Genomic DNA, 72089 nt, shown 5'->3' on the forward strand with positions numbered 1-72089 from the left:
TGAAATGCTTTCCATGTGACCACAGTGCCATGTATGTATGATACTTCCAGTCACATCCAATAGCCAGCTCTTCCTCTTCTAGAGATATGGGTTCTCCGATCTTTCGAGCTGCTCTCACTGTCTTGTCCAACCATGCCATTGTAGGGAATTCAGGTAGAGGAGCGAGATAGTCTGGCAAGGGTAAGCCTCTAGTCGTTCGACTTCGCCTGAAATCCTGTCGCTCTAGATTGCGTCTCTCTTTCTCTTCTTCGTACCTTTCAAGCCATTTTTGCATCGGCGCTGAATTTAGTATATAGAACTTCATGATCTTTTCTCGCATGGCCACGTTCATTTTCTTCGGCACCCCTTGCCCTTGTGGCTCCTCTCCCACCAGTCTTGCATCCTCCTCATCTCTCCACAGTCGAGGCATTTCTGGGTCAGAAATGGATAGAAATTCGGTCACAAGAGACTCTTGCACCAGCCATCCTTCTGCCATGCTCCCCTTTGGACGCGCTTTTTGGCGAACAAAACCCTTAAGTGTTTTCATGAACCGCTCTAGAAAGAACATCCAACGGCTGTGGAATGTACCTGCCACTGCAACCTCATCTACTACATGGACGAGCAAGTGCATTTGGATAGTTAGACAGCTCGTGGGTAGATACTTCTCAATCATGCAAACTGCCTCAATGGAGTTAGCCCTTGCGACTGCAATAGATTCCTCCCGTATCTCCTTGGAAGAGATCCACCGCACTAGCTCTGAAATCTTGTATATGCAGGTCCGCACTTCCTCCGTTAAACACCCCTTGATCGCAATTGGAAGAATGAATTGCAAGAACTTATGCGAGTCGTGCGATTTCAACCCTGACAGTTGATCGTCACGGGTGAATGCTGTCTTGAGACATCGCATATATCCTATTGGCGTCCTGAACTCTGAAATCACCCTTCTCACTTGTCGCTTTTCGTTTTTTAGCAATACCCATGGCGCTCTTGGAAGTTTTGTTTGACCAGCTGCATTGGTGAAAGGCCACAGCTCTGGCATCTTTCCAACCGACTGCAAATCATCTCGTGAAGCTCGATTGTCTTTCATTCCCATGACTGTCTTCCAGAGGAGCTCTCCCACATTCTTGAATATATGCATTGGATCCAGCAAATGGTTAATTAGTAGATCACCCCAGTACGACAACGTATGGAGAATGGACAAACGTTTCATTCTTGGAACAGGTTGCCCCTCATGTTGCTCCCATCGGCGACACCACTCTTGTACATGCATAGGATGACATTCGACGCGACCATGCTGGCCTTCGCGCAAGCGATGGCCATCTGGAAGATAACGGTGGTGGCCTTGATAAATTGTCTTTCGAAGAGAGGTAGAATAGCGCACATCCAAAGACTGCCCGCAAATTGGACATGCATTGTATCCCGAATTTGTTAGTCCTGCATATATCAAAGCATGAATCAGGCCACGGCAAAGGGCTTGCGAATAGCGAGAATTTTGTAAATCAATAACCATTACCAGAAGCTTCTCCGTATCCTGGCCAATCATGCATAGTCCACATAAGAAGTCCATGGATCCTTGCATGCTGTTGTCCTACTGGTTCAACCGCATTGCTATGTCGATCCCATGCCATAACTCCTGGAGCTCGTCAACTATTGGAGCTAGATAAACATCCATGTTTTTTGCCTTGAACTTACCAGGTACAATCAAGCTTAAAATCAAATGACCCTTCTTGATAGCAAGCCACGGTGGGAGGTTGTAATTGATAAGGCACACAGGCCAAGTGCTCCATGAGGAGCTTCTCAAGCCAAATGGATTGACTCCATCCATTGCCATGCCCAAATGCAAATTGCGTGGTTCACTCTTAAAATGTGGCCAGGTATCTTCAATGTGCCTCCAAGCCTTCGAATCAGCAGGCACCCTAAATGTTGCGTCAGTGGATCTATTCGTAGAATGCCACCGCATCAACTTTGCAATGGAACCATAACGAAACATGCTTTTTATCCTAGGAATAATAGGAAAATGCCGCAACACTTTAGCTGGCACTGTCTCGCCAACTGCATCTTGTTTGTAGCGCATTGCTCCGCACTTAGGACACGACAGACAATCTGCGAATTCATTGTGAAAAAGAATGCAATCATTTGGACATGCATGAATCTTGTTGTAGTCCAAGCCAACCGAGGTCAGAAGTTGCTTTGCATCTGGCGTAGAGGGGGGCATTTCATTGCCAGCCAGGAGAAGTTTCTCCTGCAATAACCTGTTTAAGCCACATTAAATAAAAAGCTCTCCGAGCACATCACCGTTGCAATTGGAAAATCTCTTTTGTAAATTACGTACCTAAACAAAGCAGTGACGCTTGCATCTGACCACCCGTACACTGACTGAAGATTCAAAAACGCCAGACAAGTACGAAGCACATATATTTTGGTGCCTTCATAGATTGGTTGACGTGCCAACTTCCTCAACATGTCTTCAGGAGATAGGCACACGGTTTTTGGTGCTGCTTCGCTCGCGTTCTCCTCGCTTGTCTGGAAAAAGGCATCCAGCATCTCCTCCATGCCGTCGTCTTCTGTCTGTAAGCCCTTTTTTGCTTCCATCCGTGGCTCTATATTGGTCGGACCTTCACGCATAATCTTTTTTCTCTCTCTCTCACATGTAGGTGCTATGTCGCGGAAATCAATGCCCGTTCCGTAGGAGTCGTATCGCAGATTCTGTACGGTTTCTCTAGCAAACTCTCCATACTTGTGCACATGCTCATTACATATCCTATGCTTGCGTAGGATTTGATACTTGCAGAGCGTGCACGAGCATGCAATCTTTTCCTCCATGTTAGTTGATGACGTTGCCATCTACAATGATTATGACTGTTGTTTTAATATATATATGTATATATACTCCTCACAATGTAAACTACCTCGCATTCTCTAGTCTTGCCCAATCTCCGTACACCTCGGTACAGAGGTGTACGGAGATCAGGACCACTGGGTCAAAATCTCATCTTTATTGGTCAAATCCTATATGGGTAGACACATACGTGCACTCCTAGGTGTACATGGCAATGCATGTAGCAGACAAAACCCCTTTGCCTCTTTTAGTTCCATAGTTTCTTCTCTGTCTACGAACCCACCTGCCTCCATTCCGAGGTAGCCTGTCAGAGAAGCTTTCCAATGCCGCACTTGATGAAAGCACAAGCCATGGAAGTTCTCAGCCCAATGAAAGTTTTCTACCTGATTGTAAACCGGACAGGGCCTCCATGTCCAAGCCAGAAGATAATGTGGAGATGGATGAGCAACTTGAGAAAGATTCAGAAGCCTTGCATGGTTCTTGCTCAAAAAAGCGATCTCGATCTCTCTTTCTCTCTCGATCTCACTCTCGCTATCTCTCTTTCTCTCTCTCTCTCTCTCTCTCTCTCTCTCGATCTCACTCTCGCTATCTCTCTTTCTCTCTCTATTTCCTTATTTTCCTATCTCTCTCTCTGTCTTGCTCTTCACTTCCCTACCTCTCTCCCTCTCTCTCTCTCTCTCTCTCTCTCTCTCTCTCTCTCTCTATATATATATATATATATATATATATATATATATATAACTCTCTTTCTCTATCTCTCTCTCTCTCTCTCTCTCTCTCTCTCTTGCTCTCTACTTCAATATCTCTCTACTGATCGAACGAGAGACTGAGCTAGGGAGATCTAGATGTCCACGACTGCGGAGGTCGACTAGTACTACACAACATTGACAGAGGCTGCATCAGAGGATCTAGCTAGGTCACTTTGGCTCGACATGCATAACGCCCGGTCAGACTACTGACCATGGAGGAGATTGATGAGATCCGCCACCGACAGCTGCTGGATCTCTTATGATCTACCTATCCCAGCTAGCTGGTTTAACCGTTTAGTCCATACCCAGCAGTTTAGGATTCCATAATATTTTATTTTGTCATCTTCTTACTTTGACTTTGTATCAGATCCATCACATTGTAACTTTCTTGTCTCATGTCTCATAGGTCACTTTGGCCTTTCGAAGACGTTAATACAACATTTCATTTCATTTCTCTCTTTAATTATTTTTCTTTAATTTTAATTTCCTAAGCATACATTAATTCTCTATCTCTCTCTCTCTCTCTCTCTCTCTCTTTGATTACCTACACACACACACATTTCTCTCTCTCTCTCTCTCTCTCTCTCTCTCTTTCCTACACACACACACACACTTCTCTCTCTCTCTCTCTCTCTCTCTCTCTCTCTCTCTCTCTCTCTCTTTCCTACACACACACACACCTCTCTCTCTCTCTCTCTCTCTTTCCTACACACACACACACCGCTCTCTCTCTCTCTCTCTCTCTCTATTTCCTACACACACACACACCTCTCTCTCTCTCTCTCTCTCTCTCTCTCTCTCTCTCTCACACACACACACACACACACACACACACACACACAGCCGTTTTTTGACCTAGTAGGCAGCAGTTCACTCTTTTGACCATAACTTGCTCATCCGAACTCCGATTTAGGTGATCTATAGCCTCAATCGAAGAGTACGAAGCCCTCTACGCATTGATGTAAAGACAGAATTTTTCTGTGTAATGGAAGGCTTTGCTGTAACAGCATCTCAGAACTGAAAAAACTGTCAAAACTTTGCGTTTTTGTTGCCGACTTGAAGGCAATGTCAGACAAAACTCGCAAGGGTGGAAAAGCCACACTCGCCATGGAGAATGATGCAAAATCTCCAAGGAATTTGGATGCTAATCCAACCACATCGTCTACAACAACGGAAGCAATGATCATGGCTTACTTGATCTCGTTACAAGAAACCGTCAACAAGCAAGGTGAAGAGTTCCGCGCACTTGCAATGGAGAATGGTACTTTAAGAGTTCTCGTTGTGAAGAATGAGCACCTCAAGAAGGTTCTTGAAATGCAAACAACACGCTTGATGCATCTTGAGAATGAAGTTCAAAAATGTAAACGCTCTCTTGTGGACATGAATGTAGTGAAAGAGCGCTTGAGCAAAGTTGAGAGTGATCATGTATTGAAAGAGGAAACGATAGATACAATACGACATGATGTATGTGAGATTAGAAATGCATCCAAATCATGGGTTGATATATGTAAGAATAATGTGGTTTCTACATCTCCTATCACGCAAGCCATTGTCCAAGCAAAGAATGTAGAGAATGTGGACACTCAAGAATTGCAAGAACGACAAAAACGCTCAAAGAACATCGTCATTCGTGGAATCAAGGAGGAAAGCATGGAAACACCCCAATCTCTTGCGGTTGCTATTGAAGAGTTTTTTGCTACACACTTTGGCATGCCAGGAATCATGGCTTATGGTGCACATCGAGTTGGAAAACAAGGAGTCCCTCGCTCGGGAGAAAGACCTATTGTATGTACCATGGCTGATGAGGTAAAGAGAAAGATCATCCTTGACAATGGTTGGATCTACCTCAAAGGAACGGGTTGTAATGTATATGAGGATCGCACTCTTATGCAACAAAATGTACGTCGCAAAGCATACGAGGAAAGAAGCAAGAAGGTTAAGGTATCATCTCAAGAAGAAAAGTCACTTGAGGAGGATGCAAGTCCACCCAACAAATAGGGACACATGATCTATGATACCAACTCACGCTTGCGAATAAGCTTTTGGAATTGTAACGGGTATCCATGGAATGCGGGAATTGGCATTGATGAGCTTACCAATGACTCCGATGTGATACTTCTTGTCGAAACATGGGAGCATGATGCGCAACGAATTCTTGGATTTGACAAATACGATGTACATTCTTTGATGTGGGCCAAAAATGCAAAGCAACGAAGAGGCCAAGGAGGCGTAGCATGTATGACCAAAAAGGGTTTGAAAGATGTTTCCATTGTCAAAGAAGATAAGTATAAACGCTACTTATGGCTGAAAATCAACCCACCAAATGGTCAAGTCATGTTTGTGGCCGGCTGCTACATTCCTCACTATGACTCCAACTTTTATGCTCGCTTGAATATGGATAGAGATCAGCCCTTTGTTGAACTAGAGGAAGACATTGCTCATTACAAGGATCAAGGTGAAGTCATTGTTTTTGGAGACATGAATGCTCGCACAAATATGTTACAACACTACACACAACAAGTCGACATGCCGCATGTATCAAGAAGAGTGGATGACTCATACATGTATAATCGAAGTTCTAATGATGCAAAAGAAGTGGATCACTATGGAAAGTCACTTCTACATATGTGCAATAGTACCGGAATGCTCATTGCAAATGGTGTATCTCTATGGCAAGGCACCAATGACTTTACATGTAGAAAGCACAATGGTGCTAGCGTGATTGACTATATGTTGTTCTCAGAAGCCACTCTAGAATGCATACAAAGCTTTACACTTGGTGAATGGAATCCGGAATCGGATCATAGGATGTTATGTATTGACCTCAAGTGTGGTAAACGGCCCGAGCATGTAGCCTCCAATCATGATGTGAATCATTTGTACCTACGTCTAGACTTCAAACGAGCACTTATATATGCTGATATGGTGGACCAAATGTTAAGCATGATAGAGCATCAAGGGAGCCCAACATTAGAATGCAAGTGGAAAGTTTTCAAAGAAGTAATTTTCTCTTGTGCGAAGGAATGCTTTTCGGTGAAACACATGTCTTGCAAAAGGTCTAAGAAGGGTAGCACCAAGAAGAAATGGTTTGACATGGAATGTAGTCAAGCCCGAAAACACTTGCTAAGATTGGATGCAATCAAAGACAAGGAAGTTTACTTGGAATGTTCACACACATACAAAGCACTTGTTCAAAAGAAGAGGAGAAGGTGGGAAGTCGAAAAACAACTTCTTTTAGCACAAGAGAAAGCACATGCATGTGGCAAGTTTTGGCAAAATCTAAAAGGCAAGCGCGTTGAGAGCTTTGGTGACTTGACTCTTGAGGATATGTATATGCATTGTAAGAACCTCTATGAGCAACCCAATGTTGATAAGATGGAGGGTTGTAGCTCCCTTCCATTTATGTCTCCCTTCTTTACCATTGAAGATGTATGCCGCGCGCTTGAGAAACTTGCTACTCGCAAGGCAGGTGACCTTCAAGGTGTCAAGGCTGAAATGATTAAATGGACAAGCAAGAAAACACGATATTGGATATGCGATATGTTTAACCTTGCACTTCAGTATGGCATGCCTCATGATTGGAGTGCAAATTGGATCAAACCTTTGCACAAAGGAGGAGATGTAAACAATGTGAACAACTATCGCACTATAATGGTTGGTTCTTTGATGGCAAAGTTATTTGGATGTATCATGGAGATGAAGATAAGTGAATGGGCTGAAAAGAATGGCAAACGTGCGCTTGGCCAAGCAGGTTTTCGAAAGCAACATAGCACTATTGATCACCTTGTCACTCTTCGAGTTCTTATGGAAGCGTCTCGATTGAAAGGAAAAAATTTGTATTGTTGCTTTGTGGATTTCAAGAAAGCTTTTGACATGGTACCGCGAGGAAATCTTTGGAGACGTATGCAAAGCCTTCAAGTGCCGAGAGAATTTATGCATGCAGTCTTTCGCATCTACCAAAAAGTGATATGTCGATTACGTATGGGAGATGGAATTTCAGAATTTTTTGCAAGCACTATTGGTGTCAAACAAGGATGCCCACTTTCCCCAACCCTCTTTGGGCTACTCATTGATGAATTGGAATACATGGTTCTTGATTTTATGCAGCAAGAAGGCATAGAAGAGGTTAAGATTGGAAATGCGGTGATCATGCTTTTGCTTTATGCCGATGATGTAGTGCTCTTGGCACATACCTTAGAAGATGCACAAAAGCTTATGAGTGTCTTGGAACGCTTTTGCCTACATAGCGGGCTGATCGTGAATGGATCCAAAACCAAGGTTATGCTTGTAAAGACCCTCAATGACGAAAATCCATGCATTGTATACAACAATGAGAAACTTGAAGTGGTAGATCACTTCAAGTACCTTGGCCTTGAGGTTCCATCCAATCATAAATGGAAGGATTGTGCAATGCGTCGCTTGGAAGCCGGAAAGAGGGCTTATTATGCATTTGAGAACATGTGCAATGCAGGAGAGATCAAGTGTTGGGCTCTCAAAAAGTACCTCTTTGACACATTGGTGACACCGGTGCTTCTTTATGGAGTGGAGGTGTGGGGTGGAAGCATCGGGAAGTCTACTTGGAAAGAGTTTGAGAATGTCCAAAAGCGTTTTCTCACCAACTTTCTCCAAGTCAAGACACAAACACCCTACATGCTCTTACTTCTTGAGTCCGGATCGCTTCCCATTGAGGTCTTGGGCATGGAAAGGGTTGTGGAGTACATGCGTAAGACACAACGTAGCCCTTTGCATCGACTTCCTAGAATCGCATATGAAGCAAGTCAAAAGGTTCAAAAGACATGCAAGAGCAAAATACTAAGTTCGGGGTGGATGCTTGATATCAAGAAATGGTTTGGAAGATGGGATGCATGTCACTTGGTCAAGGATGCATCGATCGACTCCCAAGTTAATGAGGCCTTCTTACAATGCCAATGTATCATGGCTTGGGAGAAATCCGGAGGTTCTCGCTTCAGCCATTACACCACACACGTTGCCCCAAACTACAAATCTCTCTTCTTCTCGGAACGAGGTAACCGAACCCATTCCTACATCCTTGAGCCCATCCCGTTGAGTGCGATCCGCACCATTGCCTCCATTCGTCTTAGCTCCCATTCTCTACGCTGCGAGACAGGACGTTGGGGCACTGGCGAGGAGTGTCATCGACTTTGCACCTTATGCCCTCGTCAAGTGCGAGAGAGTGAGTACCACACACTACTTGAGTGCTCAGCTTTTGACCACATTAGGTCCTCTTTTCCCCATATATTCAGCCATGAGCTCTCCCTACATACCTTCCTCTCCCAACCACGATGTGGACTCTCTATTGCGACGCTCATTTCAGCCATTTTTGAGCATCGAGAGTCACTTATGAACTCCACTCACACCACGTGACATGTTCATTTGGTCCCATAGGTCATATTTGACCTCCCAGGACGATAATAGAACTATCTATCTATCTATCTCTCTCTCTCTCTCTCTTTCCTACACACACACGCACCGCTCTCTCTCTCTCTCTCTCTCTCTCTCTCTCTCTCTCTCTCTCTCTCTCTCTCTCTCTCTCTTTCTACACACACACACACACACACACGATGTAGAGAGAGAGAGAGAGAGAGAGAGAGAGAGAGAGAGAGAGAGAGAGAGAGAGAGAGAGAGAGAGAGAGGGGTTGGGGGGGGGCATAATACCTGCGCAGCAGGTGGAGGCCAAGATTTGAGCAGAGCGCAGGCGAAAATGGCCCCTGCTGCTCATGGGTTTCGCTTTTTCCCCCCAATTTTTTTTGCGTTGCTATACGCGTCGATATACGCGTCGCTATAGGCATCGATATACGCATGGGAAGTAAAGCCTTTCCACGCGTATATCGATGTATATTGAGACGCGTATATCGACGCGTATAGTGATGCCCGCTAATTTCGTCGATATACGCGCGTCGATATCTCCATGTTGTGTTGTAGTTAAGGTAGCTAGAATCTTGACCCAATAATTAAAGGCAGCATGTGTAAGATAGACAACTTTTTGTGAAAATATAGAGCCGAGTCATATATTAATTGAGAAGCATCCAAATTTCCAATATATCTGAGGACAAGAGAGGTAGCCACAGAAATGGGCTCAGAAGATAGTTTAGGCCTTGTGAGAGAGCAAGGATCTGCAATAGACAATATCAGTTAGTAAGGTAAGGATTATTTGGGATAATAAGTAACCCAATGTTTGGCCTGTCTAGCCAAAAAAGGTTTAGTACTAACAGCTAGGGCATTTTTAGGAGATTGGTCCTTTAGGTAGAATCTAATTTGTTATAAAATCTTTGTATGTTTCTCGGGTCGTGGTTTACCCTCATGCGTCAACTTTAAATGTTTGTGATCCTAAAGAAAGTATATATAAGATTAGTCTAGTAGTAATTTGGGCCTGCAAATCCTTAAACCAGCAAGGTCAGAGACCATGAATCTTAGCCTATGTCGGACCACACCTAACACCAACCAACCAATCAAGGATTTAAAGAAAGTGGGTCCAAACATAAAACCAAGATCCAAAAATGTTTCTAAAGCCAGTGTCCCGGTTTTTTCAAAAATGTAATGAAAAAACCTTATGTATAGGACGTGTGTGTAGCTGTTTTAAATTATATAATAAGACATAAATGAACTTTTACATTCAAAAGACAGTTGTCTTTATAGAAAAGGCAAAAATTAGTACAAAAACAACTCAGTATTAGAATTATCTTTGTACATGGCATATGAGAATGAAGCCACATTCTAATATACAATGATAGTGATCCAATAGAATTACTTCCCAAGTGGTAGGAGCAAGTGTACTATCTAACAGACAATAGCTTCAAGCCAAAAAAAAATCCAAGAAAAGATAGAGTCCTCACTTGCATCCATCCAAACAAGACAACAAATACGTTAGTCTTGGATGTGTTTTACAGGTGTCAATGGACTATATCACTTGTTATCCATGTCCAGCTTACAACTTTTTTATAAAACAAACTTAAAACCACTGTTCAAAGTGTTCATGTATTTCAGTCCTTTGTTTTTTGCAACCCCAAAGATTTTAAAGGAAGTATGGTATTTATAAATCCCCATTTTTTATTAAATTTAGACCTTAAATAGATATTAGCATATATATTATTTTGATAAAAAAGGCCATTGATCCTCCTGAACCAAGTGTCTTAATCTCCATATCATCTCTTAGATCAGTCTTTCAATACCAGAATAACTTTGTCAATTTTGTCAGGCTCCAGTTTCACTGGCTTTTTTAAGTACCATGAAGGCATAAAATATCCAAAACATCAGCTACAGATACCTCCCAAAAATATTCCAAAAAAGAAAAACTCGGCTTATGTTAACAAGCTAACTCAAATTTCTCATGCCCATTTACAGAATTCATCTTACCCAAGTTTGTAAGCTAAATGAGGAAAAACACACAAAATGAGCCAAAGCCAAGAAGTTTAGTATAAAGAATCTATGGATAGCCTGTCTCTCAAAAAAGAAAAAAACCCATATATGTAACGACTCTATCAGCATCATGCTATATAAGATAATAAGCAAGATCCTTAGCAATTATAATAATCCCAAAAATGGCATAAGGGAAGAAAAAAATCCCATTACAATACGTAGTAGTATGCAGATTTTTCCATGCAGCAGATAAAGAGTAAAACAGCCCCGACTTTAGGATACATATTATCAAGAAGGACGAGACAAACAACGGTACCAAATACCAAAACATCCCCCATTCATTAGGAAAAGTATGGACTCAAATTTGGGGCTTGTAATAAATGCCATGTCAGCGTAGAGAGATTTAATAGAAAATTCATTTTAACCCTTTTTCATACATGTTTTGTTAAATCTTGATATATTATTCATGCAAGGTACGTTTATTAATAAACTCAAAAAGTTTCCAGTCATGATAACACTTCACTGTGCACGGCGACTACTGAATTCAATGCCAAATATCTCAATCTTCTGCATTTTTTGATAATTAAGCTCTGTTTCCTGGCCTCCTTCTTCCCCCCCATTCCCTCCTGTGTTCTCTCATGCACGCACAATATTCAAATTTCCATTCTTCTATCACCCCCACCTCCTTCTGCACACAATTTTGATCTGTCATGTCTCAATCGACACTTGTAGATTCTCCATGAGAAACTTCTATGAGGAATAGGAGAGATGTGTATCCCATGCACATAGAGTTCCACGAGAGTATGAACCCCTCTGCAAGAAAAACAAACAGCAGACGCTTTCTGAAGCTTCGAAGGAGAACTTAAGATCACAGGACATGAAAAATGTGGACCTTTGGCTGGACGTCAGAATGTATCCAAAACATCACGTCATAAACTCCACTCCACCTTTTAAAAATTTACATCCTTAGTGAACTATGTCAAAGATACCCACCATGGCTTGTATGGCTACACTAAGCAGTTGAATGCAAGAAATGATGTTCTCCAACAAGAGAGAGATATTTTATACAACGAGAATGCCTGCTTACACCAGAAAGTCGTGCAATGTGCTAAACAGGTTGAAGGCAGCAAGCAGACCATCAAGGAGCTTACACAACAACTCAGAGAAAAAAACACAGCGCTAGGTCTTCGCCAAAGAGAAAGAAAACTAAGGGACATCGAAGACTTGAAGGTTGGCTCAGGAGGAATCAAGAAAAGAGCGCAAGCCATCAAGTAGTGCATCTATCCTTCTTAAGTTTATATTGATAAACTCTCACATCTCTTACTGCTAACATGATTGCGCAGATCTTTCCTTCACCCTGACAAGGAAGTGGAGCGCAACACAATCACCTCCTCGGTCCATTACGGGCTCATATTGAATCGCAAAAACATAGCTGGCCTCTTGGATGATAAACGCTCTGGTAAGATCATTGCTAAACAGCTTGACAACCTTTTGCAGGAGAACCGACTCTCTGCATGGGACGTTCAATCAATTTTGGATGAAGTTGGTATATCAAATAAGGGATATGCTGCCATTTTCAAGTATGTAGCATCATTTGCAATGTTTTTCCACTAGAAAAGGGTTTTGATTCCTAACTCCTCTCACTCAAGTCTGTGCAAAGACAAGTCAAAAAGTTCCACATCAAGCACACACTACATCCAAACCCTTTCTCTATTCAAAAAACAAGGCGTGAAGTCAACGAGGAGGTGCGTCAAAAGCTAGGAAGTCCTTTCCACATTGAATCGACATACAGATTGACAAAAGGAGAAGAAATGGTCTATGACAATTATAACAATGTTTTTCATAATATGATCGCGTTGCAATCATACATTGTGCAGTTGTTCGATGTTACTTTTGAAGAGTGCAACAGCTTCCTGAAGTTTGTCATCAAGCTAGATGAGTGCGAGCTTGTAAAGGAGACAAAGGTTGAGCGAGTCACAATCACACTTATGAATAGAGCTCTGGATGCAAGCATTGGACTAGATGATCCTCGAAACTTTAGTGTGCAATATGAGCACAACATTTTCCTTCTTGTGACGTTTAAGGTGCATAGAAGTTATGTTTAAGATAATTTATCATTATGTTTCAGTTGAATGCTTTTGAATGTGCATTATAATAAGTTCAAAATTATCCTTTCATGTGCCCACTGAGAACTTCAGAATATTGAATTGTGTTTTTCATCAAACAAACATACCAGAAACAATAAGTGAATAGAGAAATGGAAGGAAATTGGATGTGGAGGGCATGGGATCCTACAATGTAGAGTGGCACATGGCTGGAGACCTAAAAACCTTGAAATGTATGTACAACATTTCCAAAGGAGCAACAAGCAAAAGCCCTTGCTTGTATTACATGGGAGGGGTTCACATCCTTGACAAACCATTTTGGAGAAGAGCTCCGGATAGGCATCTGCGTGACTCTAACTTTCGATCCATTTTGGATATCCCACTATCTAGAGTACACATATGCACAATGCATGCACTTTGTAGAATAATAAAAAAACTAATGTTTCTCTACATTTGTTTTGCCTGGACCACTCGACCTCTCTCTACAAAGCAAAGGGCAATCTCAGCCTTAGAGACGGCCTTCTCAGAAATGGGTTTGCACGGAGGACATGTTAAGATAGAGCAGGATGAGAAGAGATTGAAAAATGGCCGGGATGTTCCAAAGAAGCTTTTTATTGGTGGTGTGAAATCCCGACTCTTCCTTTCATTGCCCACAACTGGATGACAACACAAAAGCCAAAGTGCACAAGAAAGACAAGCATTGCATACAACAGGTGGAAGAACCTACACAATGTTGTAGTTGACCATACAGACAATGATGCAACAAGGTCTTGCAAAGCGAAGGTATAGAAAACTTTGGACTCAATATTCAAGTTCTATGAATTGAACTCATGGACTAATGGAGACTATACAAAATTCCAAGAAGCTGTGGAGACCTTCCACAATACATTCATAAGTGCGTGGACAAATCAATATATTACTCACTACATGTTATCGTAATTGGTTTGATGACATGATAATATTTTGAATTGCAAATACTCATCCTTATAATGTCTGCATGCTTTGTTGCAGCACATTATCTGTAATCACATACCTTGATTTGCAAGGAAATATGGCATCTTGGGTGTTTGGTCTACACAGGGCATGGAAAAAACCCACTACCAAGCTCGTACTGGTTATTTCATTCACACTAGACATGGAGGTGGTGCAAACAAAGCAAATAGATTAGAGGAGATACACCAATGGACATATGGAAAACTAATGCACATGTCACATCGCAAGGAACAAGTCAAACAAAGTCAAATTGGCCATGCGGTGAGATTAGCCAAAAAACGACAAATAAAGGAGATATGGGAGTTTTTGTTTGTGGCTAGACAACATGAAAATTGGCAGCTACAAAAACAACGCGTGGGAAGGGTTTGGACAACACCGTTGCAAGTTATACCATAACTCTCAACCATAGCAAGATCCAAACACCAAACTTAATGTATCTAGAAGAATCAATGTAATTTCAGCTTTTCATGTTGTGAATGATGGTTGCAATAAAATTAAGAATGCGGCAAGACATTGATACTCTTATCATTTCAACTTTTCTTAATGTGAATCATGGTTGAAACAAAAAAAGTACATTGCAAGTCACTCTTACATAATCAATCTAACTTCGATGCATAAAAAAAATACATTCTATTTATTTTTAGTCATCTGGAAATAATACAAAATATTCTGGCCTCTTGTCCTTATCTGAAAGACCCTCTTCCTTGTGCCTTGGTCTCTTTGAATGACGCGTTTCATCATCAACATCCGTTACAAGCACGTTGAGGTTGCTCAATTGGATCTCCTCAGACACGTCAACCTACGGGGCCTCTTCTATAAGTTGAATGATTGGCTGCTTTTGTTTCAGCAGATCATGTTTTCCATGTTGTGACAACTGGCATGGGTCTGTGATTCCACAAGCTAGACCATACGCAGCATGTGACAGAAAGTAGACTGTGCAGGCCATACATGCCAGGCTCTACACCAAAAATTGAGACTGCTTCTTGCTTGTCTAGCAGCATCACCTTGTCTACGTTCCATTTGTTGGCCTGCCTCCTAGATATCTTGAGAGTGTCTTCAATAAAAAAGAGGGAATTCAGCCTTGTCCTCAAAGAAGCTGGAATGGAAGCAGAGGAATTTTGGTGCGTTCAAATTCTCTAAGTACTGACCAAGGGAGGAATTCTTTCCCAAGTCTCCTTTAACTCGTCCACGGAGATGAGGAATACTTATCATCATAGACTATGAGCTACAAGAAATAAACGCCAAGCGTTGGTATATACACATGAAACTCTCATACGGGGAAACAAAAAAAATATTTAGACAGTAGTATACCTTTTGACTTTCATCTTCTTTGAGTAATGCAGCATTCCATAAGTCAAGCGTACTCTCATTTGCAGAGGATGAGGAAGGCGTCAATGTCATTGATGGAGCAATTCTCCCCATTTTTGTGATTCCAAGCCTTTCATGTACTGCCCTACTTCGACTCCATTGGAAGCGTCGCGGCACATGCGGTTGCATCCTTGTATATCATTGCTAGTGCCTCTATTGGTTCGATAAAATCACCCGATGTTACATGAGCATCCATGATAGAATACTTGTCATCGGCAGGGTCGATTATACTGTCATCCTCTTGTAGATTTTGAGATCTATAGCAAGGCAATAGTCCTCTCTCAAGTCAAACAGTTCCATGATGTAATTAAGCATTATATAATGATGATCAACGATGGGGACGGTAGGGAGCACATTTTTTGGCAAAACTCCCTCTGGCAACAACTGAACACCTTCTGAAACACACAAAGCACGACTTGGTGGTTGCACCAACTCGTCTCACCAGTGACTGAAAGGTGACTGCTCTTGGCCTCCTCTACTGTGTCCCGATGATCGTCCAGATTACATTCAAAAAGAGTATGAACCCAACATAGTATTTTGCAGCTCGAAACTTTCAATTATGTATAGGACATTTGATGTCATTCTTGCAAGATTGCAGTGGCAACTTGAGGCTGCTCCTGTAGAAAATATCTTTCTTTGAACGATCAGAACTGATATCCTTCACATATCGACAACCTTCAAACTCAAATGTGCCGCTGATCGTTTGTTGCTCGTATGTCTGATGAAACTCTACAAGGAAATGTGACGCAAAAGCCAAAAAATCTTGCAATGAGAAGGCAAGGTTGAAAACAAGCTGTCTTGCTCTCATTGTTGAAGCCCAATTCTATAGAGAAAATGGTACATCTTGTCTTTGGATGCCTCATTAGAGCAAGGCAGCTCCTCCTCTATCTCGATCTGAAAGGGATCCATTTGTGGAGAGAGGTAAGAAAACTTGGGCTGTTGGTTAGGATAAAGGTAGGAAGGAACCGACTAACACTAGGGAGTATGAAGGGGGGGATTAACGAGCCTTCTATATATAGACTCCTCAGAAACTCGACCAGGTCATTACAGCCATCCTTATGATTTCATTAGTAACGGTGCAATGAATGCAACACAAAGACTGAGAGGCAATCTCAACCATACCTATGATATGTGTCCTAATTGGGTGAGTATCGTAGCTATATAAAGCACCTTGACTGCACACTCCATAACTTGCTCACATCTACACAACGCAGTATGGAGGAGAAGAAGAGAGGAAAGGTGAAGCTTTCCCAAAAGATGATGGTGCAAATGAAGAAGGTCGAGAAAACGATAGCTGAAGCAAAAGCTCTTCGAAAGGAGTTGAAGAAGAAAAACAAAGGAAACCAGAAGGCAAAGGTTGGGGAAACCAGCACTGCAAAGATCAAGGACAAGAAACCACCAATGATAAAGGAGGAAGAATAATAATTGTAATGGAAAAACAAGATAGTGCATCTATCACCTCTTACTCTTGTGTAATGGAGTCCTTGATGATAATGCAAATGTCTTCATATCTTGTTCCTTTGTCATTGCCTCTTTGTTTCTTTTTTTGGTTACTGATTATGGAGGAAGATTTTTTATCAAAATGTGTTGCACCACAATCCGAGTGGGAGGTTTATGTCACACAACCATTGACATGCTCGCACTCTGCACGACAAAAAAATATCATGCCACAAGGCGATAGGGAGCTCTCTTCACGATATGGGTGGTCTCTATCGTGTTGTGAAGCGACAACCAAATGTCGCACAACAATGAGAAATGGAGGTGCATCCACAATATGGGTGGTCCCTATTGCATTTGATGCGACATCCAAATGTTGCACCACAACGTGCTAGGGAGGCGCATCCACGATACGGGTGGTCCCTATTGCATTGAGGAGGACATCCAAATATTGCGCCACAACAGGATAGGGAGTATCTCCACAATATGGGTGGTTCCTATCACGTGGTTACACGACATCCAAATCTCGTGCCATAACACCATAGGAAGACATCTCGACAACATGGTTGGTCCCTATCGCGTTGTGGCGCGACACTCTTTATCTCGTTGTTGCGTGACATCAAGAGTGTCACACCACAACGGGATAAGGAGTTCTGGCTGCGGTACACTCTCCCTTCTTGCGTTGTGCCGCTACATTTTTCCTTGTCGCAACACAACGCGAGGAGGGGGTTTGGTTGATCAAGGCCCATCCCATATTGCATTGTGCCACGACAACCACATAATCGACATGCAGTATACCACATGTCCTCCATGCGGTGATGCACCCTTCCCAATGATGATGAGCGACTCAATTAATTGTGGCCACCGCCACATGCATATCCCACGTTTAGTAATGATGATGATGTCCTTGGCGCTTATATAACGTTCGTATATTTTTGTATATCCCACTGCTGTTTGTTGACCTTTGTCATCACCTCTTAAGAGTCGGCTTTTGTGACCTAACCTTTTCATTGCTCAATCTTCTTCTTATTCTTCTCCACAACGCTTTCTAGGGAAAACACTTGTTTGCATGGCTTGCACGAAGCACATGTTTACTCGTAATTGAACCAACCTTCATCTTCAAGAGTTGCAGGCAAAACCTTGCCTAATCTTTGGACAACAATGCGTAGTCAAAGGTACGAGCATAACCAAAGCGTTCTGCTTGAGCTGCACAAACTCTAGAGGCATATCTCTTTGGCTATTCTTAAGTTACCCTTCCAAAGAGTGATTCGCCAGATTTGTGAGAGCGCGAATTTGGATTATCGATGGGCTAGAAGTGCAATGGGTTGCCTCCACGAGGTAGCCGAGGACTTTCTTATCGAACTAATCCAAGACAACTACTTTCTCACAGCTCATGCTCGCAGAGTGACAGTGATGCCCTGGGATGTCAATTCCTTTGGCTGTTATGCTCCAGGTACGACAAGACACTTGCACTAGTCCATCTATCTGATAAGGGAATGGACAACATTTTGATAATCCCTCCAGTCACCAAAGTGAAGGTGTACGATGTGAGCACCACACAACACACATATGCCATACGCTTGAATGTGGACTGGACCCAAGAGCTACTTGTGGAAGAGCCTTCATCCGAGTCAAATAAATGGGAGATGTTACGAGCAATTGACCAAGCTAACACCAAGACCCTAGGTTTTCTCGGTCCAACTTTTGACGTAGCACTTTTGGTATGGGGCCAAAATTTATATTTTCGTTTCGGCCCTCACGAGATAGCTATCTTTCGAAATAGTGAGAGGGAGCTTACGGACCAAATTATAAATTTTGGTCTCTAGTATGCTATATTATTTGTGCAGAGGTATTTATTTGATTTTGGTTTATTGGAGATCCTCATCAATTAATTTTCTCAATTTGCAGCATGCTAGTTTCCAACCTTTCATGGACTCAACAATCCAAGGTAGCCATTTTGGATTCACAGTTGTCAATTGTGTTTACCTCCGAGTCCAGTTCCCCGATAGAAGTCTATACTATGAATAGCAAACTAATTCCTTGTTTTGTGCAATCAGTTCACATTGGAGCCTTTTGGACTAAACATTGAGCACACGCATTGCTACCTTGCAAAATTTGTGTATGGTTTTCATGGGAATATCCGAAGATACGTAGTTACTTGTTTCTTAATTCTACGATTTTGATGCCACGTGTGGTCACCATATGCTATGTCTTGCAGGTGTGTTCAAAAACTTGTCGCTGCATGGGAAGCGTTGACCCAAGACAGTGCTTGGGAAGATATACTGATTTTGAGTGCAAGGTCCCAAAACAAGACCACGGGCATTCTTGTGGATGGAAAGTTCTTGCAAATGCAGAGCTTCTTTTGGAATGCATTTATGCTAAGGAGCGTAGAAGTGTAAGTGCAATGTTTTGCTTTTGTAATCCTTGCACACATGATTTCTTTGAATTACATATAAAAGCTAGGGAATTCATTTGTAGGCAAGAAACTTGGTAGATTATTTGAACGTCTCCATGTGGAGCCATTCAGGACGACGATGATCCAGAATATTATCAATCTTGTGGAGACATGTCCTCTAGGAGCCGTCGATGCAGTTGTCGTGCCACCACCACGACCACAACCTTGGCCTCTACCTCGGAGGTAGGAAGAAGCACCTCAACCAACGATAGACCAAGCGCCTGGACCTGCCTCCCCTCGTGTTTCTGGCCACTCAACCTCTAGTCTTTTTGTGATACCAAATTTTACCAAGGAAGACGAGGCCTCTGCACAATCTATGCATTTGTCTTGCCACCGCCACGACCACAACCTTGGCCTCCACCTCGGAGGTAGGAAGAAGCACCTCAACCAACAACAGACCAAGCACCTGGACCTGCCTCCCCTCGTGTTTCTGGCCACTCAACCTCTAGTCTTTTTGTGATACCCAATTTTACCGAGGAAGATGAGGCCACTGCAGTATCTTTTCCTCAACCCCAAACCGCTCACCCAATCCCCAGACCGTCTCCTAATCCTTTACATTCCACTCATGATAATCAAGCCTGGGAGAGCTCCCCTCATTTGTAAATGAGAGCTACTAATCAATGGATTTAATTGGACATTACTGTGTACATTATTAAACTCAATACAAAGACAACTTGAGTCAATTTTGAAAAGATAATTGTTCTCGGACTTAACAATTCATTTTTGCATGAATATAGATTGCAAGCTTGCTGTCAACAGCTTTCTTTGGTATTCAAAGTTCATAGCAATGTGATATATTGTGTGAGCCGCGTTCTTCAATCAAGAGTTGCATTGCACTAGAAACAGTCGGTCATCCTTTATCTCTGTGCACAATGTCTTCTTCTCCTTTCTCTGAGGCACCTGTACAGGAGTTAATTGAGCAGCTAGATTAGACCAGTATCTGGTGATAATAACCAATAGGGAAATAACTAACACATCATTAATTTTTACATACAAAAAATACTACCTTTCGCATGTTGCACTAGAAAAGATATTTTGGAGACAGACTCGTTCTCCAAATCCTCGCGCACTTGTCGTAGTGTCACATTGCCTCAAATGCTAAGAACACTTAGCAGATCAGGTCCACACCATACCTTAAGCATTCTCAAAGGATTGTTCAGTTAAATCTTGGTCCAAAGCTACTAGATGACCATTCACTCGATGCCACCGTATGTAGTGGAAGGAAGCTATGAAATTTGGAGAAGCTATCATGCACTTACACACAATAGACTTCTTATTTACCTTGCATAAGATGCCATCAGAATCATGGACATCCCAAGATTCATCCAAAAAATTGAGGCATTTCTCTGTCTTGCAGAGTAGCATAGTTTCAGTCTTCCTAATCTCTTCATTATGGAAAAAGTCAATGAGCACTTGCATGGGCATGAAGATTGAAACATGTGCCAGTCAACTATCAATATTTGGTCTTAAGAACTTTTATATTTCCTGATGGAGCTTTAGTCTGAAACACTCAACAGTTTCAGATGAAGGGACTCTCTACTCTGGACTGTCCTTTGAAGGAACCGGGAGATATTCTAGAGTGCCCAAAGCCAAGTGCAGAACATAGAGCATTATAAAATTGGTTGAAGAAGAAAACCTCCCTTTCAGCCTGTTGAGCTTATATGTGAAGCTACTCAATATATGGCTTCTCTATATATGGCACCCAGGTCCCCTCTATATATACATCATCTCATGTGTGTATTCTACACACTTTGGGGTTCTATTTTTGTGCTCTCTCTTTCTCTCTTAACATGGTATCAGAGCAGTACGTTTTTGTTTTCAATTTTTCTCCTAATTGCAAATGATTTTGCAGAAACTACCCGCGAAAGAGACCGGAATCGATGTGGTCTACAACGTTGCAGCAAGAAGTTTTTTTCCAATTCTTCACCAATTTTGAGTTATCGTTCGCGGACTACGTACATGCCTGAAAAGCAACTTCCGCTTTTTTTTTTTTCATTTCTCTGCTAATTGAAAACAATTTTGTAGAAACTACTTGCAAAGGAAACCGGAATCGATGTGGTGTACAACTTTACAGAAGAATTTTTTTTCAAATTCTGCACCGATTTTGAGTTATCGTTAGCGGACTGTGTACATACCCGAAAAGCAACTTTGGCTTTCTATTTTTGATTTCTTTGCTAATTCAAAACGATTTTGCAGAAACTACCCTCCATAGAAATCGGAATCGATGTGTTCTACAACTTTGCAGAAGAAAGTTTTTTCAAATTTTGCATCGATTTTGAGTTATCGTTCGCGGACTGCGTACATACTTGAAAAGAAACTTTCGCCTTTTGTTTTTGATATCTGTGCTAATTGAAAACGATTTTGCAGAAACTACCCTCTACAGAGACCAGAATCGATGTGGTCTACAACTTCGCAGAAGGAAGCTGCGAATATGTTTGAAAAGCAAAATTTTTCTTTTTGCTTTTGATTTTTTTTCATAATTGAAAACTTCTCGATTATATTTTTTCTTCATCAATCATATATTTGTTACTGACGTAACTGTGCTGCAGAAGCCAGTTACATATCATTCCGATTCAGTCCTCGAGCAGTTGATGATCGTCCAAATTCTATCGAGCTACTGTTGATACATGATCTTTTGTTATATGATATACTTGTTCATTGATTCTCGTATAATTATTCTTTTAGAGATATAGTTTCGTCGTTTTATTGATAATTTCTCATTGATACCATAGTGATTTTGATGGTACCATGATGATGTTTTGTTAGTACTTTGGTCATGGTGATTTTTGTTGATACCATGATGATATTTCATTGATACCATGGTTATTCTCGGTGATGCCATGATGATGTTTCGTTGATACCATGGTTATTCTCGGTGATTCCATGATGATATTTCGTTGATACCATGGTTATTCTCGGTGATTCCATGATGATATTTCGTTAATTCCATGGTGATTTTTGTTGATACCATGATGCTGTTTCGTTGATACCATGGTTATTCTCGGTGATACCATGATGTTGTTTTGTTGATACCATGGTTATTCTCGGTGATACCATGATGTTGTTTCGTTGATACCATGGTTATTCTCGGTGATGCCATGATGTTTTTTCGTCGATACAATGATTATTTTCGGTGATATCATGATGCTTTTCGTTGATACCATGATGATTTATTCATTTTTATTGATACAATGATGATGTTTTTTCAATACTTTGATGATATTCATTGATCACTACGTTGATAAATGTTGTTTTATGTAGTATATACACATATCATTTGCATCACGTAATCACGCATCTTGTACTTTTACGTTCATACTCTATGTACCATATGTTTTCGTGCGTATATATGTCATCAAAAGAGTGGCGTCGCGAACCATCTCTTATGGCATTGTGAACGTAAATTATTTCACTAACGATGCTAATAATTTTCATGACTATGTTTTTTTGAGTCTATGATCTATGTAGGATTCATCAAAGAATTGATTTTATGAAGACAAACTTGGTGACAATAAAAGATTTATGAAGATATGTTTGGTGATGTCATATTGATGACAACATGAAGATATGTTTGGTGATACGATAGTGATGACAATCTATATAGTAGATTCATGGAGACACTTCTGATTACGAGCTAATCGATAGCCTTTACACCTCTTTATTGAACCTTTGTATTCATTATTGTATTTGATAGGATAGGAGTAATGTAACTCCTCATAAAACATTCATTGTAAAAGGAGTGATGTAGCTCCTCATAAAATATTCATTGTAAAAGGAGTGATGTAGCTCCTCATGAACATTTGTATATTCAATGATTTTTATAATATAACGGTGGGTGTATATAGAGCTGTGGGTTTTTCCCTTGATCCCCCAAGGGTTTTTTCATCCACAGTTAGGGACCCTTATTTGAGCGGGGGTGTTGAGCTTATATGTGAAGCTACTCAATATATGGCTTCTCTATATATGGCACCCAGGTCCCCTCTATATATACATCATCTCATGTGTGTATTCTACACACTTTGGGGTTCTATTTCTGTGCACTCTCTTTCTCTCTTAACACAGCCAACACTCTTCTGGCACTAGTGTCATAGAGTATCTTTCTCACAATTGCATGGAATGCATTAAAAATGCCAATAATGCAATCCACCGACTGACAGTCTTCTTTGTCGGAAGGATAAATATCTGCAATTGGTAGGCTAAACACACAATACACAAGTGAAGAGTAAAATATATTGTGGATGTAATAAAACCTATAATTTGGTTGGTTTGTTGGAAATCTTGTCGGTGTTGTTTGTAGATGCAATTCTGAGTGCATATATGTGTGTTCAATGAGAACCTCTTTGACTATTTTGCCCGTTTGTAACGAGCGAAAGTTTTTCACCCTACCTTTATAATTGTTCACAAACTTGTTGCCCGTGCGCTTTCTCTTCCTGGTTTGTAGGAGAACCCAACTTCCAACTGTGATGGTGGTGGAAAGCCATCGATCGTTGTCCAAATTAAAGCTGTTAAAATTTTTGATAGACTTAATACTTGCGGATGATCATCGAGGTCTTCTACTCTCCATTAGTGATTCTTCTATGGCAAGATGCATAGCATAAATGTGAGAAGGGAAGTGTTCTTGAGCGCAAACACAATAGGTCAAATGCAAGCAGAATAATTAGTTAAGCATAAATGAATGAGAATAAGAGAGAATACTATGAAGTCTCTCCTATCGAAAAAGTGTGCACAATTGCATTGAGTGTGAGTTATGATACATTTGTTCTATATTTGATCTTGACAAGAAAGATTTGAGCAAATCATAACATATATTAGTGTTAAATTTTTTAATGCAACTAAAGATTATTATTTGAAAATGTTGAAATTTGAGATAAAAACAAGGAAAATCCAAGCTACCATTACGGTAGCCCGCCATCCATTGGTCGTGTTGCATTCTCTCTCTAGCGCTAAAAGGACCAAATTTGAGTTCAAACTTTCCCTAATGTTTTACTATCCGAATACTACCATATCAAGCACCACTTGCATTGATATTTGATCAGCGTCAAGAGTTTGTTTAGTGTTGTTAGATTCTTGATCCTTTCCTTCAGTCTATGATGCACTGGTCTCGGTTGGAGTTACACTTATTGTCTTGGATTCTTCCAAAGCACTAGTGGTGGATTCTATATGTGTGCTGGTTGTTCAGTTGGTTTACATCGATTGATTTAGGCTAACATGTTTTAGTGGGCTTCTATACCCGTGCTTGAAACTTTTCCAGCAATGATGTGGTCTTCTTTTTTTTTCTATACCCATACCTAAAACTTTTCCACCAATGTTGTGGTCTTATTTTTCTTGGCCAATGGGATTGACTCAATCTGAGGTTTTGATCGTTTAACCCCCACGATTGCCACTACTTTACCTTTATGCTCTATAGTCTGTTTAGTGTGAGTGTCTCTTGATCTTGATGAGAGACTCATTCTTATCTTCTTTGTGATGTACCCAACCACCACTATTCATACCTTTTGAACATTTGTATGTAGTGGGGTGCATTTGGTCCAATAAACAAGTGACACACTAGACCTTAAATAAGTTTTGGGATTTAACTTTGCTGGTCTGCTATATGAAATTGGTGTACAAAACTTTATTGATAATGATACTGGCTTTAGGGTTGAGGATTTTTGCCAACAATATTGCGAACAGCTTTTCAGAGACATAAGTTGGTTTGCTATTTAAATTGAATTAGCTTCGGTGATAAATTTTTATACTAATGTGAACTCTAGTGCTACCATTGGAAAACCTTGTCCACCTGACTTTCACTTGTTTTTGTCATGTTCATGCTTTTCCAAGTACTGACTTACCTCATTAGTAGTAGCTGGTGTGGCCTTGTTGGTGCATGGCAGCTTGGTGTTAATAACCTGCTAGATGATTTAAGGATCTCTTTCATGGGTAAAGTGAAGGGTTTCACACAAGTCTCTGTGTGGACCTAAACTGGTTTGGCTCATTCTTCTATTATTTGATCATGGACTAGCTCTTCCCTTCTTTGAACCTAAACGAAGGTCTGCTAGTGGCCATTGAAAATGCCAGATTGTATATGCTTCTAAGTCAAAACTAAAATCAATACCAAACTATTGGTTTTTGAACAACTATTGTCCTTGTCCCTCTACTGGTTTGATATGAAACAAGTCAAGAGGTTCATCTTCTGACTTTGGATGTGCTTCCGGTACTGGTATTGTTGGGATCTCATCTGACCTAGCATAGTACAATTTGATCTTGGCCCCATTGTACACCCCAGGCAACAATAATTCTAATCAATCGCTTAATCTCAATGTTCTATTGGAGAATACCCAATCAACCTCATAGGGTCCAGACCATGCTATCTTGAAGTTAGGTTTTTTTGGTCCCAATTTTGAGTTGTATAGTACTACCAGATCACCTTTCTTGAACTCTTTGACCTTGATTTTGCTATCATGCCAATGTTTCCTTCTTTGTTAGACTACTTCCTATTCTAGCATATCTCGTTATCTAATCTCGTCTAGCTTAAGCAATCCATCTACCCATTGCTTCAAGTTTGTATTATAGTCCATATTATGTTCCACTACTAGACTGAGGCTAGGAATGAAAAACTCCATGGGAGTATCATGATGAGAAGATTCTCAAACCATAAATGTAACATGATTCAAAAATTGTTGCCATATTCACAACATAATTGCAAAACCATAACCATAACCTGATTACCATACCAAAACCATAACCATAACTGTAATCAAGATCCGAAACCATAACCAAGGAGCAATTGAAACAAGTCTAACCATAACATCAACCCAAAAGAATAATCGTAACCATAACTTGATTTCAGCACAATAATTGTATCAGATTGCAAGAACATAAGCATAAACATCTAACAAAGAGCATAAACATCAAACTGTATACAATGAATATAATCTTCAAGATGACCATAACTACAAAAAAGCATAGATGGAAGATGTCACCCTCACGGTAATGTCTCCCTGTAAACGGCCTCTCCCTCCTCCTAAAGCCGGGTCAAAAGAGCCACAAGTCCATGCTTGTGCCTTCTCTCGGTATGTCGGAGGGCACTTCATGGAAACTTCCTACAAAATAAAAAATTAACCATAAGTTAAATATTAAGATAGCATATACATATCTAGAAATTTAAAGCACATGTATAATACTAACAAACTCATGTTGAAGAGTGTCGTAGCTTCCACTCCCAATCTGATGCTCTAACAAACTCCAAACGTGCTCTAACTACATCTCTCTCCTGTTGCAATCTCTGAGGATCTTCATGTGTCTCTCGTGCAATACCCGCCCACTCCTCTGCATCCAAACATGTTGGTTTTAGACTATCAGTCTTGTACTTGTCTCAGGTCTTTGACCAACGGTGTGACATTGTGGCAATCGCCATGCTCAAGATCCAGTCATTCGAGATTAGACGCACCCCTCTGTCCATCTCTACTCTCTATGAATGGCCTCAACGACATAATTCTTTCTCTCATCATCCTGATTATCCCAAATATCCATCAGAGAGTGGCCAAATTGAAATGTACAGAACTGTCAAATCCTCTATTGCATGGCATTTTCGGCCCTATTTATGAAAACAACACCATCCCTAGTCTTATATACCTTGCTAGGATCATGCTCATGTGATCCCCAAGGTGTACATGGTGTGCCTACTAGTGAACTATCTATTGAAGAGAGAGGTGGATGCTCTCTTGGTGATGGGGACGCATTGTTAGAATTTCTACCACAACAACCACTGCCTCCAAGAAGAACATCCACCTGCTATGGACTACCCCAACAATTGCAATTTCATTGACCACATGCACAAGTAAATGCATTTGGATGGTAAGAATGTTTGCTGGGAAGTACTTCTCCACCATACACATTGCTTCAATCGCATTTAAGCGAGATTCATCTATGTTGTCTTTTCTTATCTCTTTTGAGGAGATTCAATGCACTAACTCACTAGTTTTATAGATTGTGGTTCTAATTTCATTTGTCAGTCAATCTTTTATGTCAATTGGTAAGATGAATTGTAAAAATTTGTGCCAATCATTGGACTTAAGACCACTAAGATTTTCATCTCTAGTAAAAGACGTTTTCAAACATGGCATGCACCCAGTAGGAGTCAAGCATAAAGATATGGTCTTCTTCACTTGTTTCTACTCTACATGACTGAAAACTATAAGTCGGGATAAGTCAAGACCACATCTTTGGCATTCGACCCACAGTGCTGTAGGTTGTCTCTTGGGGCCTTAATATCCCCCACATTCTTAAAAATGTGCATTGGGTTGAGCAAATGATTAATAAGCAGGTCACTATAATACGAGAGTTCAAGGGAAATAGAGAGTCTCTTCATGGGTGTAATCATGTTAATGTATCGTGCTTTTTGTGATAGTTAGCATGTGCCAACAAGCGCATATCATTAGCATAAGGACAATATTTAGGATGAGTGTACGGAATTGTGTATTTGAAATGAGTGGTGTGCAATGATGTAAGGTTGAGTGGTGGGATATTTTTCAAACTCAAATTTTAACTTGGTGAGCTAAAGCTTCCTTTTTCCATTCCAGCAGTCAGTTTTGGTGGGGACGTTACTGAGTGAAGCATGCAGAGAAGCATGGCATGGGGGCCATAGGCAAGAGATGTGGGGACTGCAACCATCAATTGCTGCTCACCATGCTACGAGAGAGAGAGAGAGAGAGAGAGAGAGAGAGAGAGAGAGAGAGAGAGAGAGAGAGAGAGAGAGAGAGAGAGAGAGAGAGAGAGAGAGAGATCTTGAACTACCAAGGAGAGACCTCCAAGGACTCATCAGGGCCAACAAGTCTACTATTGCTTGATTCGCAGGGATCCCCAATGCAACAATTCATGCATGCAGGCAAAAGAAAGGAATGACTTTGTCTCTCTCTCTCTCTCTCTCTCTCTCTCTCTCTCTCTCTCTCTCTCTCTCTCTCTCTCTCTCTCTCTCTCCCCCCCCCCCCCCCTTATGTGTGTGTGTGTGTGTGTGTGTGTGTGTGTGCGCACGCGTTCCTTTGTTCATTGTCCCCTGCATGCAATCCTGGATCGGCTCCCCAATGAGCAGTGGATTTGACATTCACATCTAGAGAGAGGGGCATTACATATGTAGATGAAATGTGTTTTGTCAGATTCTACTCTCTTGATCATGTAACCTTTTGGTTTTTTCTAAGGTTCCTATTGGATGTGTGTAGTCCGATGGAGAGCTCCCAAGGTGGAGATCCCATTGCAGGAGAAATTTTGTGTAACTGTGGAAGATTTCAATGTTTCTTATGGCCTCTCGATGACTGGTTCAGATCCGAAATTGGTGTGGTGGGAGAAGCTTAATGATGTGGAATGATTTAGTGTGTTCAAACAAACGAAGGATCCCAGCCAGTATCACATTAAATGCAGCTGCATCTGCAACTACATGTATGAGCAGGTGATGCAGCTACACTATAAGGTCTACCAAAAGGGTCCAACAAACATGGAGCATTCACAAAGGGATTTGTCAAAGAATTCACTCCTGTGTTGATTGAAAATGGTACATCCATGAGGTTTCATTGGGATGAGTTCGTTGTGCAGTATTTGTAGGACCTTCATGAGAAGGTCTACTACGAGGGCCATGTCAACAAGTGGAGGATGCATAATTTCCAACATCAAGTTCCAAAACATGAGGATGAATCAACTGTAATGTGGGAGAACAACTCTTGCTGAGTAGGTATGAGCAATAGGTTAGCTTCCAAGGGCACACCATTGTCTCATCGTAGCACTCACCAGGAGGCAAAAAGCCTTTCATTTTTGACTTGGAGCATTTGTAATGCATCGCAAAAATTGTCCTTCATTTGAAAACACAATTATAGGATGCATAATAGGATCTCAAAAATGCACAAAACGAGATGGAAGCCGCAAGGGTATTGCAAGCAAGAAATGCGGAGTCAGTTCAATTGTCACGGTGATGTGACCGAAGCAGCATGATGCTACCAATGAACTGTAGACTTTATCACAAAGATGTGATTTGAATGCAAAGTGAAAAATGGAGCTTGAGATGAAAATAGACACAATGAAGGAGACAATGATTTGGGGTTTCCTCACTATGAGGACACCCCTCTTGATAGTTACATTGACATAACCTCTCATCTGGTAAGTGTTCTTGATTTTCAAACTAGCACCTTATGTTTGGTACATGTGCACAACTAACCTATGAGTTACAGTTCTCTTTTTGCCATTTTCTGTAGACTGAGGTGGAGGTGAAGGAATCCAAAGTGTAGGCCGGTGAAATTCTACTACACTTGCTAGTGCATATGTAATCCAGGCTACAAGGCTCTTTTTTTCCAACTGCCCTATGTAATTTAGCTATTGCCATCTTTACGACAGATAGAGGGGTGCGTGACAATTTTGGGAACGACTAGTGCATTGGTTGTGGTATACCACTTGAAGTACAAGAAATCCTTGCAATGGTCAAGCTACCTGTGAACATAACTACCATCTGCTATGCTTTGCAGCTACCTGATTCCTTGGCATTGAATGTAGGGCTTCCACTTGCCAGCATAGTGGTTGTGCAAAACTACAGGGAAAAAACATCCAATCCCATCAGAGACTAAGAAGATAATCATAAATGCCATGTATGCTAATGAGAATCTTCAAAATGCTAACCAACTTAGTGATAAGGTTAGCTAGCACATATGGTATGATAACTAGCATATTGGGTATTCGAGCTAGCATACATAGAATTATAATAATCATAAGAATTCTAAGCATAGTAGTAGTATGCTACATAGCATACTGGGTATGCTAGTTAGCATATTGTACATGCTAACCAACATGTTTGGTGTGACAACCAAGAATGCTTGGAGGTATACAGGGTATGCTAGCTAGCATACCTAGCATGCTAGCTAACATACTAGGTATGCTAGCTAACATATTGGGTATGCTAAGTAGCATACATGGAATTATCATTAGAATCCAAAGCATAGTAGTAGTATGCTAAATAGCATAGTGAGTATGCTATTTAGCATATTGAACATACTAACTAGCATATTTGGTGTGCCAATTAAGCATGCGATCTAGCATACTTGGTATGCAACTAGCATACACGAAATTATAATTAACATTTTGAGCATAGAAGTAGAATGCTATAGAGCATACTAGGTATGCTAGTTAGCATATTGAACATACTAACTAGCATATTTGGTGTGCTGTTAGCAGAAAGCTAACTCGAATAACATTTTTCGGAGCTTTTATTCTAAAAACACTTATTATTTTGATGAATTGCAAATGTTATAACTTCTACTTTTCAGATAAACAATGTAATTGATGAGCCAGGGCTACAAGCTTCCAGATTGTATCAAGCTATCTTTAACCTATCTTTAGTTAGAGCTCCCATATTATTAGTTTTGACCACAAAACCTTGGCTAAGATATTGAGGGGGTCCGGGGCGGGCAACAAGAAGAGTGGCCTCTAAGCACCCTTGTAGGCTCCCGTGCTGCTCAATTGGGTTGGGGTTGGAAAAAACAACAAACACACACACAAACCTGCAACCTAACCCTGCACAAATTTGGGGCACCACCTAGTTTTGGATGCGAACTAGGACGCGTAGAGAGAGAGAGAGAGAGAGAGAGAGAGAGAGAGAGAGAGAGAGAGAGAGAGAGAGAGAGAGAGAGAGAGAGAGATAGTGCTCGGGATGCTTTGAAATGTATCGGCAATGATCAAGCAAACACAATTATATATGTAAGAAAGAGAGAGAAGAGGGAGGGGGTGCTTGTTGCATTAATACCTTCTTACAAATCTGTCATGACCGATCAAAGTGAGATTAGTATCTGTTCAACATAGCTTGAGTAAATTTCACCACGACACATCACAAGAAAAGCAACCCCAATCACTGTCTTAAGGCCAAGGGAGTCCTCTCCACCCTGTCGCCCTCTTACAATATGTGGGATTTATGGCTAAATTGATGACAACACCCAGACACAAGCTATCAAGAACTAAGAATATCACCAAGACACTTACACATCATTGTTGTCCATTACTTCACGTTGGAAGAGAGACAAAGTATCCAAGCTTAGTCCAAATCCACCCTCCTTGATTCAGCAAATATTGGGCTTACACTAGTAGGAGGAATGATAGATTTTCCACTCTCAATTGAATGATCGCTCTCTCTCTTACAATGGCATAGAGTTCCCGTGCTAATCACCCCTATTACAACACATGCACAAGCATACGACAATGAGCTTCCACTCAAGAGCTCCTTCTAGAGAGATTGAGCTTGGCTTCTCAAGCTATAGCATAGTGCTCTTTCTTATGGCTCTCCCTTTGTGTTAGCTACACCCTCCTTTTATAGAAATTTTGAAGGCTAGGGTTACTCCTCTAACCATGGTTGGGTTAGATTTTCAGCACTTATCTAATTTCTTTTGCTTGGAATTATCAAGAAGTTGGTGTGGATAGATGAAGAAGAGAGAGAGGAGAGAAGTGGAGGTGATAGGACTTTTCATAGTAGGTTAGTGTTAGTAAATTAGTAGAGTTAGTTATTTTATTGATTTACAAATGGAATTGGATATTTACAATAGGAGTATCCAAGTAGGATACAAATAAGGAAGAAAAAACTCTTAATAGGTAAGAAAACATGGATTTATTACAATGTTGATGCTCCAAGTGTCTTGAGTAGGGTCAATTTTGATGCTTGTTGACGGTCCACTAGCTTTGATGGTACGTTTTTTCTCCACTCTTGATCTTCCTTGGGAGCCAAGGTAAGTGAACATGAGTAATCAATCACCATGATACCGTCTTTCAAGAGAAGAGACTGAATTTTGTGGTTTTTTTGATAAATATGGGTAATATGGAAGAGAAAAAATGAGACCAGGTGGTCAATTTTGGAATGGAAGTGTGTGTAGGAGACATGAGTTCACCATGGTTTCTCTTATTCTTCAAGGTTGAGAAGAAGGTGAGTAGGGTGCAGAGAGGAGTGGTGAGAGAGGTGGGGATGATGAGTGGAGAGGTGTGTGTGAAAGAGGAAAATGGTAAAGTGGAAGAGAGAGTGTGGCTGCATAGCATGGGTAAACTGGGGTCCACCAATAAAATCATAGCTCACAGCTCGTAGCTCAAAAAAATATGAAAAACTTTGAGGTGAAAGTTTAGCTCACGAGATACAACTTTTGTTTGTATCACCTTTTCAAATTCGGGGAGCATGTGATCTTTAAAAATTCAGCAAAACCGACTGTTTTTGCCACTGCACAAGGTCCTTGTGAGGTCCTTCTTTGGATGATTCTTTTGAATACCTCCAAGAGTGAGCTCCCCATGGTGCATGCATGCATTCCACATACCCTTGACCTTATTTGGTAGATCTATAATTGAAGATATTGTTGAGATCATGAGATAAGTGAATAGTACAAGTAAGAAAATCAAATATGGAGGGGTCTAAAAGAATATGTACATGTCAAATATAAATAATATAGGTGGAAAAAATATAAAGGGGTCAAAATAAATCTCTCTCATTATAAGTCTACCATAAAAAGATGAATATTTTTGGTGTTCTTATTTATGAGAGTAAAAGAGAATAGATGTAGGAAGGAAAAATCACAATAGTGAAAAAATATACACATAAATAAAACTAGTTTTTTTGGATTTTTGTTGGGATGGAGTTACACCAAAAATAAGAGAAGCTTGCATGAAATTATTTTTATATGGAATAAAGAGTATGAAAAATGATAAGAAAAAATATGTTAATGGTGAGTCAATGTACATAGCATAAATAACACACCATAGGTAGAAATATTTAAATAAATACCAAAATAATTATGAAAAATCCTTTTATTTAGGCCCTATATACAATGAAATATTTACACACAAATAGGCCATAATATACTTATATTTTTTAATTTTTTGGCTCAACTAGCCCATTGACTAGCTAATTAAGGGTTTTTAAGAAGATATGGGAAAAGTCCCCTAACTCACACACACCTATATACAGTGAAATGGTAGGGATAACCAAAATGTTTGAGTGATTTGATAGGGTGAGGTAGCTTACTATGGCAATTATGGAAAGCTGAAAAACGGCTATCATTAGCCCTCCCCCAGGATGATGGTATGTTCATGTACCATCATAGAGCATCTTTTCCAAAGAGAGTGCTTCAGAGTCCTTGACGAGGTCTTTATTGTTTGGCCCCTCAAAATTTTTGTTTGAGTTACACTCATGCTTCACGGAACAACACCTACATGAGATAGCTGCCTTTTGACAGATCTTTGGTAGAAGGCAACTCAAATAAGGCTTCAAGCGATACACGTTTACCTTCCTGGAGTGCTCTTTCCCATTCAAGTCCGTAAGCTGATAATAACTTGAGTTGAAAACCTTTTTGACTATGTATGGCCCCTGCCATCTAGTTTCAAATTTGGCATCAAAACGATTATCGAGTCGATTGTCATACCTTAGCACAAGATCTCCTTCATTGATGCCTTTGTCCTTTAGTTTCTTGTCAAGCTTCTCCTTCACCTGCGTAGCTTTCCTCTTGTAGCACTCGTATGCTGATTCTGTTTTCCACTCAAGCTCAGCTAGGGTAAGAAGTCGATCCATCCATGCTTCTTGATCATCTTGTGCTGCTTTGCCATGAAGTTGCATTGTTGGAATGTTGAGCTCAATTGGTTGTAAAGCCTCTTGACCATAGACCAAGTGAAATGGTGTGAACTCCGTGGCTTCCTTATCTGTGTTTCAATACGCCCACAAGGCACCATCCAAGAAGTCATCCCACAACTTTGTCTTGTTTTTCACCATCTTTCTAATGATGCCTGCAATGACACCATTATCTTTTTCTACCAAACCATTTGATTAGGGATAGTAGGGTGTACTATGAAGATGTAGAATGTGAAGTTCTTCACAGACTTGTGTGAGCAAGCCCTTTCTAAACCCTGGACATTTATCAGAAACAATTTCCAAAGGTGTGCCAAATCTACAACAAATGTGAGTGTACACAAACTTGCTAACTGTCTTCTCATTCACTCTTGCAACACGTTGAGATTCTACCCACCTATTCATGTAGTCTATGGCCACCAAGATATACAATTTTCCATTTTTAGTCCTGGGCAATGGACCCATAGCATCAATGCCCCATTTTTCAAATGGACCATTCGCAAGGACTAACTGACGTGGACCATGTAACAGACGCTTGTTTCCATTAATCTGACACTTGTGACAGCTTTTACACCAATGTTGAACATCAATGTGCAAGCTTGGCCAAACATATCCGGCAAGAAAAATCTTTTTTGCAGTGAGTTCGTGTGCAAAATGACCACCACACGCTTCCTCATGCAAACCTTTTAGAATGACTGGGATTTCCTCAATAGTTGGTACTCTTCTGCACACTTGATCCTTCCCTCTTTGATAAAGGGATCCTTCTAGAAAGAGATACGCGCTTGCCTTTTTCATGAGTCTCCTCTTCTGAGCCTTCGTGAAGTTTTGTGGAAACTCACCCTCCAAAATGTAGCTAATAATGGGAGTCAATGATTCCAATCCCTGGTATCTCGGTTGCTTGACAATTGCTGCCACCATGATGGCCTGCACTTCTTTCTCAACACATGTAACTGCTTGTTGTGCAAGTAAATCGGCATCTTCATTCTGTTTCCTAGGAATATGATATAGTTGCACTTCTTCAAATTGATTAAACAATCTACGAATGGCATGAACTTTTGTCCTTAAACTTTCATTTTTGCATGCCCAAATGCCTAAAATTTGCTTCACAATGAGAAGTGCATCCCCTTTTACCATGAGACGTTGTATACCTTGGCCAATGCATATATTTAAACCATGAAGTAGTGTGTCGTATTCTACTTCATTGTTGCTAGTTGAACCTGGTAGATTGAACTTCTCTTTCATGACCACTTCTCCACTTGGGTTGAGCAATACTAGCCCCCCCCTGCTTTTCCTGTGGCTCGTCGAAAAGCTCCATCAAAGAAAAAGGTAAAAGCATTAGGAATACTTTTAGGTAGTGGCAATCGTAGGGTCTTTACTTCAGGCGCCTTAATCTCCTTCTCATGTACCCTATAAGTAAGGATCCCTGCCAATTGCGCACGCACACTATCTTCTACCTTGAAAGAGTATTGGAACTCTTGCAATTCCATAATCCACTCTGAGATCCTAGTGCTAAGATTCATTTGAGATGACACCCAAGGAAACAAATTTTCTGCAGTGAGAATTACAAAAGGTTTTGGTAGCAAGTAGGATCTAAACTTTCTCACCGCAAACATGAGAGAAAGCAACATGAGTTCTGCCTCTGTGTAGCCTCTCTCTAAAGCATTCATGACCCTACTAGCAAAGTATATGGGTCGCATTCTGGTACTGTGGGGATCTTGTTGTAGCAAAACCGCACCAATTGTTTCTTTCCCAAGACTAGAGCTAACAAAGAATGTGTACTCCCAACAAGGAGGCATGAGTGTTGGTAGCTCTGACAAAATGACTTTAATGTTACAAAAGTACTCTTCAAGCTCATAAGACCATGCAAATTCTACTTGTTGTGTCAACTTTTGCAAAGGGTGAAGCAACTCCGAAGCTAAGTGAATGAAGCGTGACATATACTTCACCTTTTGAATGAATGAGATTACCTTTTTGAGATTCTTGGGTGATGGGAGCTCAATAAGAGCCTTTGCCTTTGAAGGATCCACCTCAATGCCTTTATACTAAACCTTGTGACCAAGCAAGATCACTTCATCCTCACATATGTGGCACTTGTCGGGGTTGAGTTGACCTCCCATGTCATAGAGCTTCTTTAAACCTTCTTCTACCCTTTGTAGATGCAATGATTTTGAGCTATAAATGCAAAAATCATCAATAAAAACCCTGATGGACTTTCCAAAGAATGTTTGAAACACCATGTTCATGAAGCGTTGGAAAGTTGTAGGAGCATTTGTCAGGCCAAATGGCATGACTCTAAAAGCATAACAACCCCAAGGAGTGATAAAGGTTGTTTTCAATTGATCTTCCAATGCGATACCTATTTGAAAGTAACCCGAGTAGCCATCACACACAGTGTACTTCTCATGACCAGCTACCTCATTTAGTATCTCATCCTAAAATGGGAGGGGAAAGTGATCTCTTTTTGTTGCCTCATTAAGTGGACGGTAATCCACACACACCCTCCACTTGCCGTTTTTCTTAGGAGTGACAACAACGGGAGAGACCCACTCTGAATTCTCCACTGGATAAATGAAACCTGCTACTAGAAGCTTTCTTACCTCCTTGAGTAAAGCCCGCTCCTTGATGACTCCTAGCCTTCGTAGCTTTTGAGCCTTAGGTGTGGCCTCTGGCTTCAACTCAATTTTGTGTTGAACAGCATCTACTCCACGCACATCGGTGTAGTCTTTAGCAAAAAGCCTTGAAAATTTCCCTAGCACACATTTGAACTCCTCTCTTTTGTCCTTTGTAAGTGTTGTAGACAACATACCTTCTAACATTCCTTCATCTTGCACATTTTGGTTCTCTTGAGTACCTACCTCTTCCAAACCTCGAGAAGAGGTCTCCTGGTTGTTTGGCTTAAACCTTACCCCCATGACTTCGATGGAAGACTCCTCTTCAGTAATGCTGCCGCTACTTTCTCCTTCTGAAGTGCTATCGGTCCAGCCTTCCTCCGTCTCACTTTGAGATGATTCTTCATGGAGCTCCTCTTGGCGTTGCTCCTTCATGTCAAAGACAACCTTCTTATGATTGTCATTCCTGCAAATTAGCTTTCCACTCTCCCAATCCTGCAAAGCTCGCATTTTCATTAGCCATGGTCTCCCTAGGATAAATGGGTAACCATTTCCTTTGGTAGACATAACATAAAAATCCACCACCTTCTTAATGCCAAAGGCCTCTACAAAAACATTCTTACAAATGCCTACACACCTAGCTTTGCTATTGTTTTCCATCTTGAATTTAAGTTCATGCCTAGTTTTTGCATGAGTCCCTCTGTCATGATGCAAATTTGTGCACCCCCATCCACTAGACCCTTCCTAACCAATCTTCCTTTGATGTAACAATCTAGCACAGGTGTAATATTCTCATTCATTTCAGCATGTGCAATTTTTACAAAAGGCATACTCTCTTTTACCTTTATCCTAGTGCTAACTGCCTTTGTTAAATCCCTCCTAACTTGTGGGAATAATGCAAGAAACTGAGGCCATGTGATATCAGGACCCTTACCTCTCATGTCTTCCAACAAGTTGTATGGAGCCATACCATGTCCAAGAGGGAAGTCTTGGAGATTGATACGACGTCGAGTCCTCTTAGCTTCCTTGGTCTCCTTTGCCTTCTTACCTCGTCCATGGTCACTCTATGATGTGACACCTTCTTTCTCCTTCCCTTTTCCATGGCCACGCTTAATGCCATTTGCTTCCATGTCAACCTCTTTTGAATTTGTCACCTCTACCACATGCACATTTGGATGTGGCAAAGGTGGAACTCCTTCCACTCCTTGTGGAGGTGGTCTAGCTCCATTTGGCCTTTGTAGAAGCCGTGGTTGCTGACTAGTTCCTTCACCTACATTCATCACTGGGTAATTCAAGTTAGGTCTCCCTGGCTCCCCACGGGGCCAAGGACAATTATACATCCCATGTCCATACTCTCTGCAATTCCAACATTGTAAGACTCTCCTAGGTCGTGGATCTCGCTCTTCAGACTTCCTTGCTTGTCCTTTTGGACCTACAGCTTGTGCAAGGTGAATTGACAAGCTGCTTAAAGATTCATTTAACTTCTCAATCACTTCCGCCGTTACCTCAGGAAGCTCCCTAGATGTTGATTCTTGTGACTTACCTTTGGGTCTAAGACCTTCTATTGGAACCTCTCCCCTTAGGCACTTGAGTTTCCTATACTTCTTGAAAGCTCTAATTTCAGCTGCATCATAGGTGGCAGGTGCATCCGCCTCCACCTTTACCTTAAGATCAAGAAAGAGTCCAGCTATGAATCTCTCCTTCTTTAGAAATTCTGCACCATCACCAGGGTTAGCAACATTTCGTATCCATAGAGCCCAAAGACGTAGAAACTCTTGCTTGTACAAGTAGTAGTCATCTAAATCTTTTTGCTTATGAGAAACAATGTCTTGCCATAGTTTTTGAGTGTTTTGGGGATCAAAGAAGTATCTCTTGAAATGATTCACAACTTCCGTGTAATTCCCTTTAACTTCCTTAGGCAAAGAGTCAAACCACGTGCTAGCATCTTTCCTAAGGACCACCTCAAACATCTCTACACGTTCTTGATCAGTTACTATCCTCTTGATACGACAAGACATCTTGAAATTTGCTAAAAATAATTCTGCATCCTCTCCAGGCTCTCCAAAGAAAAGAGGGTATCCGGACATTTGGCGTTGGCTTTCCATTATTATGAAAGATTACAACACGAGTTGTAACAAGGGATACAATAGAAATTTAGAACCACTCGCCCGCAAATGAAGAAGTAAGAAAGTACCAATCTAGGTTTTCTTCTTCAGCTATCCAAGCTTCAATGAGGTCTCGATTTGTTTGATCAAAACAAAAGGGTAGACTATTTATGAGATCTAAGAAGGGTTGAAATTCTTCAAAGCTAAGACGATATACAAAAATATCCAAAAAATTCATTTTTTGGATCTAAAAGAGCAACCACGTCCCAAGTAATGAATTGCACTTGCTCCACAATTCCCAATGCACAAGCAGTTTGTATAGAAACTAGATCTTCATGCTTGTCGAAGGCTGTGAGAAAGTAGCAATTGACTAGGAGCTTCTTTCCTTCGAGTTCCACATAGTCGGAATGAGGCAAACTTCTCACAATTTCATAAAGAACATCCTCCTCAAGTCTAATCAAGCTTGCAAGATTTAAAGACTCCACTTGTGCTACAAAAATCATGGACAAAAACTCCTTAGGATTATGGTTAAATCATTCATAAGCATCAAGAGATTTACAATGTCTCTATGAACAAAGTGTCATAGAAAGTAGAGAAGGATGAGAATTTATACAAATTTGCAATCTTCTCGATGCTCTCTTTATTAAGACAAGCCCTAAATAGCTCCCTATCTCCTTTGTTGAAAGTGAAAGGAAGACTATTAATAAGACGCAAATGAGGGAAAAATTCACCAAATGTGAGTCTATGAAGCATGAACTCTGGCCGCAAGTTTCCTGAAGAGTTTTCCTCAATGGTGAAATGCACTCGCCAAACACCAAATTTCACTCTATTTACCAATCTTAGGGCACACACTATTTCTATGAATGTACGGTCTTCCTTAGTGCCCAACAGCAAAAGGAAAATGGAATCCACACGCAGGACCTTTCGTCTTAGCTTCACCACCCTCTTGTTATGAGGGAGACGCTTTACTACCTGCTCCTGCAACTCAATCGACAATAGAGCTAGATCTCTAAGGATTGAATTTTCACTGGACACACACTCCTTGTTAGAACAAATGATTGTTTTTTTTGTTTTTGTAACAAACGTGGACAAACAAAAAGCCAACATACACACTATTTTGTTTGGCTACACTTCATTTTAAAGTAAAATGAACACATGTACATCAAAAGAAGTGTGGTAGTTTATGAGAGGTAGAATGACAGGTTGTGGAGATGCAAGAATTTCCCCTGTTCTTTCAGCCCCAAACATAAACACCATACGCTGCTGAAAATGTATCTTTCTACTAAGTGCAATATTTATCCCAATATGTGGTGTGAAGTAAAAAGGGAAAATTTATGGGCCATTATCCATGCTCTATACATAACCTAATGCCTAAAATAGAACAAAGATATATACATCGAAACTAAGATCGTACTTAATGAGAGGCAAAATAAAAGGATTTACCGAAGCGTTTATTTCGGCTAACCTAAGAGAACCTAAAATTCTACGAATTACTCATTGAAATTGCAACTTAGTACTAACAATTATGTGTACCTTTTGCCTTGCAATCGGAATGAAAGGATCATACAAATTCTCGTGATTCATGCAAGCTACTTGATTATGCTAAAGGTTGAGCCTTCACAAAACATACACAAGCCGTCCTCCGTGGGGGCACCAATTTGAGGCGGCCCGGGGCGGGCAAAAAGAAGAGTGGCCTCTAAGCACCCTTGTAGGCTCCCGTGCTGCTCAATTGGGTTGGGGTTAGAAAAAACAACAAACACACACACAAACCTGCAACCTAATCCTACACAAATTTGGGGCACCATCTAGTTTCGGATGCGAACTAGGACGCGTAGAGAGAGAGAGAGAGAGAGAGAGAGAGAGAGAGAGAGAGAGAGAGAGAGAGAGAGAGAGAGAGAGAGAGAGAGAGAGAGAGAGAGAGAGAGAGAGAGATAGTGCTCGGGCTGCTTTGAAATGTATCGACAATGATCAAGAAAACACAATTATATATGTAAGAAAGAGAGAGAAGAGGGAGGGGGTGCTTGTTGCATTAATACCTTCTTACAAATCTGTCATGACCGATCAAAGTGAGATTAGTATTTGTTCAACATAGCTTGAGTAAATTTCACCATGATACATCACAAGAAAAGCCACCCCAATCACTGTCTTAAGGCCAGGGGAGTCCTCTCCACCCTGTCGCCCTCTTACAATATGTGGGATTTATGGCTAAATTGATGACAACACCCAAACACAAGCTATCAAGAACTAAAAATATCACCAAGACACTTACACATCATTGTTGTCCATTACTTCATGTTGGAAGAGAGACAAAGTATCCAAGCTTAGTCGAAATCCACCCTCCTTGATTCAGCAAATGTTGGGCTTACACTAGTAGGAGGAATGATAGATTTTCCACTCTCAATTGAATGATCGCTCTCTCTCTTACAATGGCATAGAGTTCCTGTGCTAATCACCCCTATTACAACACATACACAAGCATACGACAATGAGCTTCCACTCAAGAGCTCCTTCTAGAGAGGTTGAGCTTGGCTTCTCAAGCTATAGAATAGTGCTCTTGCTTATGGCTCTCCCTATGTGTTAGCTACACCCTCCTTTTATAGCAATTTTGAAGGCTAGGGTTACTCCTCTAACCATGGTTGGGTTAGATTTTCAGCACTTATCTAATTTCTTTTGCTTGGAATTATCAAGAAGTTGGTGTGGATAGATGAAGAAGAGAGAGAGGAGAGAAGTGGAGGTGATAGGACTTTTCATAGAAGGTTAGTGTTAGTAAATCAGTAGAGTTAATTATTTTATTGATTTACAAATGGAATTGGATATTTACAATGGGAGTATCCAAGTAGGATACAAATAAGGAAGAAAAAACTCTTAATAGGTAAGAAAACATGGATTTCTTACAATGTTGATGCTCCAAGTGTCTTGAGTAGGGTCAATTTTGACGCTTGTTGACGGTCCACTAGCTTTGACGATACGTTTTTTCTCCACTCTTGACCTTCCTTGGGAGCCAAGGTAAGTGAACATGAGTAATCAATCACCATGATGCTGTATTTCAAGAGAAGAGGCTGAATTTTGTGGTTTTTTTGATAAATATGGGTAATATGGAAGAGAAAAAATGAGACTAGGTGGTCAATTTTGGAATGGAAGTGTGTGTAGGAGACATGAATTCACCATGGTTTCTTTTATTCTTCAAGGTTGAGAAGAAGGTGAGTAGGGTGCAGAGAGGAGTGGTGAGAGAGGTGGGGATGATGAGTGGAGAGGTGTGTGTGAAAGAGGAAAATGGTAAAGTGGAAGAGGGAGTGTGGCTGCATAGCATGCGCAATGCTTGCTAAAAGGCTCAGCATTGTACAAAGTGTTGCCATCACGCCTTACGTCTTCACAGATGCATCAGGAAGAGTCGAAGTGATCCGAGGTGCTGACCTTCTGTGGCTGATCAGGTTCATTGGTCCCAAGGTGGTGCAACTAAGCTAGGCTCTTGTGTGTAAGTATGGATGGCAATAATGAGAATGATGATCCCCGCATGTTTCCTTTCCATTTTGTGCGTCATATCTGTGTGAATATTTGTATTGATAGAAAAATCTTTTATCAGCAAAGAATAGCCCTATTGTTTGGAGCCGAGAGACTAGGGGAAATCTTGCGCTCTCCTCATCCTGTCATTCTACCCTTACTAGACTATTACCATTCCTTTGATGTGTCGATCTTCATCCTATTTTGAGCTAAGTTGTGCTAAAGCTCCAAATTGTAATTACCATACTCTATTGGAGCTATTTGTGTAATTGTTTACTCTCTCACTTATGGCCTTCCCTAATTTTTATGGTAAGCCTGGGGAGGTTGCTCCAGACTTTTTGGATAATTTGGAAATGGCCTTTCTGGTATCGGGAAGGGATGACGAAGCTACTAAGTTAAGCGCCTTTCCTTTGGTCTTGAGGGAAGGTGCAAAATTATGGTATCAAACTTTGGCACCTGAAGAAAGAAGAGACTGGGAGTCCTTAAAGATGGACTTCATCGAAGAATTTCGCCGCCATGAGCCTCCAGAGGAGATGTGGAGACAGCTCTTAGAGCTACGCCAAACATCACCCAATGACTATAGAAGCTATGAAGGAAAGTTTTCCAACCTGTGGGAGAAATGGTGTGCATCACTAGGTGAAGGAGAAAGGGCGCCAGAATGCCTAAAGAAGGACTGTTTCCTGGCAGGGCTTTACCCCATCCTTCGAGAAAAGGTAAAAGGTAAATTCCCAGATATCTTTGATAAAGCTATGACTTATGCAAGGGAGAAGGATAGGAAGTTAAAATTCCAAGCTCAACTACAAGGGGGAATGGAGCCTCCACCGCTAGCTCAACCTACGGCAAGGGTAGTAGCAGGGACAGGAGCAACAGACCAAGAGTCCTCTCAACAAGAATTACTTCAACAAATCACCAATCAACTAGAGAGCCTGTCCATCAATCTGGTTCAAGGTGTAAGGGCTCCCCAGCCAGGAAATGAACGAAATAGACAAGAAGGACAAAGGCAAGCACGTGAGTACATTTTCTACAACTGTGGAGAGGTAGGTCACGGCATGTATTATTGCCCCCATCCACAACGCTATCAAGGAAATGGTAATCAAAGACGGCCTCCTCGCCAACAAGTCACTCCTCCTCGAGATAGGCCACTAAATGGACAAAATGCACACATGGCTCCACCAATCCAAATATTGAGACCCCCTCTTCCACCACCACAAGCACCAGCAGAGATCCCTCCACTACCATCGGAAGGGGAGGACAGGGCTATCTCTGTCATAAGTCTTGACAATGGTAAGGATAAAGGGAAAGAAAAAATGGAGGAAGCTGTTGCCATGCCAATAAAGAGAGTTAGGAGACAAAGAACTGATGAAATGGAAGCTTCAGAGCTGGATAAAGGGAATGAGGGTTCCTCCCAAGTGATAGGAGACAAGAAAAGGAAGAGTAGGTCAAGGAGGCACATAGGAGTAGAAGACTTTCCACTTGGGGTAGGATCCATACCTTACGACCTGGTAGCAAATGTGAGTAAGCAAGGACGAAAGATTTCATGGCAGCAACTCCTCCACCTTTCCCCAAAGATGTGTAGAACCTGGTCTAAGATGGTCAACACCAGGAGGGCTAAGGCAAAGTCAGTTGGGTCTATTAGTGCAAGAGCCATGAAGGATATCGTGCCAGTCATTGATGCAGAGATTAAGAGTCAGCGAGTCTCCAATGTGTACGTGGATGGTGGAGCCGAGATTTGTGTTATGACAGAGAAATTAATGCATAGGTTGGGTTTGGAAGTAAACGAGCAAACTTCCTTACAAGCTAAGATGGCAAATAATGTAAGGGTGGCTTGTGTGGGAAAGGTTAATGGAGTGAAGGTTTCAGCTTTTGGTGTGGCAATCTCAATTGATGCTTATGTGATCCCAACTAAGGGGGAGGGCTATCCGCTAATCCTTGGAAGACCTTGGCTTATGGCTATGAAAGCTAGGCAAGATTGGGAGACAGGTTCCCTTGAGTTGCGACCAAATCATAAGGTAGGTGGCAAGCAACAAAAAATTGTGTATAACATGAAGCAGGGTAGACAACAAGACCTAGAGATGGAGACTTCTATGGATGAATGGAGCACAAGCAGCTGCTCTTCATCTGAGGATGAGTCATCTGAGGAGGATGCTAGCTCTTTGGAAGTCATGGGTATAATGCTGCAAAACCCAGAAGGAGAAGGTGGTCAAGACTCTCTAAACAAGGAAGAAGCCACAGGCTTAGAGAAGATGCTAGCTAAGGACCTACTAGAAGAAGAGAGAGAACCCTATTTGCAGGTACTAAAGAAGCATGCTGGCCTCTTTATAACTGATTACGAGCACATTAAAGGAGTGACGGTAACCCAACACCATATCCAATTAAAGGAAGGTGCCAAACCAGTGGTGCAAAGGCTAAGGAGAGTAGGGCTAGTGCAACAAGATGCACTCTTAAAAGAAGTAAAAAGATTACTCAAGGCAGGATTTATCTACCCAATGGAAGATTCTGAGTGGGTGTATCCAGTTGTGGTAGCACTAAAGAAAAATGGGAAGTGGAGGGTATGTGTGGATTACAAGCCTCTAAACGCAGCCACAAAAAGGGACCATTTTCCTTTGCCTTTTCAAGATGAAATACTAAATGAAGTGGCTGGTCATGAAAGGTACACAGTGTGTGATGGGTACTCAGGCTACTTCCAAATCAGAATTGTAGATGAAGACCAAAGAAAGACTACCTTCATAACACCTTGGGGGTGTTTTTCTTATAGAGTTATGCCTTTTGGTTTAACTAATGCCCCAGCTACTTTCCAGAGGTTTATGAACTTGGTGTTTCAACCTTACTTTGGTAAGTCCATACGAGTCTTCATTGATGATTTTTGCATTTACAGCTCTACTAGAAGTACATCTGTCCAAGGTTGATGAAGGTTTCACCCGTCTGGCCCAATTGGGTGGGCAATTGAATAAAGACAAGTGCCACATAGGTGAGAGCAAGGTCACTCTACTAGGCCATGTTGTGTCTCAAGATGGTATTGAGGCTGACCCTGAAAAGGTAAAGACATTGTTAGCTTTACCTACTCCTTCAAACGTAAAGCAACTAGTCTCCTTCATTCAAAAGGTTCGCTACATGGGACGATTCATACATCTCCTTTCTCAGGCAATCTATCCTTTGCAGTAGCTCACTAAACACACTACATTGACATGGAGTGAGGAGGGTGAAAGGTGCTTTCAAGAAGTTAAAACCATTTTGAGCTCATTGCCTGTCGTCCTACAACCCACATGGGGTGAATTATTCTATGTAAATCCTAGTGTAGGTCCAGAAGCTCTAGGAGCTGTCTTGATGCAAAAAGACCCAAAGACATCTCTCATGAGACCAGTCTACTTCTCTAGTAGAGTGATGATAGCTGCTGAAAAGGGTTTCAGCGCAACTGAGCAATTGGTGCTAGCTCTTAAGTTTGCAGTGGAGAAGTTTCGGGCTTACTTACTTCCGAGACAATTTGTGGTGATCACAACTGAGGAGGTTTTTCCATATGCCCTACGACACATGGAATTGTCTCAAAGAATAGCAAAGTGGGTGGTGCAGCTTCAAGAGTTTGATTACACACTACAAGTAGAGGATTCCACCCGTGCTTGTTTGGTAGATGTCCTCACACAAAGGTGTTATGAGAAGGCCAAGAAAGAGGCACCTAGTAAGGTACCGCCTATCCCGGAGCCTGAAGTTCTACTGGGAGCACATAGTCTGTATTTTGATGGGGCTTACAAGAGGACCAAAGACAAGGCATCAACAGGCATAGTAATATTAGGTCCAGAGAAGGAGAAGATCTTTGCAAAAGGGTTTCATCTAAAAGAGGTTCATTCTAACAATGAGGCAGAGTACCATGCCCTTGTTTTAGGGTTGCAATGTTGTCTTTCTCAGGGCGTCACAAAGCTAAATGTTTTTGGTGACTCCATGTTGATTGTTAAGCAAATGGTTGGTGTATGGGCCTGTAAAAATGACAAATTGTCTGTTAAGATGAGGGAAGCAAAGGCCTTGTTGAAGGGTTTTAAAGAAGTTCGAGTGCACTTTGTACCTAGAGATAAAAATCGAGAAGCAGATGCCTTAGCAGGTGAAGAACTACAAACTCTCATAGTAGGTGCTATCCTTGTGAAAAGTCCTTTATACCAGGGAAAGGAGGAGCTGCATGATTTACTTTACTTTCTTGAGCATTGTGAAGCACCCTCTGGTATGAGTAAAAGTGAACGTAGGTGGTTGGCAAAAAAGGCTACCAGCTATAGCTTAGTGAATGAGGACTTGTATTGTAGAGGGAAAGATGCTGTCTTAAGGAGAGTTCCTGCATGCCAAGAGATAAAGGATATTTTGTTTAGTTGTCATGAAGGTGTGTGTGGTGGCCACTTTGCACAAGAGATTACTAGCAGAAAGATTTTACAAGCAGGGTTCACGTGGCCAAGCCTCCATCGAGATGTACAACATTGGTGCCACACATGTGAGGTTTGCCAAAAAGCTGGACCAAGGCGTCTTACCCATGAAAATCAGCATCCAATCAAAACCTATGGGCCATTTGAAAAATGGGGGATAGATGCAATAGGGCCACTACCTTGCACTCAATCAGGGAAGGAATACATCATTATGGGGGTGGAGTACATGACCAGATGGGCAGAAGCTCGTACCGCAAAGCGCATCACAGCCAAGGACGTGAGTGATTTCATTTTTGAATGCCTTTGTTGCCATTTTGGCACACCTTTGGAGATTCTCTCGGATAGGGGACCGGGATTTCGAGCTGATTTAGTCGGGCAATTGATGAGCAAGTTAAAAATCAAGCGTAGGCACTCTACACCATACTACCCTCAGTGCAATGGTCTTGTGGAAAAGGTAAATGGTCTTATATGTAAAATCATCACTAAGCAAGTGCATTTACATCCTAAGGCATGGGACAAACACCTAGATGCAGCACTTTGGGCCTACAGAACATCCTTGGGGTATACACCTTTTCACTTGGTTTACGGGCAAGAGGCACTATTGCCTATAGAAGTGGAGCTAGTGAGCCTCCGAGTTCTAAAAGCACATTAAGAGGATAGTCAAGAGAAGCAGGTGGAAGGAAGAATCATCGATTTGGAGAGGTTAGGGCTAGATCGAGAGTCAGCAGTGAAGTACTATGCAGCCCAGGCAGAGAAGAAACGAAAGAAGTTCAATCGCAACCTTGTCAAGAAAGGTATCAAGGAAGGTTCTTTAGTGCTCAGATACGACAATCGCTTTGATCGCAGGAAGGATGGTAAGTTCTTGCTTTAGTGGGAAGGCCCTTTTGTAGTGATACAGAGGTTCTCAAATGGTAGTTACCAACTAGGTGACCTAGATGGTAAGGTACATCAGACCCCGGTAAATGGTTGGCTATTGAAGGCCTACCAATGTCGTCTTTCACAGACATATGCTGGTGAAATCAATGCTAAGGATGGTTCAGAGGAGAGCTCATCATATTCGAGATCCAACTAAGGTAACAATCATGTACATAGTCGTTTCAAAAAAAAAAAAAAAAAAAAAGAGAAGACAAAAAAAAGAGAGAAAAAAAAAGAAGGAAAAAAAGAGAAGAAAAAAAGAAAAAAAGAGAATGGTACCAGTGAAAGCGGATATTGACAATGGATGGTTATGGCTTTCAATGGTCTAGGAGACCAGTTGTTAGTCATGGATGGATACAATTATTCATTAGAAAGGACTAAACAGGGTGCATCAGCCAAGAAAGTAGTAACATGGCAAATTCAATTGGTACCAGGTGGGTAAGTATTCAAAAGAACCCTATTGTAGCACAACCTACAGCTAGAGGCATCAAATACCTCTAGCTTAAGGGGGAGGGCTATATGATGCATGGTTTTTAGGACCCCTTCTGAAGATGCAATAAAGGCACAGTCAGTTGTTGGGGAGATGAGGATACTCTAGTCCAAGGGATCTCGAAAGAGAAGAAAAATCTACTTCACAAGCACCAAAGAGTAAAAAGTGCCATGGACTGAAGATACGTGGGAACGAGCTCTTATGCATGCCTACAACCTATATCTTACAGAATAGCCCATTCTAGGTGTGAATTTCTAGTGAAATTTACACGAGGATGTTCGTGTGGACTCACAGTACAACATACTCCGTTTTCACTTTTTTACCGACAGTAAACATTTTTTACCTACAGTAAATATTTTTCACCTACATGGTAAAAACAAATCACTTTTTTACCTACAGTAACTTTTTTTACCCATGGTAAATATTTTTTACTGCACCATAAGTATTTGGTAGGTAACAATTCATTGTTACTAGAAGTAGTGATTGGGCATCAACAATGCAGTTACAGGAGGAGAAAAGGAGAAAATCTTATGGTAAAGGTGAGTCAACAGGAATAAAGACTTTTGAGTTGAAAAGAGACATGCTGATTTTTTCAAAGAACACATGTCAAAAGAAGCTATGGTTGAGGATTTTTTGAGAATTTGATATTCAGGAGGACCCAGCAGGTCCCCCCCTGACATGTGCAGAACCTCCAGTTTCAACAGCCACCTTACCTGCTCTTAAATGCTGGTCAAGGCCTTATCCCCATGTGTCACAATCAGCAAAATCAGCATTTACCCTCCCCTCTCACATCACTCTAGAGAATATCTTGATGGTGACATATCAGGTGACCTCAATCTGTTGACCACCCTAAGCAAAAAGTAACCCCAATCAACGGATTTAAGCATGTTTATCCCTAAACCTAAACCCTCTCAGAAACCTATATAAGGAGGCCTTCTCTCACTCAAAACCAAACACTTCACCAAGCAACGAAGCTATGACGACATTGCTCACAACGAGGAGCTATGGATGGAGCTCTACTCTCTCTCCCTCTCTCTCTCTCCCTCTAGTATGCTACATTACTAGCCCTAAAACCTAAATAAGGAGTCTTTTCTCATGCTCCATGGCCACCATCCTCGCCATCATTCTCTAAGGTATTGATGTGTTGCTAGTAGGATCATACCTACTTGCTGGGTTGATTGTTTTTGACAAGGGATTATGCCATCCTTGGCTTGCTTCTCTATATCCTTGTTATGTATGATCAGATGCCGTTGTATTGTTAAGCTGATGTCTTGTGTATATATATGCTACATAAGGTCCCTAAGCTTCGTTTCTATGTGTTTTGCCATATGTTTTGATGCCATCATAATGCCAGAAGTCTCACTTGCCTATGTGCACTATGTGTGAGGTCCCTAAACCTCTTAATTTAGGGTGGTGCCCCCTTTGTTTTGTTCTTTGCTTGTTTGCATGAGGCGTGGTTTGTGGAGTGTGCACGAGTACAGAGGCCACCCGATTGCACTGCTCTTTTTTCCGCTATCACATAGCATAAATAACACACCATAGGTAGAAATATTTAAATAAATACCAAAATAATTATGAAAAATCCTTTTATTTAGGCCCTATATACAATGAAATATTTACACACAAATAGGCCATAATATACTTATATTTTTTATTTTTTTGGCTCAACTAGCCCAGTGACTAGCTAATTAAGGGTTTTTAAGAAGATATGGGAAAAGTCCCCTAGCTCACACACACACACCTATATACAGTGAAATGGTAGGGATAACCAAAATGTTTGAGTGATTTGATAGGGTGAGGTAGTTTACTATGGCAAATATGGAAAGCCGAAAAACGACTATCAGTATAAATGCCAATTTTTGTAAGTATTTTGTAAGTTTTTGGATAATAGAACACAGCGTGAGCTAACGGCTCTCACTTCTCTCCTTCTCGCACTTCCTAATCCCTTCCTGGTTGTCACATTGCATTGCCGTCTGCTACGTTGCAACCACAAGTAAGAGCTCTACGCGAATTTGTAGCTTTTGGCGTCGTCGACCCGTGGCCTAATTTCATCATAAGTAGGAATTTAAACTTAAAAATCATAAAATAAGTATAGGTGGAGTATTGGAGCATCATTGCTAAGCATTTAGATGCATTCTGGGTCGAAAACGACTAGGTCAAAAACTCACTGTTGTTAATAATTGTGATTTTTTGCACTTGATCTAAAGTGAGATTTGAGACCATAAGCATGTGTGCTTAGGTCCTGTAAACATTTCCTAGAAATTTCATAACGTTTGGATGTCGTTTGATGCCGTAAGGGTTAAGATTTGTTTGCCAATCAGCGATTTTTATCATTTGAGTGTAGCTTGAGTTAGATGCAAGTTGTTTGTTGTTTTCTAAGAGATTGACAACCTCTTGTAGCCTCTATGCACTAGTCGATTCAGCTTCGTCCCATGGATTGACAATTATATTCGTGGTTCTCGCTATGTGTGCAATAAGATAGGAGTGAGGTTAGACACCCATCCCACATTTGGCGCTGTTGTGCCGGGGATCGAAGAGACCTAAACTAGGAAAAAACATGAGCGTTTTGTGTAGTTGTCTCTTAACTTCCTCTAGGATCTTCTTTTTAAAATTGCATAGCTTAAGATTGTCGTCTTTTGCTATGTAGAGGTAGCCTGAAAGTAGGTTGTACTTGCTAAGTACCTTTTAGGATTGTAGGACTGTAGGATTAGATTAGGATTTTGAGAATGATTGATGGACGAAAAAAGTCTTAAGATCAAGGCTCAAAAAAACATTAAAAAAAAGAAAACAAGTGTTTGTGGACACTTTTCACAACCCCATTGCAGTAGAATCTAGGAGTAGGGTAAGTAAAATCCGAGGTGGGATCTCAAAACATTGCTCACTCCAGAAGAATCAATTGTGAGTTGTTTATGTGAAGTTGCAAACTTATAGGTTTACGGCTAGAAATAGCACCAAAAGGTTGTCAACCACTGAATCCGGCTGGAGCTTAAGGACACATTTCAGGTAAAATTTCAAGAGTTTGCAAAAACTCAAATCATTTCAAGAGTTTACAAAAACTCAAATCATTTACTTTTTCTTGACATTTTAGGTCAAATTAAGTTTTGACTTGACTCAGAGACTTAAAATAGCTCATGAAAAGACTGTCCACTGAAAAAGTTGAATAAAGTGACGCTTTTGGGTCAAAAGTAAATAATCGTGATTATTTACTTTCGGCTCAAAAGTGCCCAAGGTTGATACTAGAGACTTTATGCATGTGTACAAATATCTTTTGTAAAGGCCCATAGAATTTGGATCACCAAACTGACCAAAACTTTGGTAAAAACTGAAATCTATACTGATTGTCGAGAACTTGAGTGTGGATTGGAAAAATCTTGTTCAAACTCAGTGATACTTGACTCATAGGCTTATATTGATGTGTTAACATGCTTAGTTGACCAAAAAGATACAAAAATTTACCAGAAGTAAATAATCAGGATTATTTACTTTTGCTCCATTTCTCAACTTTTTTGACCAACCCAGCATACCACTAGTTTTAGCATGTTATAGTAAGCACACAAATCAAATTTGGTAAGATAGAGTGAAAATTGTGACCAAATTTGTAAAATCAGTCTGCAGACACAAAACTGCTAACCATTTGAACATGGATTATCCAAACTTGATGAAACTGGGCTAGGGAGCTTAAGTTGAGCTACTTAACCATTTTGTGTCAATATTGTGGCAAAAAAATGCACAAAAACATAAGAAGTAAATAATCGTGATTATTTATATCTGCTACAAAATTGGACATTTTTTCACATTTGAGTATACCCCAGGTTAAGCATATCAAGAAGACCACACAAATCAAATTTTGTGAAATTTGGATCACAAAAGTGAGACTGAAGCCAGATTCTTGAAAACTGAGTCTACGGATACAAAATAGTTATAACTTGGATAATTTTTGTTCAAACTCAGAACTTGTCCAAAGACTTAACAAGTTGAATACTTGGCAAAACAAGCCAAAAAGTGTACAAAATTTGAGAAAGTAAATAATCACAATTATTTACTTCTGATACACAGAGACATAATTTTTGACTTTTAAACTTGTACACAACATAATACAAGGTCATAGGTCAATTTTGGTTTCAATCGGATTTAAATTAGTACATGTTCTCTCAGTTTCCAGGTTGCAGATTAGTCCTTTGGCTTTTTGTAGAGGTATAATCTGAAAGTCTCAATTGTGACTCACTTATCTCAATTTGAAGTGATACACATAGACCAACCACAATAGTTAGCACAAATTGTAGAGTCTTTGTGAAAGAATAGCTAACTTGATTAAAAATTATACAAGAATCAGGTTGTAGACAAGGAATTGAAAGCTTGATAGGAGTTGCAGTCAAGTCAAGTGGAAGAAACTGATAACAAGTCAATACGACGATAAGTACTCTATCTAGGGCTTCACAAGTCTATATGAACCTTAGATCTGGTCGTATACTAACAAACCAAGGCATATTTGAAGAGACCGCTAGTAGAGTACCCACAGAAGAGAGTGTGAATCAAGGCAATCACTTGGACACTATCTTTGAAGAAGTCTCATACACTTTTTCATAATCAACGTCTGAAATGTCTTCCTATTCTACTCATTCTTCAGGAACCAGAACGACAGTGCGATATAAGCACATACTCACCTTTTATAAGACTAATGGCCATGGAGCTCAGGTTTACCTGGATCCTAATGAAGAGTATTCCATTCGTATTGATGACCATGACATAGAGTTTGAAGAGGAAATCAGGGCAAAAAAAAAAGAAAAAATGTACATCGATAGAAACACTCAGTTTTTACAAGTTGGAAACCCTGATGTGATAGACAAATGCATTAGGCAAAATTTGGACTCACAAAGGGGCCCTTTAAGGAGTTTGACTTAACATCCTCTCTACCAAAATGGGCGCATGGATAAATTTTTGCAAACAAACTCCAAAGTTGGCAAAGGTTTGACAATTAGAATGTCCTCTTCAAGCTCTATCTACTGATATATAGCACGCCATGAGATTCCTCATATTTTAGAAGATTCTTTTTTTGATTCACTTTGATTCCGAGAGAGTTGTCACATCATAGGTGAATCAAAAAAAGAATCTTCTAAAATATGAGGAATCTCATGGCGTGCTATATATCAATAGATAGAGCTTGAGAGGACATTCTAACTATCAAACCTCCGTCAACTTTGGAGTTTGTTTGTAAAAATTTATCCATGCGCCCGTTTTGGTAGAGAGAGGTAAAGTCAAACTCCTTAAAGGGCCCCTTTGTGAGTCCAAATTTTGCCTAATGGGGGTTAGAAGTAAATACCATAATTCTAGATATGGCAGCAAAAGAAGGACCACCGACTTTAGAATTCGAGGGATACAATCAAGTTGGTTTGAGGCCTTTGAAATGGCTTAGCACAAATAATCCTAGGATCGGAATCTATTGTTGGGAGGATAGAAATGTCAAAGATCTTCTATGGACTTCTCATGGTAAATCAGGACAGTTGACACCCATGAAGATCATCTATATCTTCAAAATCAAAGACAAGATTCAACAGATCTATCAACCTACTTGTTTAGGGATTGCTATAACAATAACTTTGTTATGATGAGTCATGAGGAGGTGGAACAAACCAAATACCAAGGGCACTCCATAAGAGATTGGATATTAGGACAAGGACCATAAACTATTCTAAGAGAGAAACTGTGCAAGAGATCTTTTGGGAGTAATGTTAAAAAACCCAAAACTACCTCATCATGAAGAAAACCGGGCATTGACATGGTTCCAAAACATTCCACCAAGGTCAATCATGGACTTAAATACATTAGCTCAAGAGTTTGTAGCTACATGTTCGAAAATGGGGATCAAACATAATTCTGTAGCTCAAATCTATAGCTTCAAACAGAAACAAGGTGAGTATGTTAGGGATTGTGCAACTAGAATGAAACAATACTAGAAATACCTACAGAAGAAAGATTAGTATCATTGTTTCTAGAGGGACTGCTAAACAACGAACCTCATGCTATATTGTATAGCAAGAAACATATGACCCTAGAAGAGTGTGTGTCATATGCTATTCACTTAGGAGACAATTGTAATATTTTCATTGAAGAAGATGTCCCTAAGGATAATCAAAGTGAGAAAACAACATCCACCAAACTAGCACAAGTGGGAATTGCTGTTGCAGCACCGCTTACAGCCATAGAAGACATGCTCAAAAGGATGAATGAAATAAAAGGGATACCTCAACAGGGACAACCAATTAAGCCGCAAAAATGGTGTGCAATCGAGGGTAAATGGACCAACCATGAGACTAATGAGTGCTATACTGACCAAAGCATGATGGGAATGTTCAGTATGTGTCTATGAGGCCACAAGGACAACCCATGTATAGATATTAGCCTAATATAGCACCAGCTCAAAGACCATCGATGGGTATGGAAAGACCTCAACCCGTGTTGGGTCAACAACCTCCATATCCTGGACATAATGTAGTGCCTCTAAAGTACATGCATTCAGAGGGACTCATAGATGAAAAAGCACTAGTGCCTGTTACACCCTATGTTGATCCTAGTCTGCCGTCTACAATAATGGTAGAAGGAGATTGGTATAATTCACATCCACCACCAATGGAAGAACTTGTGACTTATACTACACCAGAACTTGCAGTGATGTACTATGTAGCTAATCAAGGTGTTAGACCTTCGATGGTAAGACCCATGATTAAGCCAAGGACTAGAAACTGTCATATCTATGGTATAGAGCCTAGGCTAAAAAAAAGAAACATAACTCCTCTGATGATTCAGAGAATACTAAAATTTCCTCTCAAAAGACCAAGAGAAGCAGAAGCAAAAGGTATGAGATGAGAAAACAAAAGCAAAGGGCTGAAATCAAGGAGAAAGCCAAGAAACTATTCGAGGAAAGAGTGAAAGAAACTAGAAGTGAAATAAAACAAACCACAGTGAAATATGGAGGATCAATTTTAGTCGACAAAATTTTTGAGCCAATCAATGTAGTCTTTGGATGCTTACCAAGCGGGACTTAAAGCAGGCCAAAACATGGAAAACAAATGGAAAAACTATCCTTCTCTAGATATGGAAGCAGCTAAGCTTGAAGCTTATCAAAATTTGGTAAGAATTACTCAAGAGATGCTAGAAAAACAAAAACCTAAGCTCGAGAGTATGGCAAAACCTGAGGAGCTTGTGGTAGGAACCAGTAAAGAGAAATCCAAACTGGTGGTAGAACCCTACCTTGAAACTAAAGATCCAGAACTCATAGTGCTTGACAGTGAAGATGTCTTAGATGGAATTCCATTCGTAGAAGAAGACTGGCTAGGACACTTATGGAAAAAAGTTAGAGAGATTAATGATGGGAGCCTAACTTTGAAGTTAGCTCCTATAGAGGAAGTTTGGTTAGAAAATCCACCTCCTGATATGGACATGGATGTACAATCCTTATATGAGGATTGCAGCTCTGAAGCTTCAGAAATGTCTAAACCAATGACTCTGAAAACACTACCCTCTTACTTGGGAGATAACAAAGACGAATCCATAGTGTGTAAAACCACTCAGATAAAAAGAGTGGAACAAAACCTAGAGGTAGACAACATCCATTCAATCATGTCTACACCCATTCAATGCATTCTTACTTTAGGAGAACTGTTAGAAATCAAACCATATTTATGGAATGATCTACAGAAAACCCTAGAGAAGGTGGAGATAACAGGGCTAATCGTGAAAACTTTGGAAAAATTGAAACACGAATTGGATAACAAAGAGATTAGATATCCCAATGAACAAAGTTGGAGAATACTACGAAGGGGAAGAAGCAAACACAAACCTTCTAGTGAGATATAATGATATAGAAACCATGGCAATACTGGATAATGTGGAAAGCATAGCCATAGCCACAAAAGTAGTATGGGAATTATGGGGAAAATCAGCCATTATACAAACTCGAATGAAATTGCAATTGACTGATGGACACATAGAAAAACCCTTAGGATTGCTTGGAAAAGTGATAGCTAGTCCCTGTTGAATTGATTATCAACACACTTTTGCAATGGTGGACTTTGGAAAGAAACTCAATTATGAAATCATCTTGGAAAGACCTTTCATGTGACAAGTACAACTCATCCAGGATTGGGAAAACAATAATGTGAACTTGAAGCAAGTGGGATCAATAACAAGAGTTGATCTAAAAGATCACACTTATAGAGATGTCATGAAAACGCCCATACAAGAATTTGACTCAGTCTCTTCGGTTGAAACTAAGCTTCCATCTTGGTTGAACAAAGACACACCTATTTGGATGTTTGGAGCTTTAGAAAACGGGAAGAATGTATCTTAGAAAGGAATTTCACAGATGAAGCTTATGTACCTAAGCCCTTTTTAGAGCATTTATTTGATCCATTTGAGTGGACTCAAATTTTGGCAACAATGGATGTGTGTGTAAATACGTCTATGCCTACTCAATTTTGCAATGAGGATGGCTATGACATAATTCCCATACAAAAGATCTCAACCCTTCACATTGAAGACGAAATTCAAGAATCCAAGGACTTGATAAAGGCTCAAAAAGTCTTTTCAGACCTCTACTATGATGCAATAGATGGTTAGAAGAACATTCAGCTACCTCAAATGATTCGGGGTCGGAAAAAGAACATGTGAGAGCTAAACTACTCATAAAAGGAGGGGAGGAAATTTTTTTTGCCTTTCCAAACCAGAAATCAAGAAGACAAAAATGGTATTTTAAAAAAAAGAGACACGAGAAATTTGAAATCTAGAACTATGCCATTAGTCTCTAGTAGAACACAATTTCTGATGCAGATAGATGCACATGATTGTGTCAAAGACAAAATCATTGGTAGATATCCTTTAAACAAAAAGCAAGAAATATAAAAAACAATGAGAAAAACAAGAAAGAAAACTCAAGCAAAACCTAAATATCAAAACAAGGATTCAACCATGACACGAGTTGAACGAAAAAAGAAGTATCAAGAGTTGAAGAAAGCTCTAAAGGAGATATATACAACTGAAATAGAAACCACTGAGGAGGAAAGTAAATATGTAATGAGTGTTCCATCCCATTACAAGAAATATACTCTCAAAGACCAAAATATCATATTCAAACAACCTGTCAGGGAAGTACGAAAACAGGGCGAGTTCTACAAAGGACCTGAAAATGCAAAAAAGATAGATCTGGCCAAACCAAGAGAAGAGCCCAGACCTGCCGACATTGCAAATGAACTGACGGGAGAAGAAGAAGAGCTTTTGTTAAGCTTACTAAAAGCATACCGAGATATCTTTGCTTGCTCTTATAAGGATCTCAAGGGTATTGATCCAAAAATCTATCAACATATGTTGGACGGATACGCTGCGATGGACGTGAGTACAACGAGAAATCACCTAACAAGTAATGTCAGCTAAGGATGAAGCTCGACCCGCAGGCGTGTGGAAGCAAGCATAAGGTGTCAACCTACACTCGACCGACTTCTAACTAATTCCTACAGAGGTCCTTACCAATTGTCTAAGTCACAGCCTTCAAGAGTGCAAAAGAGGATATTTCCTACAATGCTTGCTAGAGCCGAACACCCATCAAACACTTTCTAAACACCATAGAACTTGAAGGAGAACTTACTAATACCTATAGGCCGCTCTCCCTAAGGTCTATGAACCAAAATCACGACCCAAAACACCCGGTGCAGAAACACGTAGTATGTCTGGTCAAAATCTGCAGGTCTTCGTTTCTGAAATCTGAAGTGCCTAATGTGTAGCTCTACTCAATGTGAACGCGTGGATATGCTGCAATGCGAAATCAGATAACGTATGCTCACCCAAACAACAAATGAAGCTCGTAGAAGGAGCTCCCAAAGCCGGGTCGTACGCGTGCAATGTTGGTATCGGCTCGTAGCTCTAGTCGGGGGCAACACGCTGCACTTTTCCGCACTCGATTCCGACCACCGTAGCACACGTAGCGTCAAGACGAAGCTCACACTCAGGCTCTCACGTACACAGTATGCTCACTCACAGACTTTCAACTTGTTTTTAAATGACAAAAGGTGTTTCATTAAGGTCAAAAAGTGGTATATATACCTTACAACTTCTCAAACCCTAAAGTTCCAAAATCAACCATCTACTCAATCTAACTATCAAAACTGGGATGCAATCTGGAAACTTCTGTAAGTCCCAATATTTACAAGGTGAAAAAACGGGTTTTCCTCAATGAATGAATAATTAAAAAAATAATAGTCCGCCGAGTAGTTAGATGCCGTGGGGTGTGTCCAGCTTCTAACATCCCCCCCCTCCTTGTTCATGTCTTCCCTGACATGGCCTTGATCCTTTGCTTCATCTTATGGTCTCCCGCATCTTTAGCAGTGATTCGTACCTTGCATGTAGATTCAGCATTGTTGGGCCAAAGATATCTGTATGCATGGTGAAGAACCCCGTGTAGAATGCTTCTTCAAAAGCCTGGAGGTGATAGGATGGTAGAAATATAATTCTTTGATACAACGCATGTATCACCTCCTTGGAAGGTTGACCTGACATATCATAAGCACATCTGTATATATCCTTGAAGAAGAATATGCTGTCAGTCACCTGGCCTCGCTTGAAGGTCTCAAACACTGCTAGGATGGTTCTGCAGATCTTTCTCATCATGTAAGGTCAGGTGAGCCAGTGAACAACTTTATGGCGGCCGTTAGGGTTTTCACCATGTATTGTACACTTATTCTCTCATCTGCCTTCACGCCCGGCAGCTTTGGGTAGTTCAGCCAAGTGGGTTGGCTTCTTTGTAAGATTTCTTGTGCCTTCCATGTCCTAACCCTTGCTGGTATTGCTTCGAAATAGTTATGGAGGTCAATTTTCTCCAAGTAGCCGGCCATTTTGTTTCGGACAAATTCATTGAGCTCTCTTGGAAGCATTGGCAGCTCTATTACATTGCCTTCATTGTCTTTGAACACTCCCTAGTAGATCCTTAGGTCGTTTGACTCTAATAGATCTTTCTGTATCCAGGTGCTGGTGGGCTTTAGTGTTCCCTCTGGAATGACAAAAGGTTCCACCTCGTCCAGATAATCTTTGATTGTCATTCTTTTCTTCTTTGCCGGTGACTTCGAGGCTGCCATAGATCCTATTGCACTGAGTAATCCAAAGTTAGCGTTTTTTCCATATTAGCTGCGAAACTGAGTTTTACTTATCCAAATGACTTGAAAATTGAAATTATAGCTTAAAAGGAACTTGTGAAGCTGTGCATGTGCTCACAGTGCAAATCTGACCAAAAAATTCCATCTAGACATCCTACGCGTAGGATGTCTTTTTCTTCAGAATTGGTTTATACTCGACATGCAGGTAGTGTAAGGCTCATGGAACATGGTTATAAGCTTGGATTTGAATTTGGATGTCAAAAAGTTGATTTTTGGGCTGATTTAGGCTTTAGGTCACAATTTGGGTAGATTGTCCATCCTGGGTAGCAATTGATGTCCAAATGGGTTGAAACTTGGTATATGGGCTCAATGCATGATGGTATTGGCTCCTATGATGTCATTTCTTGCACAGAAGGCTAAATATGTGCTGAAGACATACTACGCGTAGGATGTCTTTTTCTTCATAATTGCATGAAACTTGTTCTGTGGGTTGTCCTTGGCCTATGGAATATGGCCATGTTCTTGGATTTGAATTTGGATAAGATTTGATGCCTGTAGGGTTCTGTTAGGTGTTTTTGGGCTCAAAAAGTGTATCTTGAAGGTGTTGGGGGTCAAAAGTGATTAGAATGGCTTCAAACTTGACATATGGGCTCTTGCTGATGAGGTAATTAAATCTGGAATGACAAAACTTCCCTTCCATGCCAAAAAGGTCCATTAGACATCCTACGCGTAGGATGTCTAATTCATCATTTTTACTCCCTGACCACACAGATGGTTTGCTCATGTGTATGTGAATGTGTTGTGCAAGTTTCATGAGATTTGGACAAGATTTGGTAGGTCAATGGCCCATTATTGCCTCTATGCCCTAACTTTGCGTTTTTCCATGCATATGAGGTCAAATCTGGTCCAAATGTGATGAAACTTGGTGTAGGGCTTGTAAATGTCATTGAAAACATGTGCATGACAAAAATTGTTGGGTTTTGTACCAAAAAGTGCCTTTGAGACATCCTACGCGTAGGATGTCTCCTGATGATTTTTTCTGTGACAGTGCTCCCAGTGCTTGCCCTTTGCACTCCTAAGTCCCTTTTGAGCCTAATTTCAACAAAAAAGTCAAATGGATAGAGTATAACTCCCTGTGTGGACTTCGGAGCCTCTGAGCCGTTTTCTGACTTTTGGAGTTCTTTTTGGCGATGAAATTTCTCGATGTTGGTCTCCATAGCTTCCGAATCCCTTGGGGATCCTTGCCGTATGGTTTTTGTCGACTTTGGCTTCAACGGATCTCCATTTGGCAATTTGTCGCTCTAGACGCACCCGTGGTTGCGTTTACATACCTTTGATGATCTGTGGTGGTGTAACACCATAGGACTTGGTTGTTGATGGTCTAGGAAAGCCGCTCGTGAAGTTTGGTGGCAAACGGACTTGGAGTTTGGCCGCAAGTGCCTTTTGACGCTTTGTGTGTCTGATGCCGTTTCTGAGGTTTAGTGCCGCTTCGGGTCACGCTTTGGTCATGCGGGTCATATGGACTTGTCGAGCATGTCGAGATGCTCCTACCCATAAATTTTGGTAGCATTTGGTCGCCGATTCACCGATTTCCCATTTGGTGGCCTCTTGCGGGTTTCTGGGAATTAGGGTTTTTCCCGATGGTTTCCCACTGCCTTTGGCTATCCAGGACTTGTCTCCTAGACTAGGGTAAGCTGCCGATGAAGTCTTGTTGCTTTCGGGTTAGCCGTTAGGCCGCCGTCTCTTCTTGTAGGTCTCTATAGCTCGCTTTGTGTGTGACCTCTATGCTAGTTTTCGCGACATAATGACAAAGATGCGCGAAAAGCTCAAGGTGGTGAGTCTTCCTCTCATATCTAGATCTGGTCGGGTAGACGTGCGCGTCGTAGAAGCTGCTGGAAGGTCGATCCGCTCTAGGTGGCAGAAGCTCTCTCCACAAGGTCAATAGAGAGAATGATCTAAAAATGGGGTGGAAATTTCTTATAATGGAGGTCCCCGAACTATTTTTCATGAATTTTGACATGTACTCCTATCTTTCTGCGAGATGCAGTTTAGGCTCAAAAATTTCTTGATTTGGACTCCATTTGCCCTGTTTACCAGAAATTTATCATTTCGGTCAAAACCTGGCCAAAACACACTTTTCGCTCCAGTCTCATAATTGCACCCCCACTGTACCATAGGTTGTCCTTTAGTCACTGGTCATCCCCATATTTTTTGTTTTTCATTACGACTGTTTTTCACCTGCTTTTTGTATTTTTGAAGTTTTTCTGCCGAAAATTAGCAAAATTAAAAGGAAAATAGCAAATCAAACCCAAAAAATTCCCAAAAATCATAATAGATCACAAACATCAGCGCAACACATTATATACACTCACATGCAATTTTTATGGCCGGATTTCTCCGTTTTATCAATATTTTGCCTAAAAAATGGCTATTTCTACTTATATACACACATCTAGGGGCTTGATTTGGCGTTTGGCCCCCTATACCTGTAGCTTCATGCTGTATAAGGGCATATATACTTGGGTTACTCTAGAAAATTTCACAATCAAACGTCAACCCTTAAAATAGTAAAAAATCATGCCCTTTTTTGTTGTTTCTGTTATTGGTTCCGCATTGAGAAATGCCTCCCCCCCTCCTGGTCGGAGTCCTCCCGGATGACAAGGTTTCGCCTCAGAGTATGTGCCGTGCATAGGTTGAAAAAGTTGTGCTAATGCCTGGCCGATTAATGTGGCCCTATTTTATGCATACTCCATCAATGGATGGAAAAATTAATGCTGTGCAAGAGAAGGGAATAAGCAAGATGCTTAATGGCATTCGCCGTCGAGGCTTCCTGCTTTCTTTGCAAGTAGCAGCTGTAACTCTATTGCTCTTTGTTTAATTGTCTTTTTGGCAAGAGGCAATTGCTTTGTCGACACGGTTGATTGAGTCGTAGCTGTTTCTGAGGATAGAATTGGCTGGGATGTGATAGCTATGGGCCTTATGGCCTTGGCTTTCCATTGGTAGTTTGGTGCTGCCGACTTTTGTAGATGGTTTGGCACTTTTTTGTTTTCCACTGGTTTGTCTGTCATCGGCATCCACATATATCGGTTCTCCTTGTTGACCTGCAGATGTCTGCTTTCCATTGTTGCTTGTACCGTAGGGATTTCCTTTGGCTTTTGCTTTGGTATCCAAATGTGAGTGACATTTTGGTTATGGCTAAGCATTTCCTTTGGGATCCATATCTGTTTTATGACCTTGGTTTTGGGTTGCACCGTCTGCTTTGTTGGAATCCGGTTGTTACATTGTTTTTTTTTCGCCATTGCATTTCTATCCTTCCACATCCATACTCGTTTACCTTGTTTTGGTAGCCTAGATTTTTGCATTGTGGCCAGTGACTTCAGCTGTCTGTGATTAGCATGGTTGGATTTTACCTGGTTGCTGGTCTCAGGTTTCATGGTGGTCTTTGATGGTATTTGTTCTTTTGTCTCTGTTGCCTGTGATTGCATGGTTTGCAGTTGATCATGATGGTATTTCTGAGCAAAAGCTATCACCTGTTGTTCATGTTCGTGCTGAATTTTGACCGCCTTTGCTTTCCAGTATATCTGGACATTGTATGCTTTTTGCCAAGGTTTCCCTAGCATCATTGGGTGTTGTGTGCTTTCATTTGTCACCACATAGAATTTGTGTGGGTAAATATATTGATGTAGCTGTACATGCAATATAGTCCATCCTAATGTTTTCAATGGGTGTGATGTGCTACTTTCCTGCACTTGGGGGGTAGGATGAAGTTGATCTGTGTCTTTGATCTGTTGGTATAATCCGTAAGAGATCAAATTTGCTTGAGCACCCGAATCAAGCAAGGCTGTTGATTCAACTTGATTGTTGCCCACTTTGACTGTAATTGTTGGCTCTACTGTTTCCTCCTCCAAGTTCATCAGTCGAATGGCATTGATTCTCAATGGTGGTTTACTTTGTTGTTGTTGTCGCAGAAGTCGTCTTTTTGCAATGCGTTCTTGTGCTTCGTCAGCTTGAGCTTCCTCCCATACTCTCTCTTTTTCCTTCATTCTTTGCTTTCCTTGATGAATTTGTTGGAGCATCTCTTGTGTGAGGGGTAGAAGATATCTCCTCAGTCGTCACCCACTAATCCAGTTTGGAATTTCTTCACCTGCTAATGTAGAAAGCTTGACAGCTCCACTTTGTGATAGATCATGAATCAAAAATGGTCCCATCCCTCGCTTTTTAAGTTTCTTGGCATGTTGCTTCAAGGTATAAACAAGTACGTAATCACCTGTTTTGAACTCTTTGGTACGCACATGTTTGTCAAAAAATTCCTTTTGTCTTCTCTTTTTAGCATAGATTGAAGCGACAGCTCATAAGCGGAGTTCATCTAGCTTTTCAAGATCATTAATTCATGAAGAGAGTTCATGCCCTGTCCATTCCAAGCTTGTTGCTACTCGTAGAGTGGGGATTAAAAACTCTATAGGTAGTATAGCATTTAGCCCAAACACCATGTTGTATGGTGTTGTTCCTATTGATGTTTTGTAAGCTACCCTGTATGCCCATAGTGTTGAGTGTAGCTGTTGATCCCAATCGGTTCTTGATGCTGACACTATTTTAGTGAGAAGCGTGCATAGTGTTTTATTTGTGGCCTCAGCTTGCCCATTGGCTTGTGGATGGTGTGGTGCTGATTTCCTATGTATGACCATGAATTCCTCTAGTAGATATTCAATGACTTCATTGAGGAAGTGTGTTCCACGGTCACTGAAAATTTCTATTGGTAACCCGTAACATACAAAAACATTCTCATACAAAAATTGAGCCGTGGTGCGTGCATCAACTTTTTGTGTTGCTTTGGCTTCGACCTATTTTGTGAGATAGTCCGTAGCCACAATGATATATTGGGTATGGGTGCGATATGCAGGGGGTGATATAGGTCCTACAAAATCAATGCCCCATTTTGCAAATGCCCTTGCCCCCATCATTGGCCTTAATGGCATCTCATCTCTTTTTATTGGTATCTTGGTGCATTGACACACATCACAACGCTTTACAAACTCATCGGCATCCATGTGCAATGTAGGCCACCAAATTCCTGCGGTTAAGACAATTTTTGCCATCTTATCGCCCGAAAAATGGCCTCCACTTACTCCGCTATGTGCATGTTCTAGAATCAGCACGTATTCACTTTTACTTGCACAGATTCTAAGTTGATTGTCCTTTCCCCGCTTATAGAGTTGATTTTCAATTAACTGAAAGTCACGAGCTTCCAGCTCTATAGCTTTTTCCCGTGCTCTTGTAATGTTCTCAGGGAACGTTCTAGTGGTTAGGAAGTCAATGATATATTGACTCCATGCAGGTGCTATGTTCACCCAAAACAAATTTGTGTGATCCACTGGTCGTTTGGCACTACATACTGTACAATTGGTGACATAAGAATGTGTATCCACATACATAGTTGGCCAATAAACCCCTAACTGTTTCAATCTCTGGTGTGTTTTCACTGTCGAACAATGAAATGCACAACCCTGGACATGTGCCTCTTCAAGGTAGCACTCGAATTCTTCCGGATTTATACATAATCGTAGGATTAGGTCAGATTCAAGATGATACAGCCGTCCTGCTGTCAACTGGAAGTTTTTTGTTTGTCGAATTGTTTGCTGTTTGGATCTGCATCCTGTATGATCAAACTCACTTCCGAAGGAGGGAATGCTAACTATTTCGTGAGACCATTTGGGTACCATTTCAATGTTGAAAAGATAAGCATCTGGTATGTCATCATCTACCCCTTGAGGAGCTTCCCCGTTGTGTATTCTTGAAAGTGATCAGCTCGCCGATGGGTTTTACCCTTTTTGACCACCACTGTGAAGTCAAATTCTAGCAATATAATAAACCAGCGTACAATTCTCCTTGTATTGCAAGGTTTATTTACTAGGTACAAAAGAGCTTGATGATCTGTGAAGAACACAAATTTGTTTGCAAGCAAATAATGCCGAAATTTCTTCACCGCATAAATGATTCCTAACCCTTCCCTCTCGGTGGTTGTGTAGTTCTTTTCTGCACTGTTTAATTGTCGGCTCGCATAGCAAACCGGAAAGTCCATTGTTCCGTCTCCAGGTTGAGCTAGAATACTTCCAATGGCATATTCTGAAGCATCAATGTGCACATGGAATATCTTTTTCCAATCTGGTGCCTTTAATACAGGTGCTGATATAAGGTTTTCCTTCAGCCTTTGGAATGAAGTTTCACACTCCTTGGTCCATTCGAAATTGACTAGCAAAGGATACAGAGGTACTGCGATAACCGCATACATGTATATGAATCTTCGATAATATCCACAGTGCCCCATGAAGGATTGCACTTGTTTCGCATTAGTAGGCCTGGGCAGGTCTACAATGACTTTGACTTTGTCTACGTTTGTGGTTATGCCGTTTCTTGAGACAATGTGTCCTAAGATTCGTCCTTGCTTAACCATAAATACACACTTTTCCGGGTTTAGACAGATTCGATATGTTCTGCACTTTTCAAAGACCCTTTGCAAATGGTCAATATGTTCCTCTCGCAGAAGAGAGTGTACACACAGGTCATCCATGTAAATTTCTAAGAATATTCTTAGGTATTCCTTGAAAGCGTGAGTCATTAACCTCTGGAAAGTGGCTGGTGCATTTGTTAAGCCAAATGGCATAACTCGATATGCATAAATCCCCCATTCTGTGGCAAACACTGTTTTGTGTTGATCCTCCCTTGCTATTGCCAGTTGGTTGTATCCTGAAAACCCATCCAGAAAGGAATAAGCCCGTTTCCCGACCACTCGCTCAAGGACATGTTCTGTAATTGGCAAGGGATAATTATCCCTTATGGTTGCTGCATTCACCTTTTTGAGGTTTACACACACCCGCAGTTTTCCATTCTTCTTGGGAACTACCACAATGGGTGACACCCAATCTGTATGTTCAATCTCATAGATGAACTCCGCTTCCATCAGTTTATCAATCTCTTCTTTGATTCGTCTGGCAAAATTGTCATTATATGTATAAGGACGTTGTTTGCTAGGTTTTGCATCTGATTTCAAAGGAATTGTATGTTGGCATATCAATGGATCAACTCCTTTGAGGTCTTTATAGGACCAAGCGAACACATCTTTATACTTCGTGAGAAGTTGTGCTTCCTCCTTAGGCTCTAAATCGTTAGCTATATAGACCGGCTGAGGCTTTTCACCTGGTTCTGCAAGGTCTATTCTTTTTGCATTTTCAGGCCCATCGTAAGATTCTTGGTTGGTTCTCTCCCTGATTGGTGGTGTCATGATGATTTTTCTATCTTGGATAGTAAATTTCTGATAGTGTGCTGGTACGTTCATGTTGCCCTTTTATGACTCCCCTTTACCATCACTATCTTCTTCAGTAGTCCATATCTCTCTCAAAGACCGTTTCAATTCTTGGTATTTCTGTTTACGCTCCAGTTTGGTCCACTCTTGGTCTTTTGTTGGTTCTTTTTTGGATTTTTCAGATTTTTGAGATTTTGTTTCGGTTTTAGCTTTTCTTACCTGTTTTATTTCTTCTCGCGTTTGTTCTTTTTGATTTTCTAAGAATTTCCCTGATATTTGATCTTTGACACAATCCTCTGCTTTTACAAGCATCAAATAGTGAGTTTTACCTTTTATCCTGGGCATCAGGTTCTCTCTCGCCTTGCTTCTTGCTCTTTTCCTCCTATAGCGTTCTTGGCGTCTAGGGAGTTGATTAGCAAAATCATAAAACTTGATATTCTTGGTTTCATTCCCACGCTCACTTGAGGTGTTTGAACACTCATTATCTGCCTCATCATTTACTTCCAATTGTTCAGAGGAGTTGTAAAACTCTTCTTGTTCTGGAGGTTCTACCGTCTCTTTCTCTGGCACAATGCTTACCATGTAATAGGGTAGCACATCGTAGCCATCCTTATCGCAAAATTTTGTTGTTGGACTGTCGGTAATGGTACAGACATCTAATGTTGCCAGTATGTGTTCCCATTCTAGAGGTTCCAAGGCATCTTCAGGGAAAGGTTCCGGAATATACTCTTTGTCCTCAATTGCTCTTTCTAAGACGCATTCCTCTTTTCTTAAGCTTCCACAATGTGAATCTCCGCACATCCATAGCTCTTTTGGTTTCCCTAACCATGCTGGTAGTTCCGATCCTGTTATTGTAGCCGAATCAAACTCTTCCACTGGTGTTTGGTTTACATCTTTGTAACTATGGTCTTTCAGGTGTATTTTAGTTGTCGTCTCGCCATGTCTGAGGTATATGTAGTCATAACCCCAATCTTGGACCATCTTCAGTTGTCGCATGAATGGTCGTCCCAAGATTATCTCATAATTGTTCTTTTTGTCGAAATCGACTATTGCAAATGTATGCTCATACTCGATCCCGCACGAAGTGACAATTACTTTTTCTAAGAGTCCGAGAGGCTTTTCCATGAACCCATCTTCCAACTGCAGATTCATTCTGGTAGCCCTCAGAGCTGGTTTTCCCCATTTATTCCAGATTTCCTTGGTGGCGATAGCAACTCCCGCTCCACTGTCAAGAATAGCTTTGGAAACTACTCCTTGGAATTCTACCGATAGCATTGTGTTTCTGTCTTCTCCCTCGCAATATTCTCCAACCTTATTCAATGGTACAGGTCTAGTGTTCAGGTTAGGTCTGTCCAACTCCCTGACTCCTTCTTGTAGCTTCAAGGTGGGGTCTTTCACTCCAAATTTTTCTAGGCATTTTCCTACTGTGGTCCACATGTTTGGCCTTAACCTTGGGAGTTCTGCTAACGTGATTGTGTATGCCACCGGGGTGGATAACAGCTCAATCAATCATTTTGAATCCATCACCTTGTTAGAAGGAAGTCTTTGAGATGGGAGTGCTCTCACTTCCGACTTAGCTTCATATTCTCCCAGGTAAGAGGGTAAAGTTCTCAAAGAGTCTGGTTGGCTGTGCCCCGAACTAATAGATCCTTGGTCTCCCCCTTGTGAATGAATCTCAAAGTTCATTTGTGATGTTGCCTCAAATTCTTCAATAGGAGGTAAGATCACGTTCTTTTCTTTTTTCGTGATATTCATGTGGTTACTCATCCTATTAGCCTCGTTGGCCTCTTGGATTTGCTTCCATAGATCATCTAGACCATTACCGTCCTTTCCCATTTCTGCCAATATTTTAGGATGGACCCCGTCACTTGCCCCATTGGTGGTATTTGGCACTATGATAGGCTCTCCTCTGGATTCATAATCATTAGTGAGTCTTTCCTTTGTTTCTTCATGTTTCTCTAACATTGGTTGGATAGGGGTTGGAGCTGGTGCGTCATGACAATTTGCCGGTTTACCCAATGGGTCTTCCATCAATGATTGAGCCGTCTCGATCATCTTCTTACACATATCCAACCTTTGTTTTTCTATTTTTGCATATGGATAAGTCATCCACCTTTGCTCCTGGGTTTGGTTCTTTTTAAGTCGAGCTTCATAAGCTTTTAGAAGCGCATCCAGCTACTCGTTTACCTTGTCTGCCAGTACAGATCCTCCTGATCCTGCACTTTTGGGCTCTGCTATTTCCTTGGGTGCTATGGCTGCTGTGGTGTGTGAGCTTAAGCTAGCTAGATCTTCTAACCGCTCCAATCTGTTCTTTGTATGTTTCAACTCATTGGATAGGGCTGTTTGCTCTCGTTCTTTCCTAGCTTTCCTACGCGCCTTTCTCGCTTTCCAAGTGCTTCTCTGATTTTTCGTTTCTGAACTTTGGGCATCTGTTTTTGGTTCTTCTATTATGGGTTCATTCGTCCTTCTTTGGGCTTGGGCTCGTGTTACTGCCTGAATAGGTATGATTGTTTCATTTTACGATCCTCCACTGGAAGGTACTGTTTCCAACAGGTTCAAGGTGGTTTTTGTTCCTTTGCTCGGGTTTTTAGGGCAATCGGGAATCAAATGAGTAATTCCACATTCTGGGCAATACGCATTGACTCTAATGATTTCATCATGAGGACAATCTCTCAACCAATGGTCTTTGCCACACTTGTAACAGGGTCCCTTGGGTTGTTGAGGTGCTCCTTGAGCCCCTCATTGCTGGTAAGCCTATCTCTGTCCGCTCATGCCTCCATTGGCTATGAACAACAATGTTCGTTCATCTAAGCTATATCTTCCTTCTCCTGCGACCTGTGCAGCAGTTGGTGGTCCTTGATTCCCTATCATGCTCCAAGGTTCTGGTGTCAAGGGTTGTTCCGGTGGATAATAGACAGGGTTTGCCGCATATCCATTGGGATCTTCATAATATGCATGCATAGGCACCAAAGCCTTTTTCTTTGATTCAGTTACCGTTGGTGTGTATCTTATACCAACTGGTCGTAAACCTAGTAGGGGTGGTTGTTGCCCCAACACCAGTTGTGGTATTTCTACACCTACAAGTCCTGGTAAGTTTCCTGCTTGATATCTAGGCATCGGTGGAACTTGAGGGGAAGCTACGGGAGCTTGGGGAGCGTAAGGTCTCTCCCTCACATATCCTTTGTTATAGTAACATTCTTCGGTCCCATGGTTTGTCCATTTTTGTTCAATAGCACACCACTTGGGCTGTTTAGCCTGGGGTTTGGGCATACAAGTTGATCTGTTTTAGCACTTCATCTACGAGATGATCCTGGTTTACCGCTATTTCTCCTTTCAGTGTTGTCTAGGAAGACTTGCTCCCACTTTGCTGTGAAGATGAATCGTCATCAAGGTCCTTGAACTCCCCTTCTTTGTAGACCGCACAATTGTCCACAAGGTACAGAGCCTCCTTGGTCAACTCATTCAACGTCGTGCTCCTCTTCATATGTAGGTCTTTCTGGAGATCTGCATTCCTTAGTCCTTGGATGAATATCAACATAAGTCTGGACTGAGTTGGCAGTTCTTCAACAGGACAGAACTTAACATATCTTTTTATTCCTAGGGCTGCCTTCCGTACAGATTCTCCATCTTTTTGTTTGAATTTATGGATTTGTGAGACGGTATTATGAGCTATTCTCTTTTGAGAGAATTCCTCAATAAACTCGTCAAACACTTCCTCCATCGACTCAAAGTCTCTACGCTCCACAGAGTCACACCAAGTTGCAGCATCATCCTCTAGGGTTAGTCCAAACCCTGCAAATTGGGTAGGAAAATCTTAAACCTCTTCGGCTCTAATTACTCGCACAAAGGCTGCTACATGATCTCTTGGGTCTCTGTTTCCTGTGTATTTCTTGTTTACCCATTTTTGCACTTGAGAAGGTCTAATTCTGCGATGGTCTACAAACCTCATCATTGGATCACCCCATCCAAATCTATACACCTCCTCAGGCCTTCTGTAATAGGCTAGTTCCTCTCCCAACGGTGCTCCTAAGCCATAATTTCTAACGGTTCTCGCTGGAGGTGGTTCTTCTCTTCGAACTCGTTTGATGGGTGGTCCTCCAAGCTCGGTCGACCCTTGTGTCTTTGGCTTACTCTCTGCTTGATACCTTGAATAGTGTGGTGGTTCTTCCAAATCCCTGAGCCCTCGTGCAGCTTGATAACCATCTCAATTTTGGTCTGGTTCCATTGTTACACTCTGTCGAAGCCATGCCTGCAATGATGGCTGGTTTGCTGGTTGGTCTTGGTTGTTGAATGCTTGCTGTCTGGTGGAATGTGAGGTAGTTTCATACTCATCTGAAAATGGATTTGTTGACTTGCTTGGGGTGTGGGCGCGGCTCTCGATATTTCCTCAGGGGCATATGTTGATGCTCCTGGACCTGTTGCTCTTTCTACTTCCTCTGGGAGAATACGTTGGTATTCTCGCCCGTATCTATCAACAAAAACTATGCCCTTCCCCGTAGCAGTTTCATAAGAGAATAAGTAAAGAACCTTGTCTTTGCTTAGTTCGTTTACGTACGGTTCTTTGCTGCAAAAGTAAGAGACAATACCCTCGCTCTCGTGTTTGTAGATTCCCACATTCTTGTTATAAGTTGGAATCCTGATTGTTTTCTTATCGTACATAAAAATAGCTCTGTGCCGATCAATGTTTGGTGGCGGCTCTTGAGTTTTTGAAACCATTTTCCCTTTAGCCACGTTATCTCCATATCTGTTGTAATCTTCAGGGTTGCTAACTATTAAATAGTGGTTCCCCTTTTTGTCTCGGAATCTATCTCCACCATCATACACGCGGATTATCTCCAATCTTTGTGCTGGCCTTTCTTCGATACAAATTCTCTTTCAGCCTCGATAGTCAGAATAGACTAGGGCTCCTCTTGAGTTTGTTCCCTCTAAGAAGATCACCGTAAGCCTGGAATCATTCAAAGGATTTTGGGAGGTGCTTCCTCCTCGCATAGGTCCATCATAGGTGAAACCTCCTGGTTGTTGACTACCCATCATGAAGAAAGATTTGTCTGACGAAGTGTCAGTATCACTACCTTCCTCAATAATCAGTGCTAGCGGATCTAGCCTTACCTGAGTTACACTCTCTTCGGTGGACACTAAGCTACCTTGGTCACTTGTCACCTTCTGGTCTCTAACAATGTATCTTCCTGATCTTAAATTCATCAAACTTATCAATGCAATTTAGCACAAATTCAACCACTCACCTGGCAGCGGGTCAATTTCTACACAACTTCTTGCTTTGTTGCTAAATATACCTGTACACAAGAGTTTTAACTTCAGCAATTGAATCAAAGCATTTATCTGCTAGAGGTTATCTTAGTAATGATTGGTATAACTGGAGAGTTAATCTCAACCACTACTGTATTTTATACACTGCTGATGTTCTGGATTAGGTTGCTAATCTGAAACAATACTTCCTTCTGATGTTGACCAATTTACACGAAAAAGTCTGAATTCAGTCTTTGCTTTGTCAAATGGGCAACCAAGGTCCAAATTCACTTCTAAAAGAAGTTCTGGAACCCTTAAGCCAAATGGAACCTCACTCTCTAGGCCAGGTCAAATTTTCTCTGTAGTATGCCCAAATAGACATCCTACGCGTAGGATGTCTCCTGTTGTATTTTACCTGGATTTTTGCACTGTTGTTTCCCCTTGTTGTGCTGAGCTTACAGCTGCTTTTACTTTTTGGTT

The sequence above is a fragment of the Adiantum capillus-veneris genome, chromosome 10, assembly GCF_014529385.1.
Source record: "Adiantum capillus-veneris isolate H3 chromosome 10, ASM1452938v2, whole genome shotgun sequence".
NCBI classification, from domain to species: domain Eukaryota; kingdom Viridiplantae; phylum Streptophyta; class Polypodiopsida; order Polypodiales; family Pteridaceae; genus Adiantum; species Adiantum capillus-veneris.